This window comes from Thamnophis elegans, chromosome 11 (assembly GCF_009769535.1).
Source record: "Thamnophis elegans isolate rThaEle1 chromosome 11, rThaEle1.pri, whole genome shotgun sequence".
Lineage (NCBI taxonomy): Eukaryota > Metazoa > Chordata > Lepidosauria > Squamata > Colubridae > Thamnophis > Thamnophis elegans.
Window position 1 is genome coordinate 70023663 of NC_045551.1, and position 71626 is coordinate 70095288.

General features: G+C 47.3%; 1 protein-coding gene across 1 annotated transcript; it reads right to left on the reverse strand.

Moving 5' to 3' along the window:
- Positions 1–4625: 4625 nt before the first annotated feature.
- NKX1-1 (NK1 homeobox 1) lies at positions 4626–8988 on the reverse strand. Its single transcript, XM_032226274.1, has 2 exons — positions 8490–8988; positions 4626–5461 (listed from the first exon to the last, which is right to left on the reverse strand). The coding sequence occupies exons 1-2, from the start codon at positions 8986–8988 to the stop codon at positions 4626–4628; spliced, it is 1335 nt and encodes a 444-aa protein (XP_032082165.1).
- Positions 8989–71626: the final 62638 nt, after the last annotated feature.

The following is a 71626-nucleotide window of genomic DNA, read 5'->3' on the forward strand; positions in this document are numbered from 1 at the left end:
AGAGAGAGAGAGAGAGAGAGAGAGAGAGAGAGAGAGAGAGAGAGAGAATGAATTCTGCAATCCATAACTTTTAATTTGTGTTGGACTCTCAGTTAAAATCCTTCCGAGGTTCCTAAGTAGGCAGAAAATTTGTTTTTTCTAAGCATCTGATTATTATCCAAGGAAAACTGAAAAGCCGGAACCTCCAGCCTGAAGCGCCTCCATCCTTCCTGGTTAGTGTGGATCTCAGCCTTGGAGAACAAACCATTTCCAGCAGGCAGAACAACATGAAATCTCCCCACATTTTATTCCTGCCCATCAGGTGTCTGAACACCTGGGAAGGGCTGGGCATTGGACCCTGAACCTCTGCTTGCATGGCCACGTTTCACCTTTCATTCCTGGCTTGTATTAACCAGGAATCTGTGCGGGAGGGGGGGCGTCTTGGGTGGATGGTATCTGCTGGGAAACAGGTGAAGGTCCTGGTGTTTTTTTTTTTTAAAGATTCCCTGGGCTGTTCAAAGCGTCCCTTGAATGAGATAAGGATTAAAGTCTTCCCAATGTGCTCCAGCCACTAACCAGCCATCTGCCGCTCAGGACCTCCGCCCCGGGCGTGAGCAGTGGGGGTCTCACTTCTGCAAGCAAAGCTGGGAGTCTCTGGACCCTGTTCCGGGATCTCTGGGGCTGAGCCGCTTCTCCACTTCGCACCCCTCAACCGTCTCTTCGGGATGCCTTCAAATCTGTTCCGGAAGCCTTCCAGGGTCTCGGGAGGGGAGCTGCGATGGTGCTGAAGTTTCAGGCTGTGAGACCCACAACCAATCTGGGGCTCTAGACCCGGATTTCTCTATCTCCCAACTGTAATATTTGTAGTCATTTAACTCTCAGAATTCCCCAGCCAGGACTCTGGATTCCTTCCTTCCTTCCTTCCTTCCTTCCTTCCTTCCTTCCTTCCTTCCTTCCTTCCTTCCTTCCTTCCTTCCTTCCTTCCTTCCTTCCTTCCTCTTTCTCCTCCCTCCCTCATTCTTTCATTCCTCCCCTTCTCTTTCTCCTTCCTTCCCTCCCTCTTTTTCCTCTCTCCCTCACTCCCTTCCTTCCTCTTCTCCTCCCTCCCTCCCTCCCTCCCTCATTCTTTTATTCATTTCTCCCCTTCTCTTTCTCCTTCCTTCCCTCCCTCTTTTTTCTCTCTCCCTCTCTCTCTCCCTCCCTCCCTCATTCTTTTATTCCTTCCCCTCTTTCCTCTCCTTCCTTCCTTCCTTCCCTCTTTCTCCTCCCTCCCTCCCTCCATATCCTCTCCACATTTACAAATAGACCTACAACATACACAGACATAATCATACAGCTGCTCCGTGTGTGTGTTTGCTTGGGGTTTCCTTTTCTTTTTAAATTGCCCCACAGGACCCCATAAAATTGGGGAGACGTCGGAAAGACGGACAGCTGGGAATCTCTGGTAGCGGAGAAGGGAGGAGGCTGTCAGCTTGTCTGTGTGGCGTGTGTGCTCAAACCGGCAATTACAGCAAGGAAGCCCGAGACGCCACCCTTTCTACTTTCCCTGGGCAGCGGCACCTCGCAGGGATGATGGGGTCACTCAGCCCAACCTTTCGGCCCAGAAGGGTGGAAGCATTTCTGTGAAGTGGGCATCAGGATTGGGGCGACGAGGACAAGAAATGGCCAGTTTTCCCTCCCTGCTCCTTTCCTGGAAGGAAGCGACTCCTGAGTCCCAAGCAGGAGTTCGGACTGGATGAATTGGAAGGGACCCTGGAGGTCTTCTAGTCCAACCCCATTAGACTCAAGCAGGAGACCTTATGCCGTTCTATCCTGTCCCTTCTGGATACCGCCAGGGATGAGGCACCCACAACCTCTGGGGCGGCTTCTCACGTGGGATTGCCAGGGGGGCGGCGGTGTTCGTTCTCTCAGGGCAAGAGCCCCTCTGCCCCCAGACCAGCCTCGGGGCTTGGGGCGGGAGGGAGGGAGGGGGAGCTGCGGGGCTGGCCCACCGGCGCTTTTCTCCGGCTTCGCTTCCAGCCTGCTGGGGAACGAAGAGCAACGTTGAGGGTCGAAGCCACCGCAAGGCCAAGCCGAGGTCAAGGGCCGATGGGCAGGCGTGGTCTGTGCGGCCCGGCGGGATAAGTGGGGCACGCCATCGGGTGTCCGTCGGGTGAGGTCAAAAACGTCAAGATGGAGGACTAAACGGCCTGCGAGGCTCGCTTTCTTCTCTGCCGAGGCGCCGTACAGCAAGACTCCCGGTTCTGCCCGGCCAGGCGCTGCATCCCCGTGGGCGCAATTGCGCTCCGGGCGACCCCTGCCTCGCTTCTCCTCCCCCCCGCCCCCCATCACGTCTCCCACCAGCCTCCCTCCATTCCCAGCCTTCGACTAAAAGCTGTAATTTCTCTGTCCAAAATTAGAAGGCGCTGGCTTTGCAGCGGTGTCCCCGAGAGGTCGTCAGAATCGCTCAGCGGAGGAAGGAAGCGAAGGAAAGGCGCTAAGCGATTGTAGTTGCAGGAAAGGCGCTTACAGCCTGCGCCCCGGAGCTGCCTGCCCGGCCACCCGCGCCCGGCCGCTTGGCGCGAGGTTCGACCCAGGCGCCAATAGCCTCCTCGAATTAGACTCCCTGGCTGTCTTCCCACGACCCGCCAAACCGGCTTCCTCCTTTCGCCCGTTTCCCGGGTTCGCGCGAGTCCCCGGACCCGTCTGCGAATTGCAAAAACTGGGTTCGCCCAACGCCGCGAGGGAGAGAGATCTCCCCGCGTTTGGCCTGCTGCTTTTGAACGCGGCTCGGCTGTTTGTGGGCGCACCGTATCTTTAGAATTGGGACCCCACCACGTGGGTGAAGGGAACGCGGTTAACATCGGGTGCTAAGACGACCCCGGGTCTCCGGAGCCGAAACTGCAGGGCCGCGGGGGCAGATTCCCCGCCGACTCCGCTGCTGTGGCGGAGATCGAGTCCACTTCTGCCGCCCACGGGAATCTGCCGGCTGCGGGGGACGGATTCGTCCTTCTGTCCCCGCGTCCGGCGGAGGGAGCCGGAGCCTTCAGAGCGGGGGAGGGCGGCCCGCCCCAAAAACCTGGGCTCAGCTCCCCGGGCGGAGACAGCGCGAGGCGCGCAAAGTCTGGAAAAAAGACCATAAGATTAAAAATAAAATGTTTCTTTTAAAAAGCTTTCTGATTTTGAAGCCTCAGCCCGAGGAAGGCATCCCCACCGGGGATTTCCAATTCCTCCCAATTCACAGCGGGCGGAGGCAAAGGAGTTTGGGGGCTCGGGAGGTTTTAGGAGAATAAAAATTTCCGGAGGGAACGATCCGTTTTGAAGGCGGGGCGGGGGAGGCAATTGGGATGGAGAGGAGGATCGTACCGTTGGGGGTCCAAGGGGGGAAAAGGAGGCGGTGGGGGGGACGTATTTAAAGAAGACCCCCCCCATTCCACTGATCGCGGGCGGCGGGCTTTGCGTGGGAAAACGCTGCCAGTTGGGTGGGAGACGGAGGAGCCACGGAAATAACGGCGGCTCTTCCTTAAAAATGGCCCCTTGGTCTTTCTCCCCAGGAGCAGAAACAGCCGCCCTTCTAGAGAGGACGCGCGTCTAAGGATCCGGCCCTCCTTCGCCTTCCCACGGAAAGGCCGCGCTCCTGCGTGAGCCGCCGGCCTGCCGATTATCCGCGGCAGCCAAGGCAGATTCGGGACAGACAGCTGCCGGTTGTTTTTCGGCCTGGTGACCGCAAAGTGCGAACGCTTCGATCTCAATCGTTCCGTCCTCCTTTATTCACAATCTATAAAGTTAATATTTTTTTTTAAATATCTCTTTATATATATACAACAGCCAGAAATGTACAGAGGCGCGAGAGAGGTTTCCAAAAAGTTCCCCCGGCTTTGATTTTTTTTAAAAAATCCCTTTCCTGCCCCCTCCTGTCAGGTCGCTTTTTCGTGCTAAAAACCGAAGTCTGAGGCAGGAGAGAAAGAAGGAAGGATGGAGGGAGGGAAGGAAGGAAGGAAGGAAGGAAGGAAAGAAAGAAAGAAAGAAAGAAAGAAAGAGAAAGAAGATGGGAGAATGAAGGAAGGAAGGAAGGAAGAGAAAGCGAGAGAGAAAGAAGGAAGGAAAGAAAGAAAGAAAGAAAGAAAGAAAGAGAAAGAAGATGGGAGAATGAAGGAAGGAAGGAAGGAAGAGAAAGCGAGAGAAAGAATGAAGAAAGAAAGAAAGAAAGATAGATAGATAGATAGATAGATAGATAGATAGATAGATAGATAGATGATAGATAGATAGATAGATAGATAGATAGATGGATAGTGTGAGAAGGAAGGAAGGAGCCCCCAAAACGAAGGGGAGATGCTGTCGGTTGCTGGAGCCCCAGCGAAGGGGCGATTGTCCCGGCCAGTCCCCAGTCTCCTGGAGCGGTGGAAGGGGGGACGATGGAGGGGGGGGGGGGGACCGGAGAAGAGCCGAGTCTATTTACAAGGGGAGGCCTGTGGCTTCTCTGCTCCCGGCCGTGGCGGCTCCCAGTCGCTGCCAGAAGCCAGTCCAGGAAGCCCGACGGCGCCGGAGCCTTTCGCAGTCCCTGCCGGCCGGGAAGGGGATCGGGGCGGGCCGCTCCGCTGGGCGCCGCGGCTGCAGCCAAGCCCCGGAGGTCCGGCGGCTGCCTCTTCCCTGCAGTCTGGCCGCTTTCAGAGGTGCGGCGTGTAGAAGGCGGGCGCGCCGTAGGTCTGCGAACCCAGCACGAAGGGCGAGAGGACGGCGGCCGGGCCGGGCAGGAAGGGCAGCTGGGCGGCGCAGACCAGCCCGCCGGCCGAGTGGCTGTAGGCGCCGGGAGGGCCGTGCATGGCCAGGCCGTGGTTGACCATGGGCGGCGAGTGGCTGAGCGGGCTCAGCGCCCCCGACAGGCCGCCCGCGCCCCCGCCGCCGCCCCCCACCCCGCCGCCCCCGCCGCCCCCGCCGCCCGTCGGGGCGCTGGTGTCGGCGCCCGGGTTCTGCTTCTTCCACTTGGTGCGCCGGTTCTGGAACCAGATCTTGACCTGCGTCTCGGTCAGGCTGAGCGAAAGGGCCAGGTTGAGGCGCTCGCACACCGACAGGTACCGCGTGGCCTTGAACTTGTTCTCCAGCGCCACCAGCTGCTCGTAGGTGAAGGCTGTCCGCGCCCGCCGGGGCTTGCCCGACTTGGAGTCCGAGCCGGGGCGCTTCCGCTTGGTTTTGCCCCCCGACGGCGGGGTGGCGGCCTGGCCCTGGGGCGGCGACGGCTGCGGCGGCGGCGGCGGCTGTTGCGGGAGCCCCGGAGCGGCTCCGGCCGGCTGCCTCTGTGGGCTCTGGCCTTCCTCGGCGCCGAGTCCCCGAGCGGCCTCCACGGCGCTGCCGTCGCTGTTGCAACTCCCCTCGCTGCCCAGCTCCTCCTCGTCCTCCTCGTCCTCCTCTTCCTCCTCGTCCGGCGCTTCGCTTTCGGGCAGGGGGCTCTCCCGGTGCACCGGTTCCAGCCCCACCTCGTCGCTCGGGTACAGCTCGCCGGGTTCTGTGCGAAAAGGAGAGAAAGCTAGTCGGCGGCAGCCCTCCCTGGGTGGGGAAAGGCGGCGAACCGGGGGCGGGACCCCAACCCGAGCTTGTCCCGGGTGAGAGAGCCGAGCCGTCCCTGGACGTGTTTCTCTCCCCCCCCCCCCGTCATGACAGCAGGGCTTCAGCACCACGGACAGCGGCGTCTCGGTAGAACTGCCCTCAACTGCCCAAAGCGGATCTTGCAACCGCTAGTAAGAGAGGAAGAGGCCCGACTGGGCGCCTAAAAGACCCCCACGGGACCCCCCCTCCCCCGCGCCTTGCCTCCCCCTCTCGTTTCTGGTCTGGCCTGCTGGCCAAGCGAAGGTCGGGGGCCAAGCAGACCAGGCTGGAAAGGAGAGGGGTGCAGGGCCTAAGGGAGGGCTCCCGTAGGGGTCTTGGGTTAAGGGAAAGGCGAAAGGCCCACCCTGTTGTAAGGAAGGTGACTCTATTCCTGCGGCCACGGGGTCCAAGACGCCCGGAGGGGGAAGAAGGCTAGAAACGACCTGGCTTCCTTTCCCTCTCTCTGCGGATCCTGTGGGCCTTGCGACACAGACCCATTTCCCCGAGTCTCCCTCCCGGGCCTCGAGCAACGCTTCTCGGCGAACCACCGAAGCCCAGACTCCGCTCTCCTCCGCCCAGCCTTTCGGAAGGCCGAGGGCGGCGTCTCGCTTCCGCCTCTGTCGGCGCTTGGTCGGGATCCGCGGAAGGCCCGAAGCCACCGAGCGCCCCAAGTTCTCTCCCAGTTTGGAGTCTCTGCTGCCGCAGGGGAGCCACCGGGCGCTCGTTGCTTGGAGCGCGGCTTCGAGCCGGTGGGAGCGCGAGGGAAGGGCGTCCTTGCGCGGGGAGCGAGGCAGCCTTCCCCCCTCGGAGGCTTGGCGGAGCTCCGGACGTCCCGCCGGAGCGGCCTTCAGCTTCGCCATCCGGCGGGAGCCTGCGCCAGGGCATCGAAACCAACCCGGCTCCGCTTCGGAATTCTGGGGTTCCGTTTGTGGAAAGGCGGGGACGTTCCCAATAATCCCACATTTCTAAGGGGGCCGGTTCTGACCGACTGCCAGGCGCCTGTCTCTGGACGCGGAGCCAAGAAAGGGATTGTTGGGCCAAAATCCTCTCCCCAAGCGACGTTGCTAGGAAATCTAAACCAAAACGACTTCTGGGGAGGCAGCCCTGTTTGGGGAACGGGGGTGGGAGGGCAGAAAGGGGGGCAACCCGAAGGAAAGGACATCGCGGCTGGGTGAGACTCATTTCTGGGCTCCCCTTAATTGCTGGATGTGACTTGAATAACGATAGAAATGACCCTCCGCACGCACCAGACGCCCCGAAGCGCCTTCAGCGTATCCCCATTTTAATTCAACTCGAAAGAGCCCGGAGGGGCGTCCCCGGCCAGGAGCGGAAGGAGGGATGGGCGGGAAAGAGCCTTGGAGGTTTAGGGGGCGCTGAGGCCACTTCATCCTTTCCCCGCGCCCGGTTCTCCACGCCGGGCTCACTTAGAGCTGAGCCTGATCTGGGCCGCCCCGCGAACTCGCCCGGCCGGCGGCTAAGGCCAGGGACAGGCTCCAGGCCGAGGCCTCGGTCCCGCCGGCCACCGAAGCCTCTCTAGGTGCCCCAGGCGTCCCTTCGAAGTCGGGGAAGTTTTCGGAGGAGGGAAGAATCCAATCTAGCTTTGGGCACGTAAAACCGGGACAGGCGACATCAGAGCGAGGCGGGACCGGCTGGAGGACGCTCGCTCGATGCTGGGGGCTTTCGCCTGGAGAAAGTTGCTTCTCCCGGGGGTGGCCGGGGAGGGGGCGCCGGGGGCAGCGGGGGCTAGGAAGGGGCGGCTGGGAGAGCGGGGCGCGCAAGCGAAGCAATCTGGCGACCGGGTCGAACGCCCAGACCCGGTCGATAGTCCAGCCTAATAAGTGTAATAGGTTTTAATCGAGTAATTATCCGAATTTGGGCCCTATAATTTAGATGTTAGGCCGGCGTTTGCAAGGTGGTTGAAAGAGATATGCACGGCTCGATAATAGGATATCGACCCGCTGAGCCCGACAGGCCACTCCGGGGCGATTTCCCTCCATTATGCAGCCTCTTTACGCGGCTAAGCACATTTCGCTTTAAATGTAATCGAAGGAATTTAATTGTTTTTCCAGAGATAACCGGCGTTTTGTCACAATTAGTCTGATTTGCCCCTTTAAAAAAAGAGCGAAAGGTGGGGGGGGGGGAAAGAAAATTGAATCTGTCGCCGGAAGCGAAAGGCCTTAGCGGTGAAAACGAGGGCGGGGGGGGGGGTTCAAGGACCAAGAAAGCGAAGCCCCCTCTCCAGGCCCCACACCGGCCTCAACTAAAGCGCGGGCAAAGGAAGGACTGGCCTGAACGGAGGAGAGGACGGGAGGCTCGCACGTGTGAAAGTTGCAAGGGGGATACGCGAGAGGGTCGGCCGGGGGAAGCTTCTGGCAGCGGCCCGGAGGCTGCCGGGCAAGCTTCGTCCAAGGCCGGGCGATCCGGCTGGGGTCATCCCCAAGGCGGATAGCCGGGGCCGGCGTTGGACTCTGGTCTTTCCGCGGCTTCCCTCCCCTCCTTCCTCTTGCTCCCTGGGAGCAGCGCCCAGTTCGGCCTGCGGGGCACCAAGTGCGGATGTTTGGGGCCGCCTGCCTCCCCCGCCTGAAGAGCTCGAGAGAGAGCCGGGACTTTCTCTCCGCCACGGGCGCACCGAGCTTGGAAGCGGCTGGCGGCGTTCGCCGGTGCAAACTTTCCCCAACTCTCTCAAAAAAGTCCTGCTAGAACTCCTTGCTTCCCCCCTCGGCCTCCCGCAAGATTCGGCCTCCGTGCCGCCCTCCGGCTCCTCCATCCATCTGTCCGGCCCAAAGCGGGGACTCTCCGGGCCCCGGGCGGCTCTGGCAGGGGAAGGCTCGCACCAGCGTCAAAGTGGCGGGTTTGGGAAGGATGCGGCGCTGCTCTCCGCAAGAGTTCTGCCCGACCGCCGTTCCAGCCCTCCCCACCCCAGGTTTCCCCGCGGGAGCGGGACTTACTGCGCCCGTCGAGCGAGGGCTTCCTCCTGCCGGCCTGGAAGTCTTCGGACGCAGCATTGGGGTCGCCGCCCGCCTCCTCCGGCTTCTCGTCGGCTCCCAGCGCGAAGTCGGTGCCGGCCGCCGCGGTTGCCGCCTTGTAGAGCAGGGCGCATTGCCTTCGGCCCTTGCTATTGAACTTGTTGGGGTCCAGGATGTCCAGCACGGAGAAGGGGGTGGTCCGGTGCACCACGGCCCCCGCCGCGCCCGCCCCCTCCGGCCCCGGCAATGTGCTGCTGCCGCCGTTCTCGCTGCCCGGCCTGTCCCGGCTCACCGGGCACGAATAGACGGGGGGCAGGTCGCCGCTGGGCGCCAGGCGCTGCTCCGCGTGGCTCTCCATGCCGTCCTCCCGCCAGCTGCCCGGTTCTCCCAGGAGGCGCTCCGGAGGGCTCCCTGCCGCCGCCGCTGTCGGTGCCGGAATATAGACGTCACCCACCTGAGCCTCGTCTCGTCTCACGTTCATGACTCTGCCCCCGCCTGCTCCCCCCTCCAGATGACTCCCTCCCTCCTTTCCTTCCTTCTTTCCTTCCTTCCTTCCCTGTGGAGGAGGAACTTGGCAGAGAAAGCGAGGCACGAGGCGGGGCGAGGAAGCTTCTCTTCAAAGGGTCCGCCGCTTCTCCTCCTCCTCCTCCTCCTCCTCCTCCTCCTCCTCCTCCTCCTCCTCCTCCTCCTCCTCGGACAACCTGGGCGTTTATTCCCCCATCTTTCCTGGGACTGCAACTTATTATGCATTCATATTTAGCGCTGGGTGGTAATTGGCTACAATTAATCCCTTGCCCATAATGGCCCGCAATCTCCGTCCCGAAGGAGACCCCGAGGAGATCGGAGGAGGCGCGGGGTGGGGGGGAGCTCGGGGGTAGCGGCGGAGGGCGTGAAGGATGGCCGGGCTGCTGGAGATATACTTAGCTGTCAGCTCTGTTTCAACGCCCCTCCACTCATCTGGAAAGCATCTAAATAGCCTTATTTGGAGCGGGGGGAGGCGCCGGCTTTGAAATAATTGAGGGATCCAGAGCAACGCCGCGATTAGGCGCCTCCGTCCCGTCCCCCCCCCGGGGGACGCGCGTCGTTGGCTCGAGCGACGCCGTTCCAGCCCAACGGTGTTGTTATTCCTGGGCCGGGCGCATTTTGCCCAGCTGGATTTGGGGATCGCACCTCCACGGAACAAACGTCCGTTCCCACGAGCAAGGCACGAGCCAGGGCCCCCGCGTTAGAAAAGCCAGCAGGGCTCGGCGGGGGCAGCTCTGAGCCTTTGACACACAAGACCAGGAATGACGCGCGTCAGGGGGAGGCGAGACCCAGGTTCCCATCATCGTGAAATCTGGGCTGACCACAGAAATTGTCTTATCTTTTTCTACTGGAATGAAAACCGCCAAGAATGGTGGAATTTAAGGAAGGGTCGATTTGCCCCAGAATGTGGCAGCTCCAGTTTTACCGCCAGCTAAATTAGGGGAGGGGGCGAAAAAAAAAACACATTCCCACCTGCCCCATCTCGTATAGGAAACCCCGAGAGTGAAGAGTTCGTGGCAGCTGCCCCTATTCCCGCCTGGCGTTTCTTGTGCCTTTCTCGGCCTCCCCCTCCCCCACGCCCCGGATCTCCGCTTCGTCTGAAGGGCCGGGAGGAATAGAGGGAAATGAGGGCGATGCCCCCTCCCGTGTTTTGGCCGCGGCGGGCGGTGACACATGCAAAGGCAGGGCCGTTTGTAATTACCGCGAGCAACGATCCCTGGGAAGGCAGCCCTTCAAACTCATAATGGGCCAAGCCACCTTCTGCAATTCGGACCCGGCCGGGCCTTGGTTAGTCCGTCGGCTGAAGGGGCCCGAGGAAGGCCCTGAGGGGAGGCGGGCAGCGGCCAGGCATCTCGCGGAGGGTCAGGCACAGGAGCCGGCGCGGCCGTGGCTTCCTCGGGAAAGGCGGGTGGAGGCCCTCAGGGCAGGAAGGGGCTCCCAGTCCAGCTCGGAAGGGTCCCCCTCCCGGGACAGGCGAAGGGGAGACCCTGCCAGACGGGCCCTGAGATTGGGGGCCCCTCGGCTGTCCCGCTCAAGCGGCGGGGCGCCTGGCCTGGTGCCTAATCACAACTGATTGCCAATTAGGGCTTTAATTGCGCCCTCGCCCCCCCCCCCAACCCGCCTGCCAGCTCCGCTTCTCCTCCCTGGGGAAGTTGGCGTTGGCGCCCGGAGCCTCGGGGAGCCCTGGCAGGCGAGGGGAGGCCGCCTCCGCCGCCTTTTCTGCAGCAGCTTCCAATCCGGAGCGAGAGTTAACTGGGCGGCCCCCTCGGGCAGAATCGGCGGAGGACGGGGCTTCTACCCGGAGGCCTTGGCGCTTTTCCCCGGCTGGCCGGGAGGCCGATCGCCCAGCTCCGCAGCCCACCGGGGGAGGAAAGCCTCGCCAGCAACCCCTCGGGAGAGGCCCTGAAGGCGGAGGAGGCGGCCTGGGGGTCCCCGTCGATCTCACCGGGGCGGCCTTTCCTTGTAGTTGTCCCCGGGCAGCGGGGCGAGCTGGGTGGGCAAAAGGGGGCGAGGGGCTCCCTCTAACGCTTCGCTTGCCTCCCCTCCCCTCCCCTCCCGAGCCCCAAACTTCCTTTTTAATTAGATCTTCCCAAGTCCAGCCAACAAATGGACCTGCTCCTCCGGCCCATCCATCAACGGCCTCGCCGCGGCGCCCGCACCTCTCGGGGTAATTAAGGACATTTATCGTGGTGGTAAAACAGTTTAGCAGCCCTTGTTATATGGGGAAGGTCACTTTGATGGATTTACATGGGGCCAGCGGGCGGGGGGGGGGCGGGACGGTGACTTCGGCGAGGAGGGGGATTCTTCTCCCCCCCCCCCGCCCAGCATTGATCAGAGACGCGGGAGCACCCAAAGGTCACCGCGGGAGAAGGCGAGGCTCTCGAAGGCGGAGGGGGGAGAACCGACGACCACCCCCCACCAGCCAGGCCAGAGAACGCCCCCCCTTTCTTCCCCCCCCCCGCGTTGCCTTTTCTCCAGAAATAGCTTGTTTTTCTGTGCAGGCCCGCACGGGCTCTTGCACTGGTTGACCTTCACAGCGCCCCCGCGAGGTAGGCTAAGGCGAGACTCGGAAGCAGGCCCGCTCTTCCTTTCTGCGGTCCCCGCCGGGCATCCAAGTCACGTCGGGTGCCTTTTGGCGGATCTGGCCAAGCACAGGGAAATATTTGCCGTCCAACCCAATCCCTTTCCCGCCACCTCCACCCGGGCAATTGGATCCGCTCTTCCCTCCTCTTCCACGGGGATCTCCTCCTCCCCCGGTAGCGCACCTGGGAAGTTTCGCTAGACGGGAAGCCGTCGAGGCGGCGCCTGTTGAGCTTCGGATTTCGGGCTAGTTTCGTGTTCGCGAGGCGGAGAGACCCCCGACGCGCACACACCTCAATGCCGCCAGCCGCAGGCTGGGACGAGCGATGCCCCTCCCCGCCTTCTTCCTTTGGCCGAGACCCTTTGAGGCCAAGGTTGGACCCCCACACCTCGTGTCCAGGCCCGCGGGTGAGCGCCGACGCTTCCAACTGTCTTATTCTGCATTCCGCGCTTGGCTACTGTCCCTGGGAGCCTCGTTCCCACGTGCCCTGCCCTGTCTCCTCCTGGTCCAGAGCAGAGGCAGCGAAAGGAGTCTGGGCGCTAAGCCCGTTGGCAGTGGCCTCCTTCAACTCGGATCCTCTCCCTCCCTCCATCCGTTCCCTGTATTGGAGAGAGCCAGCTTCCCCTCGGGGTTGACTGCCCCTTCCCAAAGGATCCCAAGTGGGCCCAGCGCTGCCTCGCAGGATGTCTTGCTGGAGGAGGGGGGGGATTCCGCCACTCGCCTGGGGCCTGGAGCTGCAGTTCCTGTGAGGCAGGGGGGGGCAGGCACGGGTTTTAGGAGGGCCGGGGCTTGCCCGGGCGCGCTGCACTGTCAGGAGCCTAATTGAGGTTAATGCTTCCTGCGCCGCTGCGGGATTATTAAATTAATAGGATCACACCACGAATCCTAATTAGAAGTTTAAAGGACGCTCCGGGAAGAGGCCGGAGCGAAGGGAGCTCGCCTCTTCCCTCTCTCGCTCACCTCGGGCAGGGGCGAGCAAGAGGGTCCCGCCCCAGCGCCAAGCCGCGTCCGGGGAGCCCACATCCCTTGCCAGAATGCCCTCCACCCGCGGCATGGACGCAGCGACCGCTTGGGGGTCTCCAGCGAGAAGTGAGACCCTGGGTGGGTGGGGGGATCGCGTGATCTCTGATGGGGCGTGTGGGGATCCCTCACCATTTTCTGCCAAGGCGCCCCCTTCCCCCTCTCCCCGCTAACCCACAGCCCTGCGCGGCCGGAGGAAAGGGGGAACCGGGGCGGCTATTGAGACCTGGGCCAGGCCCTTTCCACTCCACGCGCCGGGCTGAGCCCTCCGGCTGCGGCTACTTCCTGCGCCCCCGGCCCCTTCTCTCTACGGCTGCCAGCTCTCTCTCTCTCTTTCTCCCCCCCCTCTCTTTCCCTGCCGCCCCCCCCCTCTTTCCCCTCGCCCGTGGCTGCTGCCGCGACATATTGAAGGCGAGGAAAAGGAAACGTTAAGATCAACCGGCAGCTTCGCCGAAGCTTTAACGATTTCAAATGAGGTCTGACTCGGGTGAAAATCTGACAATTACCCGTCAGGATGGCAGATGATGGTTAAAATTACCAGGAATCAATATTCTCGCCGGGTGTCTCTGCCTGATAAGAGGGACCAAGACAATGTTGACTATTAAAGCCGACAGCTTGAGATATTACACTATTAGTTATGCTATTTTTAATAATCTATAATATTTGGGCTATAATTAATTAATTATACGGGTCAGATAATATCTGGGGCTGGAATTAGGTCTGAAGGGCCTATTAAGGGCGGTAATGAGAATGGGGAAATCTAATCTAAGGACGTAGCAGCCGTGAAGGGACAAGGTGGCGGCGGCGGCGGCGGCGGCGGCGGCGGCGGAGTTCAAGTAGCCCCAGCCGGAGGAACAGCCAGCGAGCGGGAGGCGCGCGGGGGAGCCCACGCGGGGAGAGTGCCGGGCCACCGCCGGCCTGCCCGGAGGCGCCCCACGCGCGGAACGGAGCCCGAGGCGGGGCGCCCCGCTTAAGAACGCCACGAAAGAAGGAAAGAAGCGCAGCTCCAATATTTTTATTTATTTTATTTTTTTACGAAAACGAAATGGAGCGACGGGACGGGTGGAAAGCTGGGGTCCCGCAGGCTTCCCCGCGGCTTTTTTTCCGGGTGGAATTGCCTGATCGCGCCGGCCGAGTTCCTGGGCGAATCCACAAACGAAGTCCGTCCTTCGGGACCTCGGCGGTGGACAAGGACGTCCGGGCTGCGCCTCTCTACCCGCGGAGGGCCCCGCTTGGAATGTCGCCTCGGCCCCGGTACCAAAAAAATTAACAAAAATATATCCCAGAAGTTTCACATTTAACCTTCTGTCTTAGATGCTGAAGCGGCTTTTGCACGTTTTCCTTTCGGAAACACACACACACACACACACACGCGAGTCGAGTTTATTCGAAACGATTCAGACGTACTCTGGGGGAAAACGGGGGGTTAGGAGAGGTTGGTGAGAATTTCGCCTTAAAATCGAGGGAGCCCCGTTCACCCCTCGGCTTCCTCGCTCTCCCCCGGTGCCAGGTTGTGTGACAGTCTTGTTGCCTTGCCGTTTTTACCTGGGTGCTGAAAACCAGGCGCCAAAGCGGGCAATCTTTATCCAGAGGCGCCTCTGCACCCCGGAGGGCTGGCCGTGTTGTCAAAGGACGGACGGTGGCTGTTTTGCTGTTAAACAATTATCCTCGCAGTATAATTACGGATATTTTCCCTTGGCTTTTATTCTACTCTACCTTTTGACCAGTTTACACGTTGCTATTTGGGGGTGGTGGAGGTGGTGGTTGTTGTTTAACATAAAATGAAAGCCCCCTCGGCTTTATTCGGATTCTTAAAATTCCCGTTAATTTTTCTGCTAGGAAGGACAGCTGATGAATAACGTTTTTTTTCGTCGAATTGTTTCAAAAGCCGGTTCTTTGCAAAAGGCCATTTCAGGTGTATTTAACGCAGAGAAGTTTCTCTGACTGGCAGTTATCGGCTCTGAGTATCCTTAGCCCACCCATTTAATTATTTTAATTATTAATACCAGGTGAGAAGGCGTGATCAGAGTGCGTTGAGGAATAACAGTGCCACTAAGGCAGAAATTCAGCTATTTCCTCGGCTCCAAATTCTCTTTACGCGTTGGGAGGGGGGGGGGGAACCCCCTCGCCGGCAGGGAAATCCTTCCTCCCTGGGCTCAAAGCATCTCTGACCATTTGCTTCCTTGTGATGCACGCAGGTAGAACCTCGGCTGCCTACGGACTAGCTCGCTTGCTCCAGAGTAGGCAGGCAGGCGGCGAAAGCTACGAATTGGCCAGGGTATCCCGTCCACTATTTGCGTTCGGTGATTTGCAAACGAGACTTGCCGAGGAGGCAGCCTGGACGAGCTGACGTCACCCCGGTTGAAATGACGAGAGGAGGAGGCCTTAGGAAGGGTGCAGAGAAGAGCCACGAAGGGGATCAGGGGTCTCAACGGTGCGGTGAAGGCTTGAAGGAGCGGGCTGCGCCTTACGAAGAGAGGACCAGGAGTGACGTGATAGCAGTCTTCCAATATTTGAGGGGCTGCCCCAAAGAAGAGGGGGGGTCAACCCATTCTCCAAGTCCCCTGAGGACAGGACAAGAAGCAATGGATTGAAGCTCGTTAAAGAAATATCCATCCTAGAACCAAAAGAATTTCCCTGATAGAACAATTTAATCCAGTGTTTCTCAACCTGGGCAACTTGAAGATGTCTGGACTTCAACTCCCAGAATTCCCCAGCCAGCGAATGATGGCTGGGGAATTCTGGGAGTTGAAGTCCAACATCTTCAAGTTGCCAAGGTTGAGAAACACTGTAATTTAATCAATGGAATGGCTTTTCTCCAGAAGTTGTGGGTGCTCCTTCAAGAAGAGACCGGACAGACACTTGTTCAGATTGATAAAGGTTCTCCTGCTTTTGAAAAGGGGGGGTTGAACTAGATGACTTCTAAGGTCCCTTCCAACCTGATATTCCCAGTTATAAATAGAGCATAATCTGCAGTCAGCCACTCGGTTGGTTCAGTTCATCTACCTCCAAAGCTGAGGCAGAAATAGGTTTGATATTGGCTGCAGGAAGAGACAGAATTGAGGGTCAGCGAGGGGGGGAAAAAACCCGACCCTCCCCCAGGAATGTCTGAGGAAGCAGGAGAGCAAGATCTAAGCGAGATTTGGACCTGTCAAGAGAGATGGATGTGGGCTGCCGTTTTGGATGGGAGAGGGAAGAGGTGGGCTGTGAGACACCAATTTGGAATTCTCCTCCTCTTCCAAAACCGCTTCCTTGTTAGCATCTCCAGCTGGATGCTTTGCTATCAATTACACCGTTGTTCTTAAATTATTCCCTCCTTTCTTAATAGAAACCAAACAAGGACAAGAGGGATTCTTCGAGGGAATGAACAAATGTCCCTGGATTCAGTTCACACGACTGTTTTTTTCTGAAAGAAGAAGAAAAAAATTTTCATGCTCCAAAGTTAGCTTCGATTTGATTGTGTGATCCAGCAGGGTTATTTCCCTTTCCATCCATTTTTCAAAGGTTATATATCTTCCAGCCACAAACTCTACTTCCTGAGCTGCAACTCGGTTGAACGCCAGAATATTTGGATTATACCTGGACCTGTGGAAGAAATCGTTTTATTCATTCGTCTGTTTTGTGTAACACCTTCAAGGGACTCATTAGGCTGATTCTGAAGCTTCTCATTTGCCTGGCCAGCTGCGACCCCCCATTTTCTTCAGGGGGAAAAAAAACACGGGTGAAAGAAAAACGGAAATTGCTTCACAGGGTTTGGAAGTTGAAACTCCAAGCTGTGTTTTCTCTAATCCTCTCAAAGGCTCCTCAAACTCACAGGAGACAGTCTGAAGAGAATTGACCCTGGAGTAGCTTTGAGGCACAAATGCTTGAACACAAACCTTCTAATACAGTGTTTCTCACCTTGTCAACTTGAAGATGTCTGGACTTCAACTCCCAGAATTCCCCAGCCAGGCTGGGGAATTCTGGGAGTTGAAGTCCAGACATCTTCAAGTTGACAAGGTTGAGAAACACTGTTCTAATAACTGTGCGTTGGTACTAAATCAACAGCTCTTCCAAAGCTGAGCTCTTCCTAGCATCCTTGAATGTGGGTCGCCTGACTTGGCTGGATCGTTATTTTGAGAGGGCTTGATCTGATAGGAGGTTGGGTTCCTACTCGTGTGCAACCGAGCACTGATTCCAGATAACATGGCTTGGCCTTTGACATGTATGCCACATTCATCACAACATTCCCCTCATTCCATGTCCTCCTTTGATGTCCCCATGGAACATGTGTGAGGTCCTCTTATGACCTAAAGTCCAAAGGATGTCATCAGATGTGCTGACAGTGCCATCTTCTTGAACACTTCCAGCAGGAGAGGACCTACAACTTCTGGAAGCAACCTTATTCCATTGATTAATTGCTTTCCCTGTCAGAAAATTTCTCCTTGCCTTCTAGCTTGGATCATTCTTTAATGATCTTCCACCATGGATGGAAACTAACCAATAGCAGTTAGCAATAGCAATAGCAGTTAGACTTATATACCGCTTCATAGGGCTTTCAGCCCTCTCTAAGTGGTTTACAGAGTCAGCATTATTGCCCCCCACAGTCTGGGTCCTCATTTCACCCACCTCGAAGGATGGAAGGCTGAGTCAACCTTGAGTTGGTGAGATTTGAACCGCTGAACTGCAGATAACAGTCAGCTGAAGTGGCCTGCAGTACTGCACCCTAACCACTGCGCCACCTCGGCTCTTACCAAAAAGAGACGCAACCTAGAACTAAGGAGAAATTTCCTGACAGTGAGAACAATTCATCAGTGGAACGGCTGGCCATCAGAAGTTGTGAATGCCCCAACGTGGAAGTGAGAGGGATCTTGGAGTCTTAGTGGATAACCAGTTAAATATGAGCCAGCTGTGTGCTGCGGCAGCCAAAAAAGCCAATGCAATCCTAAGCTGCATTAACAGAGGGATACAATCAAGATCAAGAGAGGTACTAAGACCACTCTACAAACCCTTAGTAAAACCACACCTAGAATACTGATTCAAACTGGGATAGGAGACTTTGGACGGCTTTGATCGCACTCTTGGCGCCGAGGTGGCGCAGTGGTTAGGGTGCAGTACTGCAGGCCACTTCAGCTGACTGCTATCTGCAGTTCAGCAGTTCAAATCTCACTGGCTCAAGGTTGACTCAGCCTTCCATCCAGTGGTGGGTTTCAAAAATTGTTCGAACCTACTCTGTGGGTGTGGCCTCCTTTGTGGGAGTGGCTTGCCGCCCATGTGACCGGATGGGAGTGGCTTGCCGCGCATATAACCGGATATGAAGATGCCGACGACACTTGTCAGAACCGCCTTAAATTACCCCACACACAGCACTGGCATGCATAAGATTATGATGTAAACTTGTTTTTTAAAAGGCATCTTTGGTTTGCGTTAAAACAACTTCAACACACGCAATGTTCTGATTGCACCACAACGCAGTAGTCATCCTTACCTTTCACAGAGGCACTGAGTTTTATAAATATGAGCATGATAGTGTAGAATAATCATATCCAAGGACCAGTGGTGGGTTTCAAAAATTTTTGGAACCTCTTCTGTAGATGTGGCCTGCTTTCCGGGTCCACTGGTGGGACTTCTTCTAACCGTTTCGGTAGATTTGACGAACCGGTTCTACCGAATAGGTGCGAACTGGTAGGAACCCACCTCTGCTTCCATCCTTCCGAGGTGGGTGAAATGAGGACCCAGATTGTTGGGGGCAATAATGCTGACTCTGTAAACCGCTTAGAGAGGGCTGAAAGCCCTATGAAGCGGTATATAAGTCTAACTGCTATTGCTATTGCTATTGTGTGGCCTCTGGTGGAGGCAGGATCAGTACAACACCGAAGGAGGCCACCATGGAAATGTCACAACCTTCCTGAGCCAGGAATTCCCTCCAAAAGTTGTGAATGCTCCCACACTGGGAGTTTTTAAGAAGAGACTGAACAGCCATTTGTCTGAGATGATATGGAGTCTCCTGCCAGAGCAGGAGGCTGGACTAGAAGACCTCCCTTCCAAGTGGGCCGAGGTGGCGCAGTGGGTAGAGTGCAGCACTGCAGGCCACTTCAGCTGACTGCAGTTCTGCAGTTCGGCGGTTCAAATCTCACCGGCTCAGGGTTGACTCAGCCTTCCATCCTTCTGAGGTGGGGCAAATGAGGACCCGGATTGTTGTTGGGGGAGATATGCTGACTCTGTAAACCGCTTAGAGAGGGCTGAAAGCCCCATGAAGCGGTATATAAGTCTAACTGCTATTGCTACTGCTATTGCTAAGTTCTTTCCTGTCCTATCCTATCCTATCCTCATTTCTATTTCTATTCCTGTTCTATTTCTGTTCTGTTGTCTTCCATTCCTCTTTGTTGAAGTCACACTTTGTAACGTGACTTTTGAATGTTTGCCTCATATTGAAAATATCGCCGTCTAGAACCTTCTTTGCACCTTTCATACATTTCAAGGTTTCTGCCACCTTCCTCCCACCTTCCTTCCGTCCTCCAGGTGGTGCCCATTCAGCCCATCTAATCTCTCCTGGTCCCTCCTTTGGCCCCTCAGCCCATGCACCGTTTTTTGTCAACCGTTCCTGGGCCTGCTCAACCTTCTCAAAACCTTTTCTTTTTTTAAGGGAGGCCTCCAGAACTGGAAGGCCAAATTGAGTTATATTTGCTGGCTCTCGTCCCTCAGGGAAGGGTCTGGGAGAAAGGGGCTGCCATGTACTTTAGAATAGAATAACAGAGTTGGAAGGGACTTTGGAGGAACTTCTAATCCAAACCCTTGTTTAGGCAGGAAACCGCATACCATTTCAGACAATTGGTTGTCCAATCTCTTCTTAAAAACTTCCAGTGTTGTGGAATTCACAACTTCTGGAGGCAAGTTGTTCCACTGATTAAATGTTCTGACTGTCAGGAAATTTCTCCTAAGTTGCTTCTCTCCTTGATTAGTTTCCACCCATTGCTTCTTGTTCTACCCTCAGGTGCCTTGGAGAATAGCTTGACTCCCTCTTCTTTGGGCAGCCCCTGAGATATTGGAAGACTGCTATCATGTCTCCCCTGGTCCTTCTTTCTATTAAACTAGACATACCCAGTTCCTGCAACTGTTCTTCGTATGTTTTAGCCTCCAGTCCCCTCATCCTCTTTCTTGCTCTTCTCTGCACTCTTTCTAGAGTCTCCACATCTTTTCTACATCGTGGAGACCAAAACTGAATGCCGTATTCCAAGTGTGGCCTTACTAAGGCCTTAGAAAGTGGTATTAACTCTTCACGTGATCTTATCCCTATGTTGATGCAGCCTAGAAGTGTGTTGGCTTTTTTGGCGGCTGTTGCCCATATGGCTGGCTCCTATTTTAATGGTTGTCCACTAGGAACTCCAAGACCCCCCTCACAGTTACTACAATTGAGCAAGGCACCACCTATACTTGTGCATCTACGCTGGGTCTTTGCAGCCCTAAGAACTGCAGGAATAACCCGTTCGCCCAGGAAGGCTGCCCTGTGTGCGAAGCGCCGGATATTGATATGCTGCTCTCCTTATGTTTCAATGTTTCTACTTTTACAGAGATCTTCCAGCCAAAGAGGATTGCCGGATGTAATAGCCAGCCATCCGTCCTGGACCCCGGGCCAAGAGATTGCTGGAGGCCTCTGAATTACCGTATGCTATTACTGTATTTTAGGAACCCGTGATATCCACCATTACTTCCGCGCGTGGAGAGTCCTTAGACTGCCTGGCTGTTGACATTTCCTCTTCTTGGGCAAATAAATATTGTAGTGTATCCAATACGATCACCAGAGTGTAACCAGAGCGGGTCGGGCGAGTTTGAGCAGAGATAATTAAAGCCCGGCGTTCTCCACTGTTACAATTACAAGCACTTGGGAGAACAATGACAAGGTCAACGGAGGAATAAAAGCATCAATCAGGGGTTACAGTCCCCTTAATAAAACAATAACCCAACGGTTGGGAAGGGGAGCGACAGCTAAGAATGAATTGCTTCCTGGGACACGTGTTTTTCTTCTTTAAAAAACCTCAACATAAATACGGGGCAGTGTAACACGTTGAGCTAATTCACAGCCATTGGTGCCCACTGGGAGGTCTTTTGTGAGAGACCCGGAGCTGATCCTTGACTCTAAGAACGAATGTTTAGGACTGTCCTGAGAATTTGACTCCGTACGAAGCGTGTAAAGCTAAAGGCGCTAAATAGAGGTTGCTGCTTTCATGAGTAGCTTCATGAAAGCAGCTGCATTTTGTTAATGAATAGCAGAAACAGGGACGACACAACAATGGTGAAGGGTGTCGCCCCAAGCACGCAACTGGTCATGTGATACATATGTAGGATGTTAAAACCCACCCCTTGGCTAGCAAAATGAGATATCCTGGGAAATATTTAAAAAGGCAGAATATTATATTTCCCTGGATCAGAAATGGGGAAACATGTTTTTAGGCAAGAAAAAAGACTCACTCTTACAGCCCCCTCCCTCTGTCAATGGGCCACTAAAAGGCCTGAGCCAGTCTACTCTACATAACAAAGACCTCCCCCTTCAGCTCCAGGATGATGGGATTAAGGCATGGTAGCCTTAGCTCTTTAACCCATCTCCCCGCAGGGCACCTGGAAGAAGCGATGCTCAACCAAGCTTGGACTCAAGCACAGCCTAGAGAGTTTCCTGGGAGTCAATCAGAAGACAAGATCAAAGCCCAGAGGGGGCATAAAACTCCCCAATTATTTCAAAGGAAATAATTTTAAATGACTACCATTGCAAAAGATGGGCCTGGTCAATCTCCTCTTTTTAAAAAGGAAAATGTGCGTGGGTGGGGGAAAAAAACCCCACCCTTGATTTAAGGGGACTTTGGAAGATGTTTCTAAGTCCACCCTTCTTTCAAAAACCAGGAGAGCGGAATATAAATCCACAGAGCTCAAATGGATCGCAGGTGGACCGGTTGAATTTCTGCCTTATTATACTAGCCCCAAAGAGGAGGCATTCTGGGCTCACAGGCAGCTCTGCCAAAGGAGCGGAGAAGCCGCTACAACCTGTGGAATGTGGGCCTGGAGGCTGCCATTCCCTCTCAAAGCTGAACCCTAGCGCATAAAGCAAAGCGGCTGTATAGCTAGTCCTTGACCTATGACCACAAACCGAGCCCAAAAATTCATGTCGCTAAGCGAGACAGTTGTTAAGTGGGTTTTGTCCCATTTTACGACCTGTCCGGCCACAGTCGTTAAGTGAATCACTGCCGCTCTTGTCAGTAACCAGTTGTTAAGTGAATCCGGGCTTTGAATCCCCCTTCCCCCTTGTCAGAAATGGGATCACGTGACCCCGGGACATTGCAACTGCCATAAATATGAGTCAGTTGTCCAGAGACCGAAATTTTGATCTTGATGTTTGTGTGAAAAAGTGTCATTGTTTTTTGCCTGTACGTTATTGTCGATGTGTAAAGCCACATTTAGCTCTGAATGGTCACTAAACAGACTGTTGTAAGTAGAGAACTGCCTGTATGTTATTGTCGATGTGTAAAGCCACATCAGAGCCGAGGTGGCACAGTGGTTAGGGTGCAGTACTGCAGGCTACTTCAGCTGACTGCAGTTCAGCAGTTCAGCGGTTCAAATCTCACCGGCTCAGGGTTGACTCAGCCTTCCATCCTTCCGAGGTGGGTGAAATGAGGACCCAGACTGTGGGGGCGATATGCTGACTCTGTAAACCGCTTAGAGAGGGCTGAAAGCCCTATGAAGCGGTATATAAGTCTAACTGCTATTGCTATTGCTACCCATCCCTCCATCCCTCCATATGTATGTCTGTCTGTCTGTCTGTCTCTCTCTCTCTCTCTCTCTCTCTATCTATCTATCTATCTATCTATCTATCTATCTATCTATCCCTCTCTCTATATCTATCTATCTATCATCTATCTATCATCTATCTATCATCTATCTATCATCTATCTATCTATTCTATCTATATCTATCTATATCTATCTCTCCCTCCCTCCCTCTAATCTCACCGGCTCAGGGTTGACTCAGCCTTCCATCCTTCCGAGGTGGGTGAAATGAGGACCCAGATTGTGTTGGGGGCGATATGCTGACTCTGTAAACCGCTTAGAGAGGGCTGGAAGCCCCATGAAGTGGTATATAAGTCTAACTGCTATTGCTATCAGCCTGGATTAGCAAAGCTTACATAGCACTAATTATAAAGACAATTCAATCTCTGCACCAACCATATCCTATTTTCCGGGGGGGGGGGGGATTTATGATTTTTTATTAACATTGGAGTTATTATCATTTCCACAGGATCCTGGCTCTCCTGCGCTTGACAGAAACCGGCTCTGAACGTCAAGGATCTGCTCAGAATTGGGGTGGATACAACAATATTCTAGAGTGAAATATAATCAAAAGCGGCTTCAGGACCATCACGAGGCTAGGAGAAAACCAAAAGCAGATTCTTATATCGTTAATTAATAACCTCATTGTTCCCAAGGCGTTACACAGCGGAGGAGTCTGCTTTCTATTGCTTAAAAAGAAAAAGTTACGATTTACAAGAAATGTAATCACATTTTTTGTGTCAGCGCAGCTTCCTTTTCTCCTTCCTCTCCTTTCATACTCTCTTTTTCTGCATATACACACACACACACACACACACACACACACACGGGGAACCATTGTTAATTAAGACGGTCTCCATTATAGAGCTAATTAACAATTAGCATAAACATAATTAGCTAACACTGACATTTAACTCATTACATTGTTTGAACAATTTTCAAAAATTGCCCTTAGTGGCATTCTGTCATCCTGAAATAATGGCAGCACTTTGTCATGTAAATTAAATGACATTTTGTGTTGTTTCCTCTCCCATGTATGCAAGAAAGCTTTAAAATTATTATTATTACTTTAAAAAAAAAATAACCAGCTGTACGAAAAGGAAGAATTTGAAGTCGTGCTAAAAAATCTGCGTGGCCTACATATCCCTCGGAGTTTATACCACAGGTGTTAACAATGAGAAATTTTGATAGCTGTACATCGCTAAATCAATCTTATTCATATAGCTCCGTTTAAGGGATTATTGTTCTTCTCCCCCCCCCCCCCCCCGTTACAACTTTTTGGAATGCATATAGAAAAGGGGCGGGGCTTCAGTCACATGTCACAGCCTCCATCTTAACTTTTTGGAGGCTCCCATGGACACCTCCACTGCTCCAACACCGATTTCTTGAGAGAGCATCTAATGAGCAAAGTGACGATCGTGAGATACTGCAGATCTGATGTATTATATCCACCAACCCCGAGTTTCTACCTGGAGCCAAAACACAACGAGAAAGGAATGGATAAGCAGAGAGAAGTCCAAACCACGTTTCTGTCCACTTCTGTCATTTGGAAGAAGAAAAAAGAGTCAGATTGTGATAGCATTGGGTCAGATAACATAATAGCAGAGTTGGAAGGGACCTTGGAGGTCTTCTAGTCCAACCCCCTGCTCAGGCAGGAAACCCTCTACCATTTCAGGCAAATGCCTGTCCAATCTCTTCTTCTTACGAACCTCCAGTGTCGAAGCATTCCCAACTTCTGGAATCAAGTTGTTTTACTGATTTAATTGTCCTCGCCGTCAGGAAATTTCTCCTTAATTCCAGGTTGCAATAGCAATAGCAGTTAGACTTATATACCGCTTCATAGGGCTTTCAGCCCTCTCTAAGCGGTTTACAGAGTCAGCATATTGCCTCCACAGTCTGGGTCCTCATTTTACCCACCTCGGAAGGATGGAAGGCTGAGTCAACCCTGAGCCGGTGAGATTTGAACAGCCGAACTGCAGAACTGCAGTCAGCTGAAGTAGCCTGCAGTGCTGCATTAACCACTGCGCCACCTCGGCTCTTTGATTGCTTCTCTCCTTGGTTAGTTTTCTATCCATTTGTGTCTTGTCCTGCCTTCTGGTGCTTTGGAGAAGGAGGTTGACCCCCCTCTTCTTTGGGGCAGCCTCTTAGATAGTGGAGTATATTTTTCTGTGGTACCTCTTGATGCAAATCACAGGTGAATTTTGGCGTTTTTATTTTATTTTATTTAGTTTGTCAAACATGTAGAAGGTCGCAGGCATAAGTATAAACATGGATATGAACAAGGGAAATGAGTACAAATAAATGGGAAGAGTAGTTTGCAAGTTTGCAAGTTTAATAACATTTATATGCCGCCCAATCCCGTAGGACTCCGGGCGGCTTACAGTACAGAAATAAAAATAAAATAAAATACAGAGAAAGAGAAGATAGATTTAAAAACAGCACACCATGCACTCCGTTCTAAATGGAGCTGGACCGTATTTTGGGGTCAACAGCCGCAGGCCTGCCGGAACAGCCAGGTTTTAATGGCTTTCCGGAAGGCCGGGAGAGTGGGAAGGGTCCGGATCTCTGCGGGTAGATCATTCCACAGGGCCGGGGCAGCTACAGAGAAGGACCTTCCCCGGGGGAGTCGCCAACCGGCATTGCCCGGTTGACGGTACCTGAAGGAGGCCCAGCCTGGGAGATCTTATGGGTCGTTGGGAGGTATGTGGCAGGAGGCGGTCCCGCAGATATCCAGGTCCCAAGCCATGTAGGACAAGGACGATAGCACGCTGGTGTGCTTGCGCTTATAGCAGTTAGCAATAGCAGTTAGACTTATATACCGCTTCCTAGGGCTTTCAGCCCTCTCTAAGCGGTTTACAGAGTCAGCATATTGCCCCCAACAACAATCCGGGTCCTCATTTTACCCACCTCGGAAGGATGGAAGGCTGAGTCAACCCTGAGCCGGTGAGATTTGAACCGCCGAACTGCTGAACTGCAGTCAGCTGAAGTAGCCTGCAGTGCTGCATTTAACCACTGCGCCACCTCGGCTTATTCCAGAAGGGTGACTCCATAAGTAAATTCCGCATTTTGTGTCTGATGGGAACTGCAGAAAATCGGAGGGAAATCGAAAGGAAGTGGTTCTGCAGCGACAGACAGGAGGCAACCATGCCATCCTTTGAAGTCAAGGAGGGGGGGGGCACCAAAATAAAGAGGAGACCCAAAGAAGACGTAACGGCTCTGAAGCTCTTAGCGCCCCCATGGAAAAATGCCTCTTTCTCTGGTCTGCAACGTGAGCGACGTGGGATGGAAAGGAGTAAATTGGTATTGATTGTGGAGAATGAATATTAACTTCTGGAGAGCAAAGAGCAGAGACCATGATGGGGGGTTGACGGTCACACTGGCACCCCCCCTGCCATCCTTCCACAGAATAATATCATCACCAGGCTCAAGGTCGACTCAGCCTTCCCTCCTTCCGAGGTGGGTCAAATGAGGACCCAGATTGTTGGGGGCAAGAGGATGACTCTGTAAACCACTCAGAGAAGGCTGGAAAGCATTGTGAAGCGGTATATAAGTCTAAGTGCTATTGCCCGCCCTCCCTCCCTCCCTCCCTCCCTCCCTCCCTTCCTTCCTTCCTGCACAATGTTTGGAATGTGGGTTTTAGCTTGACTACAACTACTTGTTGTTGGGGTCCTCGGTTGGTACCCAAAGATGCCAAGCTATTGGGAGAACCTGGCCTCTTGGGAGGAGAAGAGTTTCTTTCTCTCCTTTCTAACTTCCTTTGGGTAAATTTGAGGGGGTGGGAACACCAAATAGAGGGGTGAGGAAAATTCTCTTGCACAGAACTCTTGCAAGTATGATTATATAGGCAGAATACAGGCAGACCTCGATTAATGACCAGCTGCTTAGCAACTGTTTGAAAATACAATGGACCAATTGGAGGGTAAAGCTGAAGGTAAAGGTTCCCCTCGCACATATGTGCTAGTCGTTCCCAACTCTAGGGGCGCTGCTCATCTCCGTTCCAAGCCCAAGAGCCAGCGCTGGTCCGAAGACGTCTCCGTGGTCATGTGGCCAGCATGACTAAACGCCAAAGGAACATGGAACACTGTTCCCTTCCCGCCAAAGGTGGTTCCTATTTTTCTACTTGCATTTTTTAATATGCTTTCCAACTGCTGGGTTGGCAGAAGCTGGGACAAGGAATGGGAGCTCGCTCTGTTACGCGGTGCTGGGGATTCGAACCGCCGAACTGCCGACTTTTCTGATCGACAAGCTCGGTGTCTTAGGCCACTGAGCCACCGCGGCCCTAACCTGAAGGTACTTACCTACAAACCCTCCTCCCTTCTAGCATTGGGGATGCTACCTAGTTGGATAATGAAACATCTGTAAAAAACCAGAGCAAAACTCACAGTCCAGCTCAGAGAGCCCCAAGGACATCAACATCAACTTGCAAAGTTTTGGGATCAGGTAGAATAAGAATCTGTGCCAGATTCTGCAGGAAGGGATTCCAAAGATCTTAGGTAGCCATGCCACACGACGAGGATGCTACCAAGTCTAGCAACCTGGCTCAGATAGATTTCCTTTCACAGAGCTTTGAACTGAAATGCTGGTACTCAACCAGGAGCTGCGTAGGAAGGTCTGCTCTGCAGTTGCCATAGTCTGTTCCCGAGACACCCCTTTCCCCATGGATTCAAATGGGTATGGGGAAAGGGAAGGGAGGCCCCCAAGAAAGGCCTCCCAGAGACTCCCCACAACTCCAGGACTGGCCCCAGCCATGATTGCACGCCTGGTGTGGAGCTGCCGTGGCCGGCGACGCGATGCCTCCCGTGGCTAAATCAAATGTCCAGGCTCCTTGTTCAGGCCTGATTTTGGCTGTTAAGTGCTTGTCCAAGCTCAGAGCCCTCCTCACGACTCTATAAAATTCAAAAGAATTATAGGAGCTCCAGGGTCACATAATTCATTGCACAGTAGAATTTAACCTGCCGGCAAGTAATTCATATTTGTGGGAATATATTGTTTTCCACTTTCGGAGAGTTATCGCTGTGTCTCCCTTCCAGGTCACTGTGGATATCAAAAATCAATTTGGAAAGATGGATACTGTCAGCAAATAAAGCATGAAGGCAGCGAAGCCTTCACTTCCTCCCCTCTTTCTAAATGGATGAGGGAGGCACCCAGAATTTCCTCCCCGGCCTCGGCGGCCTCCGCTGATTGTCCTCCTACGGACACTTGACTCTCCAAATAACGCCCTGCGTTTGTCGGATTGTAGGGTCACTTCTTCACACCGGAGGCCTTCCCAGCCCCCCCCCAGCCCAGCTGCGAGCGGAGCCTTCTTCACGCCAGCAGACCCTGATTGCATTAGCTGCAGGGATCACATCGACAATCGGAGCTTTATTTTATTTTTTTATTTTTTTTTCCCCGTCAAGCGGCTGGTTTTTCTTCTATAAGGAAAGTCTTATTTATTTTTCTTTCGGTGGCGGGCGAAGCGCCCCGGCTTTTTTCTCTTTAAGCATGGCCATTCGGTTGAAACACATCCCGGCGAGGTACACTTAAATGATTGGAGGGCTGCACTTGACAAGATTTAAAAGCAATCTTTCGATTTGAAAATAGCCTCTGGGTCCCACCCGCACAAGGCATATTAGTTATGTGTGGAAAGTGGACAGTGGGAGTAAATGTGCAGCTGAAGAGGCATCTCTCGTGGCTGAGGCCGGTGGATTTCAGGCCATGCTCAGCTGAGGAGGAGACCAGATCTGGGGTTTTTGCAGCGATGAGCTTCTTTTCTTTTCAAATTAACTCTCCCGCTCCTTCGAGTTACAACAGGGCCTTCGGCGACAGAGTCGGAAGGGACCTTGGAGGTCTTCTAGACCAACCCCCTGCTCAAGCAGGAGAGCTCATGCCACTCCAGACAAAAGGTTGCCCGGCCTCTTCTTGCTGGCTGGGAAATCCTGGGGGGTTAAACTTTGGCATTGCCAAAGTTGAGGATCCTTGTCCTAGATGGTGAGACATTCTTATCTCTCCTCAGCATAAATCCAATGGGTCCTACTCCCTGATCTCTTTACAGACCAAGAGATTCCTAACTTCAGCTCAATGATCCTCCCAACTACGAACAGAATAACAGAGTTGGAAAAGAGACCTTCCAATCCAACCCCTTGCTCAAGAAGGAGACCTTAAGTATAGTTTCTGGACAAGTCTAGTCTCTTCTTGAAAACATTGGGACCACAACTTCTGAGGCAACTTCTGTCCCACCAATTAATTGTCCCAGTTGTCAGGAAATTTCTCCTTCGTTCTAGGTTGCTTCTCTTCTTGATTAGTTTCCATCCATCGCTTCTTGCCATGCCGTCTAATGCTTTTGAGAATATGGTGACCCCCCCTCTTCTTTGTGGAAGCCCCTTAGATGTTGGGACATGGCTACCATGTCATCCCTAGTCCTTCTCTTCCTTCGACTAGACATACCCAGTTCCCAGAACAGTTTCTCATCTTTCTATCTATCTATCTATCTATCTATCTATCTATCTATCTATCTATCTATCTATCTATCTATCATCTATCTATCTCTATCTATCTATCTATCTATCTATCATCTATCATCTATCTATCTATCATCTATCTATCTATCTATCTATCTATCTATCTATCTATCTCGATCTCTACATCTACATCTATCTATCAATCTATCTACCTATCTTGATCTCTATCTCTATCTCTATATCTATCTATATCTATCTATCTATCTATCTATCTATCTATCTATCTATCTATCTATCTATCTATCTATCTATCATCTATCTCGATCTCTACATCTACATCTATCTATCAATCTATCTACCTATCTTGATCTCTATCTCTATCTCTATCTCTATATTCTATCTATATCTATCTATCTATCTATCTATCTATCTATCTATCTATCTATCTATCTATCTATCTACTATCTATCTATCATCTATCTATCGGCATTTTGCAAGACTGATTCCTGTTAAGCATCCAAATTTTGCTTTTTTTTACACAAAAAAGCAAAACATCTAAGCATCTCTTTTTAATAGGTCAATTTTGATTAAAAGGCAGGCTTTGAGCTAGAGAGAACATTTAATCAAGCAGCATGGAACTGTAAAGGCTAATGTTAGTTTTGGTCATTTTAGATGGATAGTTGACTGCTTGATCATAAAAATATTAGCATTTCAAATGCGGAGGATCGGTTGACCAGAGACCGGGGAAATTCTTCCTTCTTTCCATTTATCTCCTAGTCATGTTTGAATCGCTCCTTACTGGCATCTGCCGGTTTTGATTAATATTAAGTTGCCAGTCATCTTGTGAATTGGAGCAATTTCTTACAGGAAACAGCTTAAAGAGCCAACTTTCTGAGTAATTGGAAGCTGGCTGAGATAACCCGTTGCTCTGAGAACTTAATGATTCATGTCAAAAAGCTTACGAAGGTACCCTACAAGCTGCTTATTTTCCAACAGGCTGCGGTATTTATATAATTTCAGTATTTGAGGGGCTGCCACAAAGGAGGGGATCAGCTTATTTTCCAAAGCACCAAAGGACAGGACAAGAAACAAGGGATGGAAACTAATCAAGGAGAGAAGCAACCTGCAATTGAGGAGAAACTTCCTAACAGCGAGGACAGTTAGCCAGTGGAACAGCTCGACACCAGAAGTTGTGGGTGCTCCATCACTGAAGGTTTTTAAGAAGAGACTGGAATGGTACAGTGTCTCCTGCTTGAGCAGGGGGTTGGGCTAGAAGACCTCTGAGGTTCCTTCTAACTCTGTTGTTTTGTTGTTCTGGCGTTCGATGTTAGAAAAATAACCCGATCTTTGTTTGCTGGTGGAACCAATCCCTCAAATAGGTTGCGGGCTCAACTTCATGGGGTGTTTTTGCATAACATCTGAACAGCCACCTGTCAGGTATTGCTTTAATTAGGATTTCTACAGTGACTTGATGTCTTAAGTGCTTAATAAAAAGCCAACAGAGGCTAAAACATATGAAGAACAATTGCAGGAACTGGGTATGTCTAGTTTAATGGAAAGAAGGACTAGGGGAGACATGATAGGAGTCTTCCAATATCTCAGGGGTTGCCCCAAAGAAGAGGGAGTCAAGCTATTCTCCAAGGCACCTGAGGGCAGAACAAGAAGCAATGGGTGGAAACTAATCAAGGAGAGAAGCAACCTAGAACTGAGGATAAATTTCCCGACAGTTAGAACAATTAACCATTGGAACAGCTGGCCACCAGAAATCGTGGTTGCTCCATCACTGGAGGTTTATAGGAAGAGACGAGACCGCCACTTGCCTGAAATGGTATAGGGTCTCCTGCTTCAGGCAAGGGGTTGGACTAGAAGATCAGCAAAAGGAGATCACATGACCAGGGACACTGCAACCGTCATATATATGAGTCAATTGTCAAGTATCTGAATTTTGATCAGATGACAGAATGGGAATTCTGCAACAGTTATAAGTGTGAAAAAGTGTCATAAGTCACTTTTTCAGTGCCGTTTTAACTTTGAATGGTCACTAAATGAACTTTTGGTTAGTTGAGGATGACCTGTAGTTAAAAAAACAAGAACTTGTTAAAAGAGTTTAACTTTTAACTCTTTTAAGAACTACCCTTCAGAGTAATTCAGGTACTAACTTATTTTTTTTTAAGGCTCCTAGGGTGGAGCTGAAAGGCAAAAGGGAAGCAGTAGGCTCCCTCCCATATTTAGGCACAGCAGGTGCTTTGACATAGCAATAGTAATAGCAATAGCAGTTAGACTTATATACTGCTTCATAGGGCTTTCAGCCCTCTCTAAGCGGTTTACAGAGTCAGCATATCGCCCCCAACAACAATCCGGGTCCTCATTTCACCCACCTCGGAAGGACGGAAGGCTGAGTCAACCCTGAGCCGGTGAGATTAGAACCGCTGAACTGCAGATAGCAGTCAGCTGAAGTGGCTTGCAGTGCTGCATTTAACCACTGCGCCATCTCTATAGATAGAGATAGATAGATATGATAGATAGATAGATAGATAGATAGATAGATAGATAGTAGATAGATAGATAGATAGCAATAGCAGTTAGACTTATATACGCTTCATAGGGCTTTCAGCCCTCCTCTAAGCGGTTACAGAGTCAGCATATTTGCCCCCAACAACAATCCGGGTCCTCATTTCACCCACTCGGAAGGATGGAAGGCTGAGTCAACCGTGAGCGGTGAGATTTGAACTGCTGAACGCAGAACTGCAGTCAGCTGAAGTAGCCTGCAGTGCTGCATTTAACCACTGCGCCACCTCGGCTCTTAACACACACACACACAAACACACACACACACACATATACACACACACATACATACACACACACACACACATTTGCATTTATTCTTATTTGCTCCCTTAACTTTGTCCATTGTTTCTTCAATAGTCAAAATTTAAGCCGTTGTTCAAAAAATTTGGGAATAAAGAGCAGCGTTTTTATTTTACTTTATGCTGCTTAGCTTGCTCTGTGCCTCACTCCATAAATATCTGCTTGCAATATTACAATAATATCATAATCAATAATAATCACAATGCCCCTCTAGAGGAAGTTAGTAGGCAGGCAGTTAGAGAAGAGTTCCCTCCATTTCTTTTCTCTCCCTCCCACCTGATTTTTGTCTCCATTAAACCCTGGGCTTGGATTTCCTCTGCTTTTCCGTCTCCATAGCTTGGCTGCAACAGCTTATATTATTTGCTATAAATGGATATTTATGGGTTATGCCCCCCTCTGCACTTTCTTAGCTCACATTTACCATTTGTTTATATTTCCCACGTTACGGAATTGCACATTTTGTACAATCTACTTGGGGCTCACTTTGTTCTTACGAAAATCAACTCATGGAGTACGTCTAACCTCACATAAAAGCGGGGAAATAACCCTAAACCCTCTCTCCCCCCCCCCCCGGTAATATCTCGGCATAATGCAATGGTGGGCAATAATTCTATTGCCTCCCAAATCAAAAGCCTCCTTTAGAAATCAATATTCATTTTGACTTAAAGACTTTATATGTGCGGGGGAAGAAAGATGGCTTGGTTTTTTCATGGACGATCTCACTTTAGACACTGGAGGGAAATTTTCATTTAAAGACTCCCCAATGAGATATATTTAATTTAACCACAGGAAGAAAGTCAAGGTAAAAGATAAGCGACGGTTTTTGTTTTCTTTAGTTTGGGAATCAAACATGAGCCCCCCCCCCCCACCTCGTTCCCAGGGACTCAGTTCTCCGACGGTTGTGTTGCTGCCCGAGTTGTTAAGGAAACACAATTTGCTCAAAAACAGGGCGCAGAGGTTAATTGGGGGACGAGCCTCATGGAAAGCAGCTGGATTTACTTTAGTAGATGTGTGCAGAATTTCACTGGGTTCAACATTTCCTAGCACAACCGACCCCCAGCAATTTCTAAGTAATTTTCTTGCTTTGTGAAAGTTTCTGTTTTTTTTTTTTTAAGTTTATTTTTCTTTAAAGTTTTTTATTTTCCATAACCCTCTTACATCATGTCATCTGGGTACAATCCTTGTGTCATCATATTTAAGAGTGACTCATTTTTAATCTATTTTTAATCTTAACCTTTGCATTTCAAGTTTCTGTTTTTGCCACGTTTTCAGGAGGCTTGAAATTTCCTTCCAAATTTCTCCTGGTGGCTGCGGAGGACATTCCTGCTAATATTACTGGCCCTTTTTTGTCAAAGGTTTTTTTAAAATAAATTGTATTAATTTTCACTAATTGCATTTCTTGGTACTTAATAAACGTGTTGTCTGGGTATTTAATTTGCTTAACAATACAGATTCCCTCCTTAATCGCCACCCCTTTTTTCTAACCGCTGGTAAATAAGTCCCATGCTTGATAATATTCTGTGAGTCTCCTTTCTGCTTGGTCAAAGTTTGGAGGCCTCCCTGCGTAATCACGGCTGGCAACGTTGTGAAGAGGCCTTCCTGCAGTCCTGGTTTGGAGTTTGCTTCCACCCCTGTTTAGGACCAGCAGTCCAGTCGATTCGTCCAGCTGGTTTGGTGCCCAGGTTTGACCTGCAGCAACACAAAGGCATGAAGAAAGACAAAAAGATTGGATGTGTTTCTTAATGACATTCTCATTAAATTGCAACTGTACAATGGGACAGAATCAATATATATGCCATAACTGTAAAAAATCTTGAATTTGTCCAGTTGGTCTGGGGTGAGAGGAGGTAGACTGAGTCTCTCACTTTCTCTCTCTTTTTTTCTCTCTCTCTCTCTCCTTCTCTCTCTCCTTTTCTCTCTTGCTCGTTTCTCTTCCTCTCTCTCCTTCTCTCTCTTCTCTCTCTCCGTCTCTCTCTCCTTCTGTCTTTCTCTCTCTCTTTCTCTCTCTTGCTCTCCTCTCTCTCTCACCTCTTCCCTCTCTTTCTTCTCTCTTTTTCTCTCTCTCTCATTCTCTCTCTTTTTCTCTCTTGCTCGTTCTCTCTCTCTCCTCTCTCTCTTCTCTCTCTTTTTCTATCTTCTTCTCTCTCCTTCTATCTCTCCTCTCTCTCTCCTTCTGTCTTTCTCTCTCACTTTCTTTCTCTCTTCTTTCTCTCTCTTGCTCTCTCTCTCTCCCTCTCCCATCTCTTCTCTCTCTCTTTTTCTTTCTCCCCTCTCTCTCTCCTTTTCTCTCTGCTCGTTTCTCCTCATTCTCTCTCTCCTTCTCTCTCTCTCCTCTTTTTTCTCTCTCTCCTGTCTTTTCTCTTCACTTTCTCTCTCTCCTCTTTGCTCTATCTTCCTCTTCTCTCTTTCCTCTCCTTTCTTTCTCTCTTCTCTCTATCCCCCCCCCCCCGTGTGTGTGCGCGCACTTTTCAGAGGCCTTCAAACCAACCATTATGTCTAATTTCCTTCTGATTGCTGGTCCTTCCAGGAAAGAGGATAGGATGTCAAGGCAGCATCTACAATTAGGTGTCAGGATCTCTTCCCTGGACCCCTGAGGAAAGCTTAATCTCGTCTCTGATAGTCCTGCCGTCACTGTGAATTACTCAAGTGGCAAGCAGGCAAAAATTAAAACACCTTCCTGCCAAGAGGGAAATGAGCCATTTCTGCCCGCCTTCAGATAAGCTGGAACGGAGGACTCACTCAAGGAACCACGGCGGAAGGAGCTTCTGGCTGCCCTGAAGAGGAAATCCCCAGAAAGGAAAGGAAACCGTTATTCTAAAAGTCGCTGGGAAGCCTTCTAAGGACAAGAGAGGAGAGTATGAAGCTGTAGCCTCAGGGGTTGCCAATCTTGACCATTTCAAGACTTCTGGACTTCATCTCCCAGAATTCTCAGAGTTGAAGTCCAGAAGTCTTAAAGTTGAAGTTAATAAGACTTTGGAGTTGAAGTTCGTAAGTCTTAAAGTCCACAAGTCTTAAAGTTGCCAAGGTTTGGATGCCCTTGTTTACCTGATCAAGGCTGACACAGCCGGAGATCTTGCATGAGTTTCTATTACTGGAGGATGTGATGGTGGAGGGTTCTTAATACTTTCCTATCTATCATGAACTCTGATTTTTTTTTCTTTGGAAAAGAGGGTGTCTCTTTTTTGGAGAGACCATCAATTGGGTTCATCCAACAGAGAAGATCAACGGCTCTTTTCTATTGTTCCTCAATCTGGGATAACAGAATCACGAATTTTGGTCTTAGCAAGGCAACGGGAACATTAAGTAAAATCTGAACGCCAAGACAGTTCACAGGAGAACCAACCGATTAGAAATATGGAGGAAAGAAGAAGATGCGATATGAATGAAGATATGAATCCAAGCTGGAGGACCTTTTAACCAAGATTATTTACTTTGGATTAAGAAGGGGGCTGAATTTTCTTCCTCATAGCCCTCTGTGATTCTCAGGAAGCCATTGGGTTCTCATCCGATTAAAATTATAATAAAGCTCTGCATATTTTTATTTTCCCCCTTTGTAGAGTAGTGGTTAGCTTTGATTTGAGAGTGTAGATTTTCATTGATAATAATTTCTGCCCCCCCCTCCACCGCTCAAGGAGCAGTTTATTTAACTGAGTAAACTGAGTAACAAATTAGAAATGTTATTCCAGTTGTGCAAAACCTGGACAGCCTTTCTGAAGAAGATTGAGGCCATGTAAGCAAAAAACTCACATGAGTGTTTTCATAATTGCAAGAAATGCACACCTGACATACATAATTTAGGCGAGAATTCTGCTAAATTCTGCTTCCAAACTAAGCGGCCTTTAATCTTTAAAAGGAAAACTTTGTCTTTCTGCAAACATGAATGCTTTGTATGGATTGTAACTTGGAAATCCTTGAGTGGATTCTATGCTATGTGCCTGCTTACTTTTCTCACAAATTCTAAGCCGACCCCATTCTCCTTCAAAATAAAATAAAAATGTGCCGTATATTAATTCATCACAGACAATGGAGAATGAGCTCTATTTTGCTCCGGATCCCGTCCTTGAATCAAACTGAAGGAGACTGTTTCTAAAATCCAGACAGAGATTTGAAATCAGATCAAATACTCCGTGCAGAATGCATGTAGATTTACGTGCTCTGTACAGGGGTCCCCAAACTTGGCAACTTTAAGACTTGTGGACTTCAACTCCCAGAATTCTCCAGCCAGCTGGCTGGAGAATTCTGGGAGTTGAAGTCCACAAGTCTTAAAGTTGCCAAGTTTGAAGACCTCTGGGTTAAAGCTTTCTGACTCAATTCTCTGAAACTGATTTTGTTCGTTTAACTCGGATAACATCAAACAGATGCCTTGGGCCAAGTCTGAATGCAGGAAGGAAATAAAACGAAGAAGCTTGTAATTCTGCAAAAAAAAAAAAAAGCGTTCTTAGCATGTGGGAATCCAGAGTGAAGGGAATAATTCTTGGGATTTTCCCTTGGCATCCACTGAGGTGCATTGCTGCTCCATAGATGTGTCTCTCTACTGTTGTCCTTCCTTATAAATCCACAGCAAAGGTTGACGGTGGTGGCCGGAGGCCTAACATACATACAAGAGTGGTAATTTTAAGGAGAAAGAACAGCCATCATAATGGGGATTTCACCTGTCCGCAGAATGATTGACTGACTAAATGTCATCTCAAGGTGGGCTGGAGAGATAACCATTTTTTAGGCAGCCGAACTGATTGCATCCATGGGCAATTAGTTCTAGAACAAGCAAAGGAAGACACGCTGTAAGATAATGAAGATGTTCAGCCAAGGTTGATGTCATTATGAGAGGATACGGAGTGGAATTTCCCCGTAACTCGTTTTCTAAAAAAAAATGCCATATATATATAAATACAACATTATATATATAATGTATATATATTGTATTTGTGCTGATAAATAAATAAAGGGAGACTAGTATAGATCTATTTCAAGCTATTTAGCTCTCATCAGCTAGCCATACCCTTACTGGGAATTGAACCTGTGCTGTATTGCATCTTAGGCAGATGTGTTAACCACTAAGCCACAGTTTGACTCCTTATCAGCCAAGCCAGGGTGAAAGGTATCTATGTAGAGTTATGATGAGACCTAAATAGCTTGAAATAGATCTATACTAGTCTCCTTTATTTATTTATCAGCACAATATAACATACATACATACATACCATACATACATCATACATACTCATATATATATATTATATATATATATATATATATATATCTGGATGGTCTCTTGTGACGAGCCAAAGGACAGAGAATGGAAGTGTGACCTTCCTCCCATATTTGGGCATACCAGGGGTTGTGACTTTAATATATATATATTATATAATATATATATATAATAATATATATATATATATATATATATATATATATATATATATATATATGTTTTCTGAGGTTTTCGCGGGTGTTAGTATGTAGGTCTCTAGTTGTTTCGGGTTTTCTCCCGCGTAGAATTGGAGATGTCTTGGCGACGTTTCGACGAAGTCTCATTCGTCATCTTCAGGCGGCTTCAGACTACTCTGAAGTACTCTGTAGTCTGAAGCCGCCTGAAGATGACGAATGAGACTTCGTCGAAACGTCGCCAAGACATCTCCAATTCTACGCGGGAGAAAACCCGAACAACTAGAGACTACATATATATATATATATATATATATATATATATATATAGATATATATATAAGATTTTTACAACCCCTGGTAAGCCCCAAATATGGGAGGAAGCTAACTGCTTCCATCATCTGTCAATCGGCTCACAAGAGTCCATCACGACAGAAACCCAATATTTTTACTGTTGCCTTTGTTATATTTGTGTTTTTTTATTTGTGCTGATAAATAAAGCAGTATATAAGTCTAACTGCTATTGCTAACTGCTATAAGGTACACACGAGAGATGGAATTCATCTCCTTCGTGGCTATCACAGCTGGTCCTCAACTTACGAGCACAATCGAGCCTAAAATTTCAAAGCAATACATTTGTTAAGCGAGTTCTGCCCCATTTTACGACTTTTCTTGCCAGAGTGGTTTTAAGTGAGTCACTGCAGTTGTTAAGTTAGCAAAACACAATTGTTAAGCGGATCCGACTTCCCAGTGACTTTTTTGGTCAGGAGATTGCAAAAGGGGATCAGGGGAACCTGGGACATGGCAGCCGTCATAAATATGAGTCAGTCTGAATCTCGATCATGTGACCACGGGGCTGCTCCCACGGTCGTAAGTGTGAACAAGAGTGCCAAGTCCCTTTCTTCGGTGTCATTGTAAATTTGAATGGTGACTAAATAATAGCAATAGCAGTTAGCAGTTAGACTTATACCGCTTCATAGGCTTTCAGCCCTCTCTAAGCGGTTTACAGAGTCAGCATATCGCCCCCAACAACAATCCGGGTCCTCATTTCACCCACCTCGGAAGGATGGAAGGCTGAGTCAACCCTGAGCCGGTGAGATTTGAACAGCGAACTGCAGAATTGCAGTCAGCTGAAGTAGCCTGCAGTGCTGCATTTAACCACTGCGCCACCTCGGCTCTTACATCAACTAAATAAACAATTGACGTTCTTGTGGACTTTCCAATACAGACGGATCATCATTTAATGATGATATGATATAATAATAATAATAATAATATAATTAATAATGATAATTGATAGTTAGCCTTATTGTACACGAAGATGCATTCTGGAAAGCTAAAAATACGCCCATAACGGAGGGCATCGCCTGCTGGGCTTAGCATATTTTGAAAATATGAAACGTCCTCTTTGTGACTTAACTAACACGGATGTAATTGAATTAATCGATCACCAGTAATTGCTGCTTGTTTCTCGGGCCCGCCTGTCCTTCGTGGGGGGAGGAACCGATGCTAAAAAACCAGGCCTCTCCTCCTGCCCAGCTCTTTTTTTATGCCTTATTATTATTGTAATAATGGGAGCCGCTGATTTGATCTCTCTTTATGCCACCCACAGCCGCCCGCTGCTTAAATAAACACGCCAAGTGCTCCCCGCAGGCCGTTTTCTCGGTAATTAAAATCAATAGGATCTTGGGTGAAAGAGATGCTTCCCCTCCTGAGCTCCAGTCTGGGGCAGCCGGGAAAGACAGAAATGAGGAAATTATGCAAGGCGGTTCTCCCTTGGTTTCCTCTGATCTCGACTGGAACATGGTAGAGAATTCGGATCCTTTCGCCTCGCCTGTCTCTCCTGGCACTGGAATTGCTCTTGGCCCTGGTTCTCTCCCCGTCCGTTCTGTGCCCCCCCTCCACCCCCCCAATGCAGGTCAGAAATATTCTGACCTTGAGATGATTAGGGGCAGAGGTGGGTTCCTACCAGTTCGCACCAGTTCGGTAGAACCGGTTCATCAAATCTACCGAACCGGTTAGAAGAGGTTCCACCAGTGGACCCGGAAAGAGGCCACTCCTACAGAGAGGCTCCAAAATTTTTTGAAACCCACCACTGACACCCTCCCCCCCCATACAGACAGACTCACACAGAGAGAGAAAGAGAAAGAAAAGAAGAAATAAATAAAAAAAAGAAGAAAAAGAGAGAGATGAAAGAAAAAAAGGAAAAGGGGACATAGAGACAAAAGGAAGGAAAGAGAGAGAGGGAGAGAGAGAGAAAGAAAGAAAGAAAAAGAAAACACATGGCCAGCAAGCCACTCCCACTAGGTCACATGGCCGGCAAGCCACTCCCACAAAGGAGGCCACACCCGCAGAGTAGCTTCGAAAATTTTTTGAAACCCACCACTGATTAGGGGTGACATGATAGCAGCCTTCCAGTATTTGAGGGGTTGGCACAAAGAAGAGGGGATCAGTCTGTTCTCCAAAGCACCAGACGGCAGGACAAGAAGCAACGGATGGAACTCATCAAGGACAGAGCAACATGGAATTAAATGTCTATGGAGATTCTCCATCATCATCCAGGTCACGGTTGTCCCAAAAGTGCTTTTTTCCAAGAGGAGGCAAAAACTTTCTGCTTTCTCTTCGCTTCTCATCCAAGAAGCAAGCTGAAGAAGCTTCTTGGATGAGAAGTGAAATGCCTTCAAAGAAAAAACAGAAAGTCCACTTGCCTCTTGAAAAAAAAATCACCTTTGGGGTAACCCAGAATTAAGGAGAACTTTCCTGACATTGAGAACAACTAACCAGTGGAATGGCTTCTTTCCGGAAGTTGTTAGAGGCACAACCGTTGTCTGAAATGGTAGAGGGTTTCCTGCCTGAGCAGGAAGTGGATTAGGAGACTTAATCCAAGGTCTCTTTTCCAACTCTGTCATTATATAATGACAGCCTCAGGGAGCTATTTTAGGAAGCCACCTTCATGGTCCTACGGTACCTACAAATTAGAAAAATGGGACAAGTATATCCGTTACCTTGCTATCAGTTTAATTTGGCAAATGTTTACAAACGCCTCTCTTGGTAAGTTAATTCCATTGTTGAATTAGTTTAAAATTTATTTCCCCATTGTGTTTTGTATTTTAGCATAACGAACGTGTAATATCCAGTCCTTGAGATGACTTGGTTGAGTTGATGTGATGGCACGGAAAATAAATATATTCCAGCGAAATGGCAGTTTGGATTCAGGGAGGTCTTTAGGAGGAGAAGTGCGCATTGGGTATATTTGCCACCCTGAGTTATTTATAAAAATAATAAAGATGTACTATAGAATAAATATTTGCATACGGAAATAAATAGATGTGCATATCAATGTAGCCCAGACACATCAATGGCTACTTTCGTTCTTTCCTGAGTCCAGAAATCGAATGAAAATGTGGCACCAACCTCCCAACCAGTGGCGGGTTTCAAAACTCCTCCTCCTCCTTGAGAGACCGCCTACTGCCAATTACCTCCACGCGACCAATTAGATCCCATAGATTAGGCCTCCTCCGAGTTCCATCAGCCGGTCAGTGTCGACTGGCAACCACGCGGAGGAGAGCCTTCTCGGTAGTAGCTCCGACCCTTTGGAACGATCTCTCCGTGGAGATTCGTACCCTCACCACCCTCCAGACTTTCCGCACAACCCTTAAAATCTGGCTATCCCGTCAGGCCTGGGGCTAAGACTGTAACCCTCCCGAATGGTATGAATTGTGTTTTTAAATTATGTATTGTTCTCATGTGTTAAATGTTTGTTTCCCCCCCCCTTGAGTTGTAAGCCGCCCTGAGTCCCCCAGGGAAAAGGGCGGCATATAAATAAACTTTCATAACTCATAACTCCTCCTCCTCCTTCTTCTCCTTCTCCTTCTCCTCCTCCTTTCCTCCTCCTCCTCCTCCTCTTCCTCCCTCCTTCAATAAGATGGAGGTTCAGGTCAGTCGGGAATTCTCCAGTCGGCTACCATGTCTAACTGAATGAAATTGACCTATTTAAGGCCCCTTCACAGCCACTGAATTACATGATCATAGTTCAGACATCTGTTGGGGACAGTAATTGGTTGTTTATCAGAGCAGAGAAAACTCACCACCACAGCCGCCCTCGGAAGACAATGACGGCCGAAGAGAGGTGCGGAGGGCAGCCAGAGACAGAGCCTGACAGGCCCCTCTGCCTGTGATAAGCCACGCTGAGCATTATATGCACCTATCGCCTTGCCGGGACCTAATCATCCCTCTTAGCGCTCATTCGCAGGTACCCGGAAGACAGAAAATGATACAGGTGAGACATTTGGTCCCGTGACCTCTTGGCACACCTTCAACGGGCTGGCCAGAATCTGGTAGATGGCAGCCTACAATGAGTTTTAGATGTCACTATCAAGGTTGCTCGGGGATGGGAAATAGAAGAATGGCTGGGCATCCCATAACTTCAAGGAGGGGGAAGGGCTTTCCCAAACTGGGTGGTGAGGACTGGGTCAGCGTCTTAATTTGACAACATGTGCCCGGCGTTAGATGAAGTGCAGCCTCCGTTGTTCGTGGTGCAAATGCTTATTTTAAAAGCTCAAGAGTAGTTTGAGACCAAATCTCTGGAGGAATCCTCCTTCTTAGGCCAGTCTTCCTGTGCTCTAGGAAGGATTTGAGGGTCCTTTGGTGGTCTCTGAGCCTGGTGGTTTTCTTGCAGACATTTCATTGTTCCCAACTAGGTAACATCAACCGTTGCTAGCACTGTCCTGGCCCTGATGATGTTACCTAGTTGGGTAATGAAACGTCTTCAGGACAACAAGCAAGCTCAGAGATCACCAAGGACCCCTCATTCCAATCCAACCCTTTGTTGGAAGGATTTGTATTTTTTGTGTTTATTTTTGTTACCTAATTCTTTAAAATGAAAAATTGGATTCTCCTTAACAGTTTTAACGTTCACACAATGTTTTCTGTTTGTACTCCACCTATCAGCTATTCAAGCCTTTATTTGCCAGCAACTATTAATCAACTAGATCTAGATTCAGAATAACTATATTGTCACTTTAAATGTACACGAATCGGCATACATTAAAATGAAATTTTATGGCCTGCAGAGCTGGCAGCAGAGCCAGACAATGAGGAGGTTGGGGAGGAACCTGGGCCAGTCCTGGAGTCTGGGGAAGGCTCGGACGAGGGCTCTGCGTCGGAGGCAGAGAGGGGGCCAGGGCCGTCTGGGAGTTATGTGCTGCCTTTGGAGCCTCAGCGAGGCAGAGGAACAGGGGGAGCCTATTCCCAGTGCACACATGCGCAGAGCTGCCAAAAGGCAAGAACAGTTAAGACAAAAAGGATCGACTGGGAAGTAAGGCTTGGAGATGATTGGCTGCTCCCACAAGACATAAAAGAGGAGAAAATGGGACGTGAGCCTTTGCAGGAAGCAATTAGTTCATTCTGGTCGGTTCAATCTCTGAGAAGCCCGTTTGACTCTGTGCTCCGTTTGGTCTTGCAGAACTAATTGGCCACGAGGTCTCTGGCAGCATTTCAAGGGAGAGAAAGGTGGGGGCTTATCAGCCTTTCCATGAAAGACTTTGGCAGACTTCTGTGGGACTCTTCACAGACTGTTTGTGAATCATTACGGGCTGTGAATAACATAATTCACAGCTGTCTAAATAAAAAAGGGTTTTGGGGACTAAGATTGTGATTTATGCTTTTTCAGGAAGCCTAGGCCAGAACAAATAGCTTGACTCCCTCTTTTTGGGGGCAGCCCTCAAATCTTGGAAGACTGCTCTCATGTCTCCCCCATTCCTTCTTTTCACTAGACTAGACACACACCCAATTCTTGCAAACACACTTTGTATGCTTTAGCCTCCAGTCTAAACACTTTGACTAAGTTGTGAGGAAACCTCCAAAAGTCATTCCGCTAGCGCTTCCTATTTTTTAAAAAACCAGGTCAGTAGATTTTTGCATGCATGAACCCAGAGCGCGCAAAAACTTGCCAAATTTCATTCTTCAGGAAAAGCCTGAAGTTTCTCCCAAAACCAAAAATTATTTTATACCTCAGTAGCTTCAGATCAGCCCCCGTTGTTCTGCTGCGTTTTGTTTTAAGGAAAGGCAGAGTGTGTTGCCATGCGGAGGCCCCACCGTGCTTAAACCCAGGGAAGAGCAGGGGGTTCGAGGCAAGTTATAAAAAAAAACAGGAAATGGTGTGTTAGGAGGGAGAGAAGATAACGGGTCCCTTTCTAACGCAACACCTGGAGAGCCACGAACGTAGATGGGGGAAGTTAAAGGCTCATTTGTCAAAGCCGCCCGTTTTTCGTCAGGCCAGGAAGCAAACTTCACTTTTCATATAAATGATTATGAATATAGTGCCGAGTTCAAAGGTCCAGTTACTCAGACAGCCCAGGTGACACAGTCCACATAACAGGTGAAGGATAGTTTCTTTCCCTGAAAGGACCCTATAAATCAAGCCGAGAAGGCTGACATCATGAAGCTCATGTTAGAAAGAGTAATTGCCTGCAAATATATATATATGAAATCCTGGATGCTCCTGCCAGCTTTCCCCTGCTTCTTTTCCTTTGGAAGAAAAAAAAGAATATTAATCTGTTTTTAACTGATAGGCTGATAGCAGATTAATTGTGGAGTCCACCAGCCTCGTACACCGGACAAGTAAATAAATAGAAAGATTAGAAATCGAGGAACAAACATTTGCCCCCCACCACCCCAAGAAGAGAGTTAAGAAGAAACAGGACAAGATCATAGTATGATTTTCTTCCTGTGCTCACAGGACCCAACTGGTGAGAAAGATACTAATCAGTCTCCAGAATGTGTTGTTAAGCAGGGATGGGAAATGTAGGCTGATATTTAGCAGGGGTGAAATCCAGCAGATCCAGTAGTGAAAATTTTGAGTACTTGGGAGAACCAGCAAATACCACCTCTGGCTGGCCCCCGAGTGGGGAGGGAATGAGGATTTTGCAGTATCCTTCTCTTGCCACGCCCACCAAGCCACCCACAGAATCGGTAGTAAAAAAAATGATTTTCACCACTGCATTGTTCCAATGTTTGAGAGGCTCTTACAACAGGGGTCAAATTATTTCCAAAAGCACCAAAAGGCGAGGCAAGAAGCAATGGGTGGAAACTAAGCAAGGAGAGACGCAACCTGGAACTGAGGATAAATTTCCTAATGATGAGCAACCAACCAATGGGACGACTTGCCTTCAGAGGTTGTGGGTGCTCCACCACTGGAGGCTTTAAAAAGAGACTGGACACGCATTATGAGCTTCAGTGGCGCAGTGGTTAGAGTGCAGTACTGCAGGCTACCTCTGCTGACTGCCGGCTGACTGCAATGTGCCAGTTCGAATCTCACTGGGCTCAAGGTTGACTCAGACTTCCGTCCTTCCGAGGTGGGTAAAATGAGGACCCAGATTGTTGGGGGCAAGAGGCTGACTCTGTCAACCGCTTAAAAGCACTGTAAAGCAGTATAAGTCTAACTGCCGTTGCCTGAAGTGATACAGGGACTCCAGCTCGAGCAGGATTTGGACTAGAAGACCTCTAAGGACCCTTCCAACTCTATTGTTCGATGTTGTACGTTTTCGAGATTGGACAACTATGAACGGTACTGTATAAGGACTTATCTCATGCTGGGGAGTGAATTTTGAAGTCCTCCAAGGCCCCTTCCAGGCCTCCAGGCATTCTACGATGTGCAAGGCAACATTTCTGTCCCTTGTATGTTTTGCAAACATATGCAGACATTCAGCTGATATTCTGTGATGATAGCCCTCCCCCCTCTTCCCACTTACCCTTCCTTCTGTTGGACAACTATCGGCAATTTATCTCCGTCTCGCCTCTCTTAAAACACTTTTATCAAAATTGGTGGTCAAACCACACTGAACCATGGAGGCCTCAATCGTAAATGCCGCGGCGCAGATTTTAATTTGGGGAAGATTAATGCGCTCTCCAGGGTCAACGCAGCCGCCTTTGGTTATCTGCCTTGATGGGTGTCCGCTAATTTCTGCACTTGGACGAGGGAGCCTCTCCCCATTGATGTCTCCAAAGTCGGCTAATGGACGAGGGGAATGGAGCCCTTTCCCCAAATTTCCTTTACATGAGAAAATGTTTCTCTGCCTTTTTCCTCCCTGCTGAACTACGGAGTCCATTCAACTCAAGCTGATTCTTGGAGATATAGGCAAATATTTCATTCAAAGGAGCGGTAAAAGTGTCAAAACCTATTTGATCAAGGTTGCTTGGAAGATGGAGGATAGCCAAGGAGCCTGGGAAAAACATAGGCCGCCCACAGGGGCTGCATAATTGCCAGGGGAGAAGGGGCTTCTGAGGGAGCAGCTCCTTTGAAGCAGGTGCTCCGCTTTCTCCCTGCCAAGTGGGGACCCCGAAAAGTGGCAGAGCCATAATGACCCCAAGATTTGGCTCAGTAAAAATAAGAGTGGAAAGTATTAGAGAAAGAATTGCTTTAAAGTTTGCAGAGGAAGGTTTGATATCTATGTATCATCTATCCTATCGTCTGTCTGTCTGTCTGTCTGTCTGTCTGTGTGTCTGTCTGTCTGTCTGTCTATCTATCTATCTATCTATCTATCTATCTATCTATCTATCTATCTATCTATCTATCTATCTATCATCTATCTATCTATCTATCTATCTATCATCTATCTATCTCTATTTATCTATCATCTACGTATCTCTATTTCTATTCTAATCTGATTTCTTTCTCTTTATCTCTTATCTCTATCATCTATCATCTCTCTCCCTCGTTTATCTAATGTATAATCCATCCATCTATCTATCTGTCTGTCTGTCTGTTCTGTCTGTCTCTGTGTCTATTTATCCATCTATCATCTACGTATCTCTATTTCTCTATTCTAATCTAATCTTTCTCTTTATCTCTATTTTGTATCATCTATCAACTCTCTCCCTCATTTATCCAATGTATAATCTATCTATCTATCTATCTATCTATCTATCTATCTATCTATCTATCTATCTCTATCTATCTATCTATCATCTATCTATCCATCCATCCATCCATCCATCCATCCATCCATCCACCCATCTATCTAGCATCTATCTATCTCTATCTATCATCTACGTATCTCTATTTCTCTATTCTAATCTAATCTCTTTCTCTTTATCTCTTTATCTCTATCGTCTATCATCTATCTCCCTCATTTATCTAATGTATAATCCGTATATCTATCTATCTGTCTGTCTGTCTGTCTGTCTGTCTGTATTTATCCATCTATCATCTACGTATCTCTATTTCTCTATTCTAATCTAATATTTCTCTTTACCGCTTTATTTCTATTTTGTATCATCTATCATCTTGCTCCCTCATTTATCTAATGTATAATCCATCTATCTATCTATCTATCTATCTATCTATCTATCTATCTATCTATCTATCTATCTATCTATCTATCTATCATCCACCATCCATCCATCCATCCATCCATCCATCTATCATCTACCCATCTATCCATCTATCCATCTATCCATCTATCCACCTGTCCACCTATCCACCTATCCACCTATCCACCTATCCACCTATCCACCTACCCATCTATCCATCTATCCATCCATGTATGTCATGGATACCTTATAGTTCTTATGAAATCTTTTTTAACAGTAATTTTATTAAAATTTACAATTACAAAAATAAAAAAAACCAATACAAACTGAAAGAATAAAATGGAAAAAAAACATTGTTTGATGGTTTAGCCTAGCAAGTATTTATTCCTTACTATTTATTCTTCTACTTTACTTTGTAGTTTGTAACTTTAAAATATTCAGAAAACTGACAATTCAGAATTCTTTTTTGGAGAAGAAAAACGAGGTTTAAGCTACATGTGGAGTTCCAAAGCTATTGATAATTATCCTAAAGTAATTGGTAGTAGGAGATCTGGGTAAATTCAGACACCCGCAGGCAACTGATCGTAGCTATTTATAATATTTATTTTAATAACCATAATGCAACCATCACATTTGTGTCTTCTAAATTTCAGAAGCTGAGTTTGCAACTTTTTAAAAAAGTTCACTAACTCTTTAAATAAAGGTGTCTACTTTTTATTCTGGAAGGTGAAACCTAATGAGATCTTGAGACTCAGCTTCTTTCTGAGCACAAAATCCTTACCCTATAGACTAAATTTAGCAGCCTGGTAGAAATCTTCAGCTGGTACAATTAATTTCAATTTACCAGACTGTATGTTGCTAGTCACACAGCCATGAGTAAAATTAAATTGGCAATCACAATTAGAAAATTTGCATCCTCATTGTGCAACAAATTAGTCACAGATTAAAAGTCCAGGAACATTATGCATCTTCCTTATAGCTTTATGATCTTCGATGCCTTAATTCGCTTTACTTTTGGGTTTTTTGTGCTAACAACAACAACAACACACTACTACTACTACCTCCTTCCTTCTGCTGCTTCTCCCCCCCTCTCTTCTCTTCTTCTTTCTTCTTCCTTCCTTCTTCTTCCTCCTTCCCTCCTTCCTTCTGCTGCTTCCTCCTCCTCTTCTTCTTTGCCCCTTCTTCTTGTTCTTGTTTCTTGTTGTTATGTTGATCTTGTTGTTGTTGTTCTTTCTCTCTGCTTATTCTCCTCCTCCTCTTCTTTTTCTTCTTCTTCTTCTTTCTTCTTCCTTCTTTCTTCTTCTTCCTCTTGCTCCTTCTTACTTCTGCTTCCTCCTCCTCCTCTTCTTCCTCTCCTTCTTGTTGTTATTCTCCTCCTTTTACCCTTCTTCCTCCTCCCTCTCTTTCTTCTCCCTCTCTTCCTCCTCCTCCTCCTCCTCCTCCTCCTCCTCTTCCTCTTCTCTGAAAAAAACCCCTTCCTCCTAGCACTGATGACATTACCTAGTTTGGGTGATGAAATGTCTGCAAGGAAACCACCAGCTCAGAGACCCCAAGGAGCCCTCAGGTCAGATCTGTGTTTATACCAAGAGGCTCCATTCCTACCCGCTGCTTCTACACGGGGGGGGGGGGGGAATACATCCAAGATGGAGCCTCAAGCTGTCACTTTGGAGTCTTCTTCTAAACAAGAATCCAAATCGGGGCGTATTTTCAAGTGAAGAAGGCAAAAGGGTTTGAGACCTAGAATTGAGCTCCGGAAGAAGCATTTCCTTGAGAGGACTTCCAGCAAAATGCCTTCCCTGGGCTTCCTCCTCCTCTGCCCGATACACACAACTATTTAATTTTTCCCTGGCATAAAATAATAGAGTGCCGTGTATCTATTACAGATGTAAAGAGATTTTGCCTGCCACAGGTTTCAGAAGCACATTCAGAAGCCCTAACAAAGCTGGATATAATAGGGATTTCTTGCCATTATGCATTCAGCAAGTGTAATAAATGACTCGGCCACAGCCTGCCATATACCACCAGCCCAGATAACAGTTGAAAGGAGAAAATTAAATTTTGCTTTTGTTGAAACATTATGATTTATGTATTTGTAATATAGACTGCGGTGGGCAATTGAAAAAAAAAAGGGGGGAAAAGGAGAGAGATTGCTGAATACTTCATGGTTAGTGATTGTACCACCGGCTGCTTGAAATGTGTGAATGCAGCTCGTCTGTGTTCTTTAATAGTAATAAAATCACACACGTTTCCATTAACCTCTTCATTTATGTAGAGTTTTTTTTTAAAAAAGATTTATACATGAAGGTGCCGGGAAGGTGCACTATTGATCTAAGCCTCTGAGAAAGAACTCTGCTGTGGCTTATGGACTTGGGGGTGGGGAAGAGGCATCAATGCAAGAGGGATGGAGGACAGAAAGGACTATCCATAACTTTTAGTATTTTTTTTAAGTAATAATTTTCATAAACGGGGTGTTTTCCTCTTCGCTGCTTCTTTAAACCCGGCCGCAAGATGTTCTTAAATCCTCAGAGTTTTCGCTTTTCTATTTATCGAATTATGTTAAGTGTGGGAGAAGTTCATGATTTTTGGTAGATGAAACCATGAGGGTTACTGGAGGAGGATGGCAACAGAAAGAAGAGGAGCGATTGACCTGTCCTTTACAATACTGGTAGTCCTTGAAGATGGAAAGTTGGAGTGGGGAGAAAGAAAGGGTGTATGGAGAGTGGAAGAGGTACATTGGGTTTCTATTTTGGGGGGTTTTGTTGACAAGAGGAATGGCTGTGTTTATTGTTTAATGTTATATGGCCCCGGTTGCGCACAGTATATATGTGACTGTACGAAAATGAAAATGGAAAAATAAAAAGACATTTACAGTTGAAAAAAAAATACTGGTAGTCCTCGAATTACGACCACAATTCAGCCCGAAATTTCTGTTGTAAAGTGAGACGTTTGTTAAGTGAAGTTTCCCCCATTCTACTACCTTTCTTGCCACAGCTGTCAAGTGAATCTCTGCAGATGATAAGTTAGCCAACCCGTTGTTAAGTCAATCTGGCTTCCTCGTTGACTTTGCTTGTCGGAAGGTTGCAAAAGCGGAGGAGGAGAAATATTCAAGTTTTCCTGCTTTATTTCCAGCGGTCCTCGTAGCTTTGTGGCGGATCTTTGCAGGAGGGTCCTTGGGTGTCTCTGGAGCACAGGGGGGTTGGGGGGGGGTTGTCAGCATCACAACTCCATTGTGAGTCCCACCTGAGGTCAGTCTGGAAGGGAAATCAGATCTGTTCAATGGGGCAGAGCTTTCAAAGCCAGACCCCTTGTTATTCTCCTGGCAATTCCCTCTAAAGGGGATAGTTATAGATAAGTCCCTGCTCCCCATCTTGGTACAGGTGGCCCTCAACTTATGACCAAAATGGACCCCCAAATTTCTGTTGCTGAGTAAGACATTGAAGTGCATTTCCCCCCCACTTTGCGACCTCTCTCACGAACAATTGTTAAGTCGATCACTGCAGCTGTTCAGTTAGTAACATGGCTGTTAAGTGAATCAGGCTTCCCCCTTGACCGCTTGTCAGAAATGGGGTCACGTGACCCCCGGGACACTGCGACCGTCATAAATATGAGTCAGATGCCAAGTGCCTGAATTTTGAACATGTGACCACAAGGGTCATAAGTGCGAAAAATGGTCGCAAGTGACTTTTTTCAGTGCCGTTGTGAACAGTCTTTGAACGGTCACTAAATGAGTCGTTGTAAGTCAGAGACTATCTGTATAACCGAAATGCTCATCTCTTCAACGTCCATGTTAGATTCTCCGTCATCCAGTCACAGTTGTCCCAAAGGGCTTTTTCTCAAGAGGAAACTGGACTTTCTGGCTTGGTGGTGGTCAGCCGGCGGCCTGCAGAGCTGGCAGAGGAGTCGGACAGTGAAGAGGTTGGGGAGGAACCTGGGACGGTCCTGGAGTCTGGGGGAGGCTCGGGCAAGGGCTCTACGTTGGAGGCAGAGAGGGGGCCATCTGGGAGTTATGTGCTGCTTCTGGAGCCTCAGCGAGGCAGAATAACAGTGGGAGCCTATTCCCAGTGCACACATGCGCAGAGCTGCCAGAAGGCAAGAACAGTTAAGACAAAAAGGATCGACTGGGAAGTAAGGCTTGGAGGTGATTGGCCCTCCCATAAGACATAAAGAGGAGCAAATGGGACGTGAGCCTTTGTAGGAAGCAATGAGTTCATTCTGGTCGGTTCAAGCTCTGAGAAACTCGGTTTGACTCTGTGCTCCGTTTGGTCTTGCAAAACCAATTGGCCACGAGGTCTCTGGCAGCGTTTCAAGGGAGATAAAAGTGGGTGCTTATCAGCCTTTCCATGAAAGACTTTGGCAGACTTCTGCGGGACTCTTCACAGACTATTTGTGAATCATTACGGGCTGTGAATACTTCACAGCCCTTGAAATAAAAAGAGGGTTTGGGGGGACTAAGTTTTGGGACGGGTTTTCCCTTTGAAAACATTTTGCTTCTCTTCCAAGAGGCTTCTTCAGCTTCGCCTTTTCAAGTTGCCTTCCAAAGAAGTAAGGCTATAAATCCACCTTTCCTCCATTCAGTACGCAGAGCTCGGGAGAACTTCTTGGGGGCCAGCATCCCGTTGATAATGACCCTTTGAGGAGAAACTCATCTGGTAATCAGTTATTCTGGCAACGCTTCCCGAGCGATATTTTTTTCGCCCGGCAATATTCAGTCTCCTTATCGACCCTGCTTGCCCCCCGAATGCATGCAGGCCCTCCAGACTCCTCGCTTGCATTTAATACCGAAACATCTGTAAATACTGTAAATCCTATGATCTATTGGGACTAATGAAAAAGGAAGTTTATCGCTGCAGTCCAGTGTAAATCTGAGGCTAACCTCGGTGTGGCCAATTTATTCCTGTAACAGGTTTACTTCTTTATCAGGTGTTTGGGGAAGATTCCAACATAAGTAGAACTGAGACGTAATTTGCTTCAGGGCAGGATTTATGCCTTTCATAGGGTTATTATTTTAACACTCTGATAATCACTAGGAGTATGTTTTGCCATTTGATATTAGAGTGTGCAAGAGCATGGTCTCTCTCTGTGTGTGTGTGTTTATTTGTTTCACCGAAGAAAAGCTTCGTTTCCTTATCAGCTATTCATTTTAAAGAGTTTTATTACATATGCAGAGTGTGTCAGGGCCTGGACTGGAGTAATTTTATTAGGAGATTTATCCTGCGTCAAAGGTTCACAGCTGCGTAATGCAATCACAGACTCCCTCTGCAAGCTGAATTTCTTTCTCTATTTTTGTCCCCTCCTGGCGATAAACAATGCCTCTCTGAGGAGGGCGGGTGGCCCTCTCCTCCTGCACTGGACACAAGAGGCCATCTTCATCCGCCATTTTGCTCTTCCATGAACGTATTTTGCGAAATGAAAATACGCTCAGTATATCCCAAAAGTGCTTTTTTTCTTTGAGGACGGATGAGAAGCAAAACGTCTTGAAGAGCCGAGGTGGCGCAGTGGTTAAATGCAGCACTGCAGGCTACTGCTGGATCAGCAGTTCAGCGGTTCAAATCTCACCGGCTCAGGGTTGACTCAGCCTTCCATCCTTCCGAGGTGGGTAAAATGAGGACCCAGATTGTTGGGGGCAATATGCTGACTCTCTGTAAACCGCTTAGAGAGGGCTGAAAGCCCTATGAAGCGGTATATAAGTCTACTGCTATTGCTATTGCTATTGCTTCTCATCTAAGAAGCTTCTTCAGCTCTGACGGGATAATCCTTCCATCCCTCACTATCCTGTTGGAGCTGAAGAAGCTTCTTGGATGAGGACCCTGAGGACACAGATAAACCCCCAAGGGGCCTCAAAGACTCTCTAAAAGGATGTTTTTGATTCAGCTCCAAGTGGGGAGAAAGACACTGGGAACATGGAGGCTGCTTGGAAAGATGAGTTTCTTGGGTGAGGTGAAATGTCTTCAAAGGAAAAACAAGACGGTCCAGTTGCCACCTGAAAAGCACCTTTGGGACAACCATGTCCTGGATGACGGAGAATCTCTACAGATTTTTATGCTCGGTGTATTTTTATGAGGTAACGGACAGAAAGGGACAGAAATCTCTTGGAAACGCTGTCAAGAAGAGGCTTAAATCCCAGGAAATCAGATCAATGAACGGCTGATGGAGAGGCAATTGATGGACAACAAATAAATACCAAAAATGACAATGAGCTTCTGGCTTTCAATGCACACCTTGCTCTTCTTGGTTACTAGGCAGATTAGAAGATGCTCTCAGGGGAGCAAGAGCAGCTACAACGGCACTGAAAACAGTGACTTACAACCGTTTTTCACACTTACGACCATTGGAGCATCTCCATGGTCAAAATTCAAACGCTTGGCAACTGACTCATATCTACAATGGTTGTGGTGTCCTGGGGGGGGGGTCGCGTGACCACCTTTTGCGACCTTCTGACCAGCGACGTCCATGGGGAAGCCGGATTCACTTAACAACCAGGTGACTAACGTCACATCTGCAGTGCTTCGCTTAACCGCAGTGGCTAGAAAAGTTGGGACAAAACCCACTTAACAAACGTCTCGCTTAGCAACCGAGATTTTGGCCTCCGTTGTTACGGCAAGTGACGCTAATTCCATGCAAGACTCAATGCTGGAAAGGTTGCCATACGAACATTTTAATCTGTTCAATAAAAAAAAATAAAATAATAATAATAATAATAATAATAATAATAATAATAAAAAATAATAAAATAAAAAATAAAAATAAAAATAAAAATGCGCGTAGATTCATGGAATTCTGGTGGAGCATCTCCAGGCAGATTGTGTGGAGATAAAGTTGTTCACCCAGATATTTTTACTGGCCAGCGTTGCATTTGATGTATTCCTGCATTATTCAAAACTACCTATTGTTAGTATTTTAGAAGCTTTATGCCAGCTTCCTCATCTGTCTCTTTATCATGGTTGGAAGCTTGACAATCGCATATTACGACATTATTGTTCATTTCAAGACAGATTAAAAAAAGGGCAGATTTGGGGAAAATGAAGGGCTAACATGAAATATGTCATCCGCTGGAGTGGTGGAATGACTTCAGGGAGGCAGAGCGTAAATGGGTTTTAATCTAAATAAATACTCAGATAATTATAGAGTAAAATGCAGTCATAAACTGAAGGGAAGGGATTTTCCGTGCAGCATTTCACTTCCAGGAAATATGACGAGCGAGTGTAAGATATTTAAACTTTTTTTAAACACTGATTTGCCATCAAGGGCATATAGCAATAGCAGTTAGACTTATATACCGCTTCATAGGGCTTTCAGCCCTCTCTAAGCGGTTTACAGAGTCAGCATATCGCCCCCAACAACAATCCGGGTCCTCATTTTACCCACCTCGGAAGGATGGAAGGCTGAGTCAACCTTGAGCCGGTGAGATTTGAACAGCTGAACTGCAGGACTGCAATTAGCTGAAGTAGCCTGCAGTGCTGCATTTAACCACTGCGCCACCTCAGCTCTTTTTTTCCCAGTTAAAAGAAACTTTATTTAACCACATATATCTGTGCTTCTTATCAGAAAGTAAGCTGTTTTAGTCCCTTTTTTGAAATAGAAACCCTCTGGTTTCGATCCAGATCATGCAGCTCCCTTCCTTGCTGTCTGCCAAAACCCAGCCCAGTGGCAGATAATACAATGATAACATTGGATGATTAAATGGGCTAAACTGCTATGAATATTGTTGGAGAGAGGACAAGAACTTGACACAACAGCTGATTTTCAGGCAGGGTGGAAAGAAACTTATAGTGGCATCAGACCTGCCTCTCTATAGGAAAGGTAATTAAGGAGTTTGCTTTCATTAACAGATTGTCTTTAGGAAGGTAACGGCATTCTTCGGCCAATGCAGCAATTCCAGCAAGTTCTCACTCACAAGCTTTGCTTTCGAATTAACTTGACTCTTGAGTGTCACACGACTCCTGAGGCTAATTAAGCACAATAAAAACCCATGAGGCTGTTTTCTCAGGCTAACCTTCTAGGTGATGCTTCCTATCCATGTGATTGCAGAAAAGTAGCACCCATCCGCTCCTAGAAGAATGAATATTTTGAGAAATACTAAAAAGGCAGAATATTATATTTTCCTGGATGAGAAATGGAGAAACATGCTCTTGGAAAGCACCCCCACCTTCCTTAACAGCCCCCAGCAATGTCAGCAGTTAAGAGATAAAGAGACAGCTGGCTCTATTCATAAGCAAATACCCTCGCCCAAGATCCAACAAAGGTAGGATTAGCCCTCAGCCACAAATAGGAATTTCCCAACAAGCCCCTTCATTGCATCAGCCCAAACTTCGACCAAACTTAGCTCAGACAAACATGGACCCCTACATGGCCTCATGGGAGTCAGGCAACAGACAATAGAATACATGTTCTTGTGCAGGAACAGGAAGCTCATGTTCAAAGCCCAAGAGGGGGTATAATACTTCTCACTCTCAACTCCATGTGGTCAGCGGCACCACAAATCACAACCCAATGTGCTTCGGTTCATCAATAAATGGAGCCTCTTTCCAATCAGCCTCCAGCCTCCATTGCTTTCTCCCTGCTTGGAACTGAACCAGGTGGAGATTTATTCCCACATGATGGAGAAGATGTCATCCGTTCAGCCGTGTCCGACTCTTGGTGATTCCATGGGCCAGGTGGTCTCTCAGATCTTCCCATCCTGCACAGCTTCTTTGAGTCGTTCTGTGCTCTGGCTGATGTCAGCTTTGGTGGTGTCCATCCATTGTCTTCTTTGGCAGCCTAATTTCCTTTTACCCCTAACTCTTCCAAACTGCCACTGCTTTCTCCAGCAAATTCCTGGGCACGACACAGCCAAAGTAAGTGAGATACAGTTTTGTGGTTTTGTCTCATACCCATACAGGGATGGGCCTTAGACCCATAGACTCCAAAGGGCTGATCATCCTGACCCCAAAGCATCCAGGGATGTACTTTAGGTTTGCTGTGATATCACTCAGCCCGGCAGAGGGGGGGGGGAAATGAGCAGCCCTTCCCCTCTCTTTGCATATCATTCGCCTGCTAAACAAAGAATGCAGAAAGCTTATCTGCTAAAACTGCAAACAGGTGCTGGGAGCCTAAGCTTCCCTTCTGCGATGGGTTCACGCGTCCATTGTTATGTTAATGGATTCTATTCAACTTCTGATAACTCTTTTCAGGGTAAGACGGGATAATTGCATGTAATTTAGCACACAACAATGAACAACAACAAAGATACCTCTGAGATTATAAAGAAAGAGACAGTGGCAGGAATGCAAGGTACCTTCTGAGGCAATACAGTGATATTGACCAGTTTTGTTCAGCGAGAGGGAGAGGGAGAGAAGAAGAAGAAAGATTAAACAAGAGAAAGGAGATTGAGTGATTGACAGAGATTGAGTGATTGAAAGATAAGTAGATAGATAGATAGATGATAGATAGATAGATAGATAGATAGATATAGATAGATATAGCTGCATAGATAGATAGATAGATAGATAGATAGATAGATAGATAGATAGATAGATAGATAGATAGCTGGATAGATAGATAGATATAGATAGATAATAGCTGGATAGATAGATAGATAGATAGATAGATAGATAGATAGATAGATAGATAGATAATAGCTGGATAGATAGATGGATGGATAGATGATATGACTCTGTAAACCGCTTAGAGAAGGCTATAAAAACACTATGGAGTGGTATAGAAATCTAAGTGCTATTGCTCTTCCTCCTTCCTTCCTTCCTTCCTCCTTCCTTCCTTCCTTCCTTCCTTCCCCCTCCCTCCCTTATTTCCTCCTTCCCTCAGCCTTCCATCCTTCCGAGGTGGGTAAAATGAGGACCCGGATTGTTGTTGGGGGCGATATGCTGACTCTGTAAACCGCTTAGAGAGGGCTGGAAGCCCTATGAAGCGGTATATAAGTCTAACTGCTATTGCTATTGCTATTAAGAAGAGACTGGACAACCATTTATCTGGGATGGTAGAGGGTCTCCTACTTGAACAAGGGGTTGGACTAGAAGACCTCCAAGCACCCGTCCAGCTCTGTTATTCTGTTATCAACTTGTTTTCTTAATGCATAAGTCAACATATGTCCATCATCAACTTCTCTAGTAGTTCCTTTTGATGTTGATGGAGTTGAACTGTGTACACCTTAGATGTTTTCTCGGGAGTGAAAGTACTAAGAGCTTTGATGATTTAAAAAAATAACTCAATGGTTAGTTTTGAAAACACAATTGACACAAATGAATCAACCATTACAATATTCAAACGTTTCTTGTGTCTGCCTGGACTGTTTCTCTCATGAGTTGTTATTTTTCCCATCAGGTCTCCTTCTGTCTGGTAACTAAGAGGACTTCAGCATTGCCACCAAGTGTGCTGGATATTTAAAGTAAGCCTTTCAAGATTCCTGCATTAGTTAATGTCCTCTTCTTGTCCATAGAGAGCAGCCCATCTCTACTCTAACAAAATACATACTTCGGAATCAACACAGCCAGTTATGCTACACCTGCTAGATAATGCCAATACATTTTACATTTCCTCTCCATTCTTAAAACAGAGCCTTTCAAATTGCAAACAGCCTGTCATTGCCTAATCCAGCCACTGTGTAACTAATACAATAAATGGTCTCCTGTAAAATGCAGTGAAGTAATGAGCAATTTAATGAGTTAAGCAAAGAAAGATAGAAAGTGAAAATTAGAAACCGTGGAAAGTACTTTGCTAATCCCAGCAAAGTGCCAGCAGACTAATGAAGACAGACGGAGAGTGAAAAGAGGAAAAGGGGAAAAACCCCGCTAAAAGATAAAGCTTTAGTCTACTTACAGTTTGCGGTGTGTTTGAACTTAACTTTTCTTTTCAACATTGTCAAACACCATGGACGTTCTCCACCATCCAGATCATGGCAGTCCCAAAGGCAACTGGGACTTTCTGGGATTTTCCTTGAAGACGTTTCTCTTCTCATCCAAGAAGCTTCTTCAGTTCTGACAGAGCGGGGGGAATGCAATTCAGTCAGAACTGAAGAGGTTCCTTGGATGAGAAGAGAAACGTCTTCAAGGAAGAACCAAGGAAGTCCCAGTTGCCTTTTGAAAAAGCACCTTTGGGTTAGCAAATACTGTAATCAGAAAACCAGTCAGAGTGGACATGTCTTACCTTTTGTTCTATGCTATGGTTATCTTTAAATCAGCAAAGGCTATATATAAGACCTGAGAATTGTTCTAATTTTATTTTATTCCTAATTTCTATTTCATATTCTTAACTGCCCAATCCCTTATACCAACATTCTCTCACTTGGGTCATGATAGGAAGCAAGACAAATAAGAGATTATATTGGATGTTATGATATCTATGCTAATAAACTAGTGTAACCTAATCTATATATAAAGGTGAAACACCACTCATGCATCATCATGAAATCTCCAGAACAGTAAAGCCTACCAACTTGAAATGTGGCACGTATGTTCCTCTTGGCTTCTAGGCGCTCACTAAAAGGATTTTTCAAAATGACCTTCAGATCATCAGTATTTCTTATATTGTTATTAACATGCTCTGATGCTAAGGAGCTAGATGTTCTACTCCCCTCCCCCCTGAAAAGAATCTTTTCCAACTGCCACTTGGGGGTGGCCAGCACGTGACTCATTCGGCCTGCAGGCTGGGAGTTTAAACATTCTACTTCCTCTCCCTACCTGAAAAACGCTCTGATGCTAAGGAGTTAGATTGAGGAGAGGAGGGGATAAGATAGGAGAGGGTTCTGTGGGGTCAGCCTGAGGGAGAGAAGGGGAGAGAAGAGACCAATGGTAGGTACTCATTAATTTTCAATCTGTAATGTATCAAGCCCGATCTCATAGTTTCATAGCGGAGCATGGGTATCCAGCTAGTCATACATACAAGTGAAAATATTACTTATGAAACCAGCGCGTACTCACATGCATGAATAATATAAGAAACATGGATCCAGTTTGGTCCAGAGGTTAAGGCATCAGGCTAGAAACCAGGAGATGGTGAGTTCTAGTCCTGCTTTAGCCATGAAAGCTAGCTGGGTGACTCTGGACCAATCACCAGGAGGCTGTGAGTTCTAGTTTTACTTTACGCACGATAGGTCCTCTAGTTTAATGTTTTGAAGTGGAAAATCACTCAAAGCCATCAATGACTATGAAACGGGTCTCCAAATTTGACAACACCAAGACTTGTGGACTTCAACTTGGGGTTCCCAATTTGGAGACTCCTGGACTACACTAACGAAAGGTGACAATAATTTTCTTCTGCTCATTTGCTACGTCCCACCCCATCTCAGCAGACATTGCAAACTCTGGAGGAGGCCCAACCATTCTCTGTTCTAGATCCACACGTTGAGTTTGGGATGTTGTCAACCCTTTCTTCTTTTTTTCCCGTACGCAATTAACTTTTCTGGCGATTGAGATCATCACCTGAACAATTCCTGGAGGCCAGTATGAGAATTCCACCCGAAGCGTCCCCTGTCTTCATAAACATGCTACCTGGTGAGATTCAGCGTAAAGAATGGCTGTGAGGCCCATAAATATCTACTTTGCTCTTCTTCGGTGATTGTCTAGGCGAGACGATTCAGAAGAGGAACGGCCTCATCATAGATCTTATTCCAAGTTCAGAGCTGGGTGTTTCATGGAAGGAAGACAATCCCAGATCTCTTTGGGGGAAGAGTGGCAAAAGGGGGTTAATCACAGTGGTGAAATTCTATTTTTTTTACTACCAGTTTTGTGGGCGTGGCTTGGTGGGCATGGTGTGGATTGGTGGGCGTGGCTTGTGAATCTCCATTCCCTCCCCACTCCAGGGACAGTTACTCTAAAATTTCCTCCCGATCAGCTGGGACTCAGGAGGCAGAGAATAGATGGGGGACGTGGCCAGCCAGAGGTGGCATTGGCCGGTTCTCCAAAACTACTCAACATTTCCACTACAGGTTCTCCAGAACCTGCCAGAACCTGCTGGATTTCACCCCTAGCTAATCAGCTTCAGTTTGTTGTTATCACAATGGAGGGTTCTTTTTTTTTTTGGTAAGGGAATTAGGTTTATTGAAAAAAAATATTAATTGTAATTGATATACATTGTACAATGAAAGTGAGGTATTTAGTTATATTAAATGAAAAATTTGTGATTGTAAATGTAACTGAGAATATGGATGCAAAAACACTTGTAACCAAACCACATGCTGTATGTAATGGATGAGATTTTTAAAAAAATTTTTTTTTTAAAATTTTAAACACATCACATCAACTTAAAAACAACATAGGAACAAGAAGTTCCATCGTATATCATACAGCAGCTCCGTATCGGTTTCTTTGCAGTTAGTGTTTTCCCTCCTATACATTTCTATCTCATTCATAATCTCCTTATTCGTTATCCATTTTTATGTACATTTCTTTATTTATTTAAACTTAGCTACTTATGACCAATTATTTACCTATATTATGCTATAATTTTACTGTCATTTGTTCTCTTACATACAGATTATAGATATACATTCACATAATTATTCTTTTTTTTGCCATTCTCATTTTTTATTATCCCTTTGGAAGGTTATAAGGCATAGTTTGAATGCTTTGTTTACCATCCTTCGCACCTGCTAAGACACCACCTTATTTCTCTTTCTTTTCCTTTCTCCCTCCCTTCCTTCTCTACTTCCTTCCTTCCTCGTCTCCGTCCCCTTCTTCCTTCCCTTACCCTTCCCTACTCCTACCCTTTTTCTCTCCTTCCTACCTTCTCTCCTTCCTTTCTTTCTCTTGTTCCTCCTCCACCATGGAGGTTCGTTAGGCAAAAAGATTAACAATTATTAATGTCTCTGTCATCTTTAAAGCATTAAGGATGAGGGGTGCGGGCTCGGAGAGCACCAAACCCAAGAGTCTTGTCCTCCCCCGACATGGCCCTCTCTCTAGCACTGATGATGTTATCTAGTTGGGTCATGAAACATCTGCAAGGGGAAAAAAACCAAGCTCAGAGAACACCAAGGATCCCTAATTAAAATATCCATCTCTTCAACCTGAAAGGAAGACCGTCATGAATTTAGCCCCATGTGGTAGTTCAGACTAAGAAATTCCATAGGTTTAAAGCTACTTTTTATTAGAAACAGCTATTAAGATTGTCTCAAATAGCCAAATAAGATACCAATGATTAGAGAAACAGCCTATGTTGATCCTGCTCTTTAAGGCATTCCTGTCAGGTGTGAAGAATCAGGATCACATGGAGTGTATTTCCAGCTTCAGAAGATTTACTGTTCAACATATCATAAGAATCTGGTAAGACTAACAGTCAGCATTAAATTGGCGCTAATGGAATTCAAGGCCTTGGAACATTTGTGGCCACAGAAGGATTCTAGGCTCCGTCGCTCTTGACTTGGCCCCCAGTATCTCTCTGCGCTTCTCCTACAATTCCATTGTAGTAACTACCAATCCGAAAGCTATTAATATAGATGAGATCAATGTGTTAGGTACCTGCACATGTGTGTTTCAGAGGTGGGTTCCTATCGGTTCAGATTGGTTCGGCTGACTAGGCAGGGTTTCTCAACCTTGGCGACTTCAGTCCTGTGGACTTCAACTCCCAGAATCCCCCAGCCAGCATAGCTTCTGGTGAATTCTGGGAGTTGAAGTCCACAGGACTGAAAGTCACCAAGGTTGAGAAACACTGAACTAGGGAGTAACCTAGCCGCCCAGCACCTGAACCGGTTCTATTGCCAGTGGCGCCATTTTGATTTTGGTTCTACCCATGTGCAGAACAATCTCCATTGCAGAAATGTAATTCCCCCCTTTTCTAACATTCTGCGCAAGCACAGAACTTTTTTGGTGTAATGCACACACATTTTTTTTGATCGAACCGCAATAATGCCACTAGTACCCACCCCTGGTGTGTTTGTGTGCACATTCAGAACTGAATAACTGACTTGCAAGGACAAAAATGGAGAGGTGGAAGGTATTAAGATGAGTTCAGTGTAGTGATTAAGGCACTAGGCTAAAAACCATGAGTTTTCCTGTCATGGTCAGCAAGCCTCCTGAATGGCCTGAGGCCGGCCCCTTTTGCTCACCCCTATGAGTAAGTGTTCTATCGTGCTGTGAGAGTTGGAAAGTCACAAAACTCCAGCACTCTTGCAAAACCAACCACAAGCCAACAGGTCTGAATCCGGAATAGCGTTGACCAGGGGTGTCCAAACTTGGGAACTTTAAGACTTGTGGATTTCAACTCCCAGAATTCCCCAGCTAGCCATCTGACTGAGAAGTTCTGGGGAGTTGAAGTCCACAAGTCTTAAAGTTCCCAAGTTTGGACATCCCTGGCGTTAGACGAACAGATGGCGCTTCCTCAAACGCTCTCTTAGCATACAGGAAGTGCAATTTCAACCCAAGTATTTGTTCCCAAGAATATTTAGGTTTTTTCTTGATGCTCCATGGCTTGGGGGAAAAAGCACGTTTGCTGGCTCTTCCCAAAAGTATTTACCAAAAATTGGACTCTTGGTGAGAATTTACTTCTCGCTGGGTCAACGCACTTAATTTATCAGAGACGGCCCTTTCGAATGCTTTTAGAAACTCCCTTGTTACTAGCTAATATTTACCATACATGACCTTTAGCCCATGATGACTTTTCCCTACTGAGATAATGTTCCATAACAAATTTAATCTGTCGTGGAAATGATTGGTCACATGGCAGAAGGTGCCTCGTAAGGACAAAAGGAACCAGGGCTGCAGAGGGATAGAAAATATGGTTTTATTTATTTTCCGCCGCTCCGTGATAATTTCGGGTGGAGATTGTCTAAAAGGCTACGTATCCAGGATGAAGCTCTAATGGCCACCTGCTTCTACATTATGTATGTCATGTTCTGCCTCATAGTTTGTCACTGATGGCATCTGCAGACGGTTAACCATTGGAAGAACAGGTCCCTTATCGGCTCTGCGGTGACCTAGCGCTGAACAACGCCAAGTATATTTACAATGTGGCGTAAGTAAACACAAAGCAATAACTCATCCATATAACAAATTCTCCTGGAATCAGACAGTTGGCACATGGAGGAACATGTTTACATGCCTCCCTGGGTGTGTTTAGAGGAAGGACGCAATTCCTCCTGCCCAGACTGTCTACTTTGCGATGCAGAAAAGGATCGATGGACTTGTGAATGTGTTTTAAATGAAATGGTTGTGATTTGGGCGAGAAATTTGTCAGGGGTGGAGGTTTACTTTTAAGGAAGCTTCTTGAAGTAGCCTCAATAGAAGTCCTGGGTTTATAACTGCTTTCTTCTCGGAGAGAAGAATTGTATTTAATTACATCTTCGAGTAATAAAAGGAGACACAAGGAAGGGGGGGGGGAAGCACTGCTCAATTCACATACAATAAATCTGTTTGCCCAGGAAACTCAATCCATCTTGGCCACCCCCTTTGCTGCTATTGTTCCTCCTTCGACAAGGAAATCTTATAATAAACATTCAATTGTACCTGATTAAATACCATAAGAAACGGAATAAAGCCAACCTGTTCCTAATATACATCCATTCCAAGGAGGTTTTTTTTTATATCCACTCTGCTTTTTTATTTGACGGATACCTTCTTTCTAGCTTATTCCAACAGCAGAAGGGACAGTCGACACCATTCATGCTGGAAAGCTTGAAAGGGAGGAAAAGGAAATTTTCTGAAGTTGTTTGTATAGCAAAAAACAAAAACCCCAATGCAATCCTAGGCTGTATTAACAGAGGGATCCCGTAAAGGGTTAGTACCAATTTATCGTGCCTTGGTAAGGCCATGCTTGGAATACGGCATCCAGTTTTGGTCACCACAATATAGAAAAGATGTGGAGGCTCTAGAAAGAGTGCAGAGAAGAGCAACAAAGAGGATTAGGGGACTGGAGGCTGAAACATACAGGGAATGGTTTCAGGAACTGGGCATGGCTCTTCTAATGAAGAGAGGACCAGAGGAGACATGATAGCAGTCTTCCAATATTTGAGGGGCTGCCCCAAAGAAGAGGGAGTCAAGCTGTTCTCCAAAGCATCAGAAGGCAGAACAAGAAGGAACGGATGGAAACTAATCAAGGAGAGAAGCAACTTAGAACTGAGGTGGAATTTCCTGACAGTGAGAACAATTAACCAGTGGAACAAATTGCCTCCAGAAAGTGTGGATGCTTCATCACTGGAGACTTTTAGAACACACAGGAGAGCCACTTGTCTGGAATGGCATACGAGCTCCTGCTTGAACAGGGGATTGGACTAAAAGACCTCCAAGGTCCCTTCCAACTCTATGTTGGAAGGTGATGATGATATTCTATGTTCCAAGTTCTAACCTATGATGTTGACGATGTTCTATGCTATAGAACGCATGACCCCCAAACAGCTGATATGTTCAGAAGATACCAGATGCCTCCAACAGATACCAGCTTCAACCATTGGCTTTACTGGTCATCACTTCCAAACATCAAATGTTTTCTCAGCAGTAGCAACTAGTAGAAATGTACGACAAGCCTTGAAGGCTGCCAATTTGCAGCAAGAATAAGGAAATGAACCGGATTTTGATCTTGGACCCATTTATCTATAATTTATTGAGTTCAGCCTAGCATAGGATGATATTTCTCATTGTTATCTTCATATCAGCTGGAGAAGGTAAAGGAAGAGATAGCCAGCTGTATTCCATGGTGAACTAGGAGAAGAATTGAGACTGATTTTTATGTTACGCAGAGTTATGGGATGAAATGAGGAGAAATGTTCTTGGTGTGCCACAGATGCCAGAATGACAACTACATTTGCATTATCAAAATTCTGCAACACAGGAACGGCTGTAGACTTTCTACAAGTAAGTTACTATAACAGGCAGTTAACAAAGGGCCTGAACTTTACCTTAGCTGTTGTTTAACCTTCTATTTCAGTGTTTCTCAACCTTGGCGACTTTAAGTCCCGTGGACTTCAACTCCCAGAATCCCCCAGCCTGTGCTGGCTGGGGGATTCTGAGAGTTGAAGTTCACGGGACTTAAAGTCGCCAAGGTTGAGAACACTGTTCTATTTGTTTCATATATGTGTAATGTGACAGGTCAGTTGGGCTGCAAATAGATGTAGAAGTTTCTAAATTTTGGACTTGTTTCACAAGGAAGCAAAAGTTTTTTCCAGAGTTCAACTGGGGTGGGGGTGGGGGATAAGATGCCTTTTTGTTCTGAGCCCTTTTAATTCAGTTTTTTTAAAAAATGTTTTCTCTTTGTTACGTTTTTTTTTCCCTTTGGATTTTGCATTTTAATCTTTTGAATAAAATAAAAAAACATTATACCATTATAATGCCATAACCATCCTTCAGTGTCCACTCAAAGCTCCAATAGCACTGGAAAAAGTGACACGTCCCCCTTTGACCTTGATGCAGGATCTCTGTGGTTGACTTCGAAGGTAATCCTCAACTTACGACCACAATTGAGCACAAAATTCCTGTTGCTAAGTGAGAAAATTGTTAAGTGGGTGTTGTCCCATTTATCACCTTCCTTGCCAAGTTGGTTAAGTGAATTGCAGCGGTTGATAAGCCTGTCTATCTATTGTTTTGTCCCTGGAGGCCTCTCCAGAAGAGTCAAGGAGATGAGTTGGGTTTACTCAGAGACAAAGAGGGGGGCTCCTGTGTTTGGTGAGGCCACGTAACTTCAATTAAAAGGGCACCGAGAATTGCCTTCCGTCTACGGCTGGGGTGTCCAAACTTGGGAACTTTAAGACTTGTGGACTTCAACTCCCGTCTTAAAGTTCCCAAGTTTGGACACCCCTGCTCTATGGGTTCTTCAACAGAAGCTGTAAGACACCCGGCAGGCCAGGTGTGTTTGTATTTGGGAGGGTTTTTTTCTTGTTCCTTCCTTGGACTCGGGTTCTCAGAAAAAGAGAATGGGGGGGGGTCCCTTGGCAGGAGCAGCGGCCTATTTAAATGCTCCATTGGACAGGAAGTAAAGTTTATGCAAGGTCACCGACGATGTGATAATTATAATCACAGGTTTTTGGCTCCACAATGACAGCCATTTGTTATATTCGCTCGAGTAATTCTGCTGCTCCGCGCTGTTGACAAGCCCGGCCTGATTTACTGCCCTCCCCACTTCCCTGTCGCCCACCTCCCCACCTCCCCAGATGGCCAGGCCTCCCAGATCTGACATCCTAGCTCGGCTCCCCACAATTGGGGTGTCTTTCCTGTTTGTGTCACCACCGTGGCTGTGAATGTAAGAGGATGGGCCTGAAAGAGTAAGCACAAAAGGAAGGGGAAGGGGCTGCATTCTCCCCCCGGGGGGTTTCTTTCCCACACGAATCGTCACTGATGGGGAGGGTTTAATAATGGGGTGGTTTGCACAGGAGGATCATTTTAGCATTTGGGAAGAAGCCTGAAATCGACAGATGGGGCACCTTGGAAGCTCTGAGCAAAACCTTCGTTCTGTTATTCCTCCCCAGATCCTTCCCAACCATCTCACGTGACTTTAAGGTCCACCTTTCTTCTCAACTCAGGGATACAAGCTCAGGTGTCTCCAAAGCACCTGAAGGCAAGAGATTCCTCCCCAGATCCTTCCCAACCATCTCACGTGACTTTATGGTTCACCTTTCTTCTCCACTCAGGGAATACAAGCTCAGGTGTCTCCAAAGCACCTGAAGGCAAGAGATTCCTCCCCAGATCCTTCCCAACCATCTCACGTGACTTTAAGGTCCACCTTTCTTCTCAACTCAGGGAATACAAGCTCAGGTGGCTCCAAAGCAGGAGAAAAAACCAACGGATGGAAACTTACCATGGAGTGGTCCAACCTAGAATGACGGAGAAATTTCCTCACAGCGAGAACAATTCACTAGCGAACGTCTTCCTTCCAGAAGTTGCAGATGTTCTGTCACTGGGGGTTTTCAAGAAGAGACTGGGCAGCCATTTGTCTGGAGCCATTTCCTCCTTGAGCAGGAGGTTGGGCTAGAAGGCCTCCAAGGCACCTTCCAACCCTGTTATTCTGTTAATTAATCCGTGGAAACAAAGGTGCTTTTTTTCCCCAAGAGGCAACTGGACTTTCTGGTTTTCCTTTGAAGACATTTCAGCTGAAGAAGTTTCTTGGATGAAGAAGTGAAACATCTTCAAAAAGGATCCAGAAAGTCCAGTTGCCTCCTGAAAAAGCATCTTTGGGACAACCATGACCTGCATAACTGAGTATCTCCATAGATAATCAGTGCAGTGGCTTTTCTCCAGAAGTTCTGGGTGCTCCATTACTGGAGGCTTTCAAGAAGAGATTGCAATGTGCTCTACATGGGGCTGCCCTCGAGGAGTATTCGGCGACTTCAGCTAGTCCAGAATGCAGCCGCGCGAGTGATTGTGGGTGCGCCTCGCTTCACCCACGTAACACCTATCCTCCGCGAGCTGCGCTGGCTACCTGTTGATCTCCGGGTGCGTTTCAAGGTGCTACTTACCACCTATAAAGCCCTCCATGGTAGTGGATCTGGGTACTTGAGAGACCGCCTACTGCCAATTACCTCCGCGCGACCCATTAGATCTCATCGTTTAGGCCTCCTCCGAGTTCCATCCGCCGGCCAATGCCGACTGGCCACCACGCGGAGGAGAGCCTTCTCTGTGGTAGCTCCGACCCTATGGAACGATCTCCCCGTGGAGATTCGTACCCTCACCACCCTCCAGACCTTCCGCACAGCCCTTAGAATCTGGCTATCCCGTCAGGCCTGGGGCTAAAGACTGTAACCCGCCCGAATGGTATGAATGCTGTGTTTTAATCATGTACTGTCTTATATGTAAAAGTCTGTCCCCCCTCCCTTCCTTTGATTGTGAGCCGCCCTGAGTCCCCCAGGGAAAAGGGCGGCATACAAATAAACAATCTATCTATCTATCTATCTGTCTGTCTGTCTGTCTGTCTGTCTGTCTGTCTGTCTGTCTATTGGGCAACCATTTGTCCAGGTGGCAACAGGGTCTCCTGCCTTGAGCAGGAGGTTGGACTAGAAGGCCTCAAAATCCCCTTCCACCCTATGATTCTATATCCTACATTACGAGCTAAAAGACACCATTGATCTTATTAATTGACTGCAAAGAACCGAATATATTTACCCTCCTTCCAAATTTTGTTCTGAGTTTCTTGCATAAAGAGAAATTGGATTTTTCTGATCATCTGAGTTAGAAAAACTATTGGGTTCTTTCAAAATATTCCCATCCTGGTCTTTCCTCGTTTGTTTTTCCTTATTTATTTTTCCTTCATTCTATATTTTATTAAGCCAGGCTTTCCGAAAAGAACTCAACTTAGTTCGGTGATTTACAGTCCCAACCACTCAATAACTACAATTTTCTGTGGTGGTACAAATTAGTTAAAACGTAACGTAAAATCAAACCATATAAAAATGGATAATGAAATACTGCTAATGTTTTTCATTATTTGATTCCTCAATAGAATCCAAAGAACGATCAATCTAGCAGAATTTTTATACTTTTGTATTAGAATCTTAATTGTTTTTCCTAATTTTTTTTCAACCTGGGCTGTTTTTACATGTTAGGCACTTGCATTAGCCTCTAAGCCACAAGCTCTCCTCCCTTATCAGCTGAGCCAAGGAAATAATTCAGTGTTATGCCAAAGCACCTGGTATGCCCAAATGCAACACAAAAATGGTTTTCTGCCTGGAAGGCTCCTAGGGTGGAGTTGAAAGGCAAAAGGGAAGCAATAGGCTCCCTCCCATATTTGGGCATACCAGGTGCTTTCAGATAGATAGATAGATAGATAGATAGATAGATAGATGTAGATAGATAGATAGATAGATACCACACGCAACATTGGTGCTTTAAGAATACAAGGGCAGTTATGAAACTTTGGATGGGTTATACTGGTTTGAATTCACCTCCATTCAAATATTGAAATAATCAATTTGCACCCGTGTGATAGCACTATGGGTCACACCAAGAAGACATGGAAATCTGAGTGAGATGGAAGTGGGGTGGGGGAAGAAGAATGAAAGGAAAATCAATTTATAGTCAATTCAAGAGGCTCATCTATGGCCGTGTATCGGAAATAGAAATAAGCAGAATTTTAATGATAATGAAATTAACAAGGGTTGCTAATGTACGATAATGAAGCTTAATTGTGGAAGCAATCTATGGCTGACGGAGAACATAACAGAGAAAAATAGCACACGGATAAACTACCCATCTCCGTTTTCGTCTGACAATCTTGCACGCAGTCTAGAATTGGAATAAGTTTTAAGAAACTGAAAAATGATTCTCAGTTTAAGGCGTTAGTGCTAATTTGCAATGGCTTAAAAGGCACCATTTTACATGAAACCGATATGGAAGAGAGCCAGCCCTGGAGGAGGTTTCTCAATTCGTCTGCAGCCAATCTGATTTGAATAGAATAGAATAGAATAGAATAGAACAGAACAGAACAGAATAGAAATGAAGAATATAATAGAATAGAATAGAAATAGAATAGAATAGAAAATAGAATAGAATAGAAAATAGAATAGAAAATAGGATAGAATAGAAAATAGAATAAAAGAATGAAGAATAGAATAGAAAATAGAATAGAATAGAAGAATGAAGAATAGATTAGAATGGACTAGACTAGACTAGACTAGACTAGAATAGAATAGAATAGAAGAGAAGAGTTGGAAGGGACCTTGGAGGTCTTCTAGTCCAACCCCCTGCTCAGGCAGGAAACCTTACATGTTGTAATATAGATGCAGAGCCACGCTGAACCACACAGGAGAAAACAAACTCCTAAAATGCCATAACATCCTGATAGTTCATAACATAACATCCTGAGATGTGCCCTACCAATGACGCCCAGGATTTGACCATATAGACCGAGCAGTAGATTAGAAATTGTACTTTTACAGGCTGTTTTTAACCACATGCTGATTGCTCCTCCTGCCTTTGTCCTATCTCAATAAAAGGGGCTTCCAGACCCCAATCTGGGTCGCTCCATCCCGAGAAGGATCGTGTCCTGTCTTTTCTCCACATTGGCCTCATGGACGAACCACGGGAACGTTACACTTACACCACTTCAGACAAATGGTTATCCAACCTCTTATAAACTTCCAGTGTTGGGGCATTCACAACTTCTGGAGGCAAATTATTCCACTGATTAATTGTTCTAACTGCCAGGAAATTTCTCCTTAGTTCTAGGTTGCTTCTCTCCTTGATTAGTTTCCACCCATTGCTTCTTGTCCTGCCCTCAGGGCTTGGAGAATAGCTTGACTCCCTCTTCTTTGTGGCAAGTCCTGAGATATTGGAAGTCTGCTATCATGTCTCCCCTAGTCCTTCTTTTCATTTTGTTTTGTTTTGTTTGCAAAGACATTTTTTAAAGGGCACCTACAACCTCTTTGCCCAAAGGTTCCTCTTACAAAGAGCAGCAAAAAACAATTAGCACCAAACCTGAAACCAGTTTTTTAGAAACATGTAGATCTGCTCCCTGGGAGGCCAGCCCTTCTTCTAAAGGGGCGCATGGCGGAATCCTTCTCTTTGCCTTATGCTTGGAAGCAGCTGCAGCCGGAGACAGCTGGCTGGGTGTCAGATGGGATGAGTTCAGAAGCAGAGGAAGCCGCAGCAGAGCCCCTTTGGGTCAAGGTCTCCCGGCTTCGATCCCAGCAGCTGATCTACTGGTGAGCCGAGGAGGGTAATTCAAAGGTTAAGTTTACTACCAAAGGGCTGGGCTGGTCAGACATATAATTGGAATAACAAAGTCAATATATGTTACTAGTCCAGGGACATAATCTTCATTTGATCTCTCACAAGGCAGATTAATTAAGTGTTATCAATTAATGGCAGGGTAAAAATAAACACCCAGTTAGTCAGGTTCCCAAAGAGGTCAAGAACAGCCAATCCTATTTTCTCCTTCCCTCCTTCCCTCCCTTCTTGTTGCTGTCCCAGAAATAAATGAAAATGGCTTTTTTTTCTTGGACTATACGCTGCTATTCATAATGTTCTGAAGATCAACATTATTTCCACACCAGCTGTGCAACCACTTTGATTTCTTTTTGTAAAAGAGCAGAGCTTTAATTAAGGAAGCTTTACAAAAGATTCGGAAGAAGGTTTAGGATAAGAGGGTAGCAGAGTTGGAAGGGACCTTGGAGGTCTTCTAGTCCAACCCCTGGCTCAGGCAGGAAACCTCTCTCTACCATTTCAGACAAAGGGTTGTCCAGTCTCTTCTTCGAAACCTCCAAGGATGGAGCAGCGACAACTTCTGGAGGCAAGTTGTTCCACTCATTATTCGTTCCCACTGATAGGAAATTCTTCCTCATTTCTACGTTGGGTCCCTCTTTAATGATCTTCCACTTGTTGCTGCCTCAAAAGTTTTGAGTTGACCCCCTTCTTTGTGACAGTCTTAGAGATATTGGAAGGCTGCTATCATGTCTCCCCTAGTCCTTCTTTTCATTAAACTAGTCATGCCCAGTTCCTGCAACCGTTCTTCCTATGTTTTGGCCCCTAATCATCTTGGTAGTTCTTCCTGCATTTTTCCGAAGCCTCCACATCTTTTCATATCGTGGTGACCAAAGCTAATATTTTACACTTGGGACATATACTTTGGCCTGGGAAACAGGTTTTCAAAGAAGAAGTTTGATCGCTACTGAATTTCCTGGACCACAGGAATAACACACTGTACCTACTGCAAAAGAGACAGCCATAAAGCTGATTCCAGCTGAGAGAGAAGAGCTATCTTTGGGTCCTTCTGCATTTTATCCTTGAGGTGCTTCTGTCCTCAGGTAGCCATATAAAACTGGCTTAAGAAAATTCTTAGACGCGCTGGAGTATAGACACACCAAGATTTGAAGAGGTAATTTTTTTAAAAAAAAAATTTGCACTCTGCAGGCCTCCCAAAACCCTTTGTGAAAAATGGGGCTTGCAGAGAGTTTGAGAGGCCTGCAAGTCCTCCTGGGGCTGGGTGTGGTGTGCAAAAATGAGGAAAAACAGGCCCATTTTTGCAAAAAAAACAAGGCAACCTTTCCCCTAAAAAAGAGGATGAAAATCTGGGGTGCGTCTTATAACACTGAATGCAGCATGCATCCCATCTTTTTGCAAAAATGGATCTGCATAGGCTTTGGGAGGCTTGTAGAGGGCTCCTCGGGGCTGGGGGGGGGGCAAAAACGGACAAAAAATGGCCCATTTTTTTCCTCATTTTGCCCTTCCCAGCCCCCCGAAGCACTTTGCAGGCCTCCCAAAGCCTATGCACATCCATTTTTGCAAAAGATGGGATGCATGCTGCATTCAGTGTATAAGACGCACCCAGATTTTCATCCTCTTTTTTAGG

Coding starts and splice junctions, on each gene's coding strand:
- NKX1-1 (XM_032226274.1), bottom strand. CDS start 8,988: ATGAACGTGAGACGAGACGAGGCTCAGGTGGGTGACGTCTATATTCCG. Junction 5,462..8,489: donor GCCCTCGCTCGACGGGCGCA/GTAAGTCCCGCT, acceptor CTTTTCGCACAG/AACCCGGCGAGCTGTACCCG.